Here is a 72089-nt window from a genome sequence, read left to right on the forward strand (position 1 = left end):
AATCCATATAAAATTTATCTAACGATAAATAACATTCTAATTGTCAAAACAAACAGTCAACATTGTTAAAATTTCTTTTATCAGAATTATGAGAGAGGATCAAAAGAAATTTATTACTATTCCCATGTGATTTTATACACGAGCATAATTATGACATGAAATAACTATAATAAAACACATCTTGTCAACCAAATATATAAAGAAATGTCTAAGAAAACATATCTTTGATTTTGAAAAAGAAGATTTCGGCGGCTAACAATCCCCCCAATCTTGCCACCAATTACTCCTAGAATCTACAATTTTATAATTGTCGTTAAATTAAAAAATGAAATAAAAAAATGCAGACGAATAATGATATACTATAAACTATATTTAGAGTACTAGAGGCTGCAACTCAACAGATACAGCCAATATCAAAGTTGTAATCAAGCCAACGATCTCAATGATAATCATCTCACACTTGTCAAAACCATAGTCATTATATAAAACACACAAAAAATCTCTAATATATGAAAGATACAAATAATGTACTAATTAATAAACATTGAAAGAAAACTCCATGTTTTCTTTTGTATATATTGCTATATATATGATGATTAAAATTTAAAAGCCATATTGAGATGAGAAATGATGAGTAGAGAAAGAGAAAGCCAAACTATATAGCCTATAGTTGCTACTAATAATTATATACGCATAATTCTAAAGGACTCAGAGAACAAAGAAAAGCAAAACAAAATAAAAAAAATGTTGAATTAATTTGATTTGATTTGATGGTGGTGGTTTATGATGATGAAGATACCAAGATTCTCCATTTCATGCATTAGCTTTGTACTTCTACCAGCATCATTTGCTTTAAATAAAGTGTATAAAATTATATGTACGAACCTACCTTTTTTTTTTTCTTTCCCTTCTTCCATTAATAATTTGATGGTGTTCGTTTAAGAGGAGTTAACTTATGTTAATCAGAAGAAGAACAATTAATCCATGATTCCACCGTACCTTCACCTCTTGTAGTTGTAGCCACTACTACACCACATTCTTGTCCTTTCTCTATACCAAAATCTGATGCACCAGAATTCCTCTCTTGAATGCCACTCAGAGACCCAAGAATTCTTCCACCACCAACATCATTGTCTCCATTAATACTAGTAGTACTACTCGTTCTCTGACCCCACTGATCTTCTGAAGTAGTATTACGCATGTTGTTGTTGGTGACTCTCTCCGATGATGCCGGAACCATGTTTTGTTGATGAAGAACACCAATGTTGTTGTTGTTGGTGTTGTTATTGTTGTTAACATGGGCATGGGCATGACTCAATCCTAGTTCCTCAAAAACACCCATTTTTGGCGAGATTTCCAAGGAGGGTTGTTGGGGCCCATGTGGGTATTTTGTAGGTGCTTGAGGTGATGAAATTGATTGAAAACCGAGAATTTGGTTGTGTTGCATGAGAGGATGATTATGGTAGTTAATGGACGCTGAATTAGTTGAATTATTAGATGCTAAATTTTCCAAAGATGGAAAAGAAGAAGGGATTTGAGAAAAAGAGTAATGAGGTTGAGGTTGAGGTTGAATTTTCTGAGCAAAAGGACGAAGAAGATAAGGTGGTGCTTGATGAAGAGGAGGGTCCATCTGAGAAGACAAAGATCTTGAAGAAACAGAAGAACCAAAAAGATCTAATCTTGTTCTTGGAAAAGGTGAAGAAAACGGTGGTGCTGGTATACCAGTAAATTCTTGAACCATGGCTCTGAAATTTGTAGTATCTGTAGTGAGAACTGTAGTGGGTGCACGCCTTGAAGCTCTTGATCTTTTCTTTGGATTTCTTCCCATGTTGTTGTTGTTGTTGTTAAGATTTTGTTGATCATTGGTGAGTGATATTCCTCCACGTGAAGTACTTTCTTGTGGTAGAGAATGATGTTGTTGGTGTTGGTGTTGGTGTGTGGTGGGTACAGAAGCAACGTTTTCTCTTGTTTGACCAGCTGCTAATTGACTCAACAAAAAAGCTTGTTGATGATGATTCTGTTGAGAAGATGAAGAAGGTACCATTAAGCTACTAAGATCGGTATTGTTTGGTTCAGATCTACCTGTAGCTTTAGCCCACATCATATCAAGGTTTAGAAATGAGTTTTGGTTTTGGTTTGATGTTGGTGAAGCTTTTTGTAATGAATCCATATAATAATTCACCAATGGATCAAACATTTGATGTTGTTGTTGGGGTAAAGAAGAAGAAGAAGAAGATGGGTGTGATGGTGTGTTTAGAACATGGTTTATTCTTGTTGTTGATGGTGGTTGGTTGTTTAAGAGTGCAGAAAAATTATTTGAATCAGCTCTTGAATCGTAGTCTTCAATTTCATCACCACAGCTTGAAGATTGCATACTACCACTATTTCCTGAATCCATGATATGAGAGAGAGAGAGAGAGAGAGAGATATTTTGCTTTTTTCTTATGCTTTTTTGGTTTTGGTTTTGGTGCTTACACTACTACTACTATACATACCCCTCCATATTTAAGTGGTTCGTACAAGGCTCAGAGAATGAGGTATGGGACAAAAGAAAAAAACATGAGAAAGGGTTGTTTCTGGAGTTTGGTGATAATTATGGATTCAGAAAAAGATAGTTTTCTTTCTTTCTTCAGAATATTGTACTCATCACACACACTCACACCCACGTTTTTTCATTCAAACTTTCAAACCTCTTGGATCTGAAAAAAAAGAACCGTACACTGTGCTTTCTTTGTTTGACTAACTATTATTACTAAATTTGTCTTTGAGCCAAAACATGTATACGTATAAATGAACATACAAAAGGAAATAATCAAAAGAATATTTAATTCTTGCAGTTACAAGGGAAGATGTGTAAACACAAACTTACTCTGTTTGTTTGGATTCTTTGTATTAGGGTTTGTGTCACATGTGCAAAAAAAAAAAAGGAAGAGTAGTGTGTGAAGGTGTGTGGAAGAAGAAAAGGATAGTTGTTTAGCTTTTTTGTTTATGTTTGGGGTTTCATCTGGGAAAATATCAGAGTGGGGTAGCCATAAGAGGTGATGAATGGTGATGACAGGCTTATGTGGTCGAAGTATGTGAGAGTAGATATACGACGATGATGATGGAGGTTAATTACATTATTTAATGAATGGTTAATTTAATAAGATATTTAATTAATTTCTTGTTTGTATTATAGATTTTTTTTTTTTTTTACTAGGAATAATGAGGTGGGCATGCAGTCAGATTGGAGTGATGGTTGTTGAGTTGCGTAAGGAGAACTACCATATCTACCTTTTCTATACGCTTCAATAAACCAATACAAATTAATACTTGCATATATCATATCTAGATGTTACCAACAAAATATATTATAGTATCTAGATTTACACATTAAAGTTCTGTCAAAAAAAAGATTTACACATTAAAGGGTTATTAAAAAAAATATTAGCACCTAAAATAATTAAACCAAAAAAAAATGTCAATAAAAGGAGATTATTATATGATGGCAAACCCGTCAAACCTTATATACCAGTCAATGATATTATTCATAAACCCAATATAAAAAGAAATGTATACATTGATATTTCCAATAGATTCAGTCCAAATATATATTTTTCGAGTACATCTGACTAAGTCAGAGGCAAAAAAAAAAATCAAATAAGTAAAAAGCTGAGGAAAAATGTAAACCTAATATGCTCCACTTTTAGATGGTTGTTTTCCTATAATTTAACTTTCTTGCGGCCATGATTCATCTATGCTAAATTGCTACATCTACAAAAAAAAAAAGGGAGCTTCTATGGTGCAGTCAGGAAACTGACTTTTTTGGAAAAGTTAATTTTGATTTTAATGTTTGATTCATTTTTAAATTGTTGATTACTGATTAATGATCAATATAATTCATCTAGTAATGCTTGAAACATCTTGGACTTACATGTACCCTTTTTTCGTTGGCATCTTTAACATGCAAACAAAGTTGATGATATTATGTGATAGTCTTAAGTGTTACACTTTATGGAGTGTTACACTTAAAACAAGGTAGGATATAATTAGATCAAATGCAGGCTTGTTAATCTGATGAATTGATGATACTATGAGGACTGAACTTTTGATGCCACTATACAAACAATGGGGTGTTACTCATTACAATTTTGATGTTATAGTGTTAACTTCACCAGAAAAGTCATTTTCATGACTTCACCATAGAATTTTCCCAAAAATAAATGCTAAATTGCTACAATCAGTTGAACAACATCATAAGTTCGCTCCAACAATCCAAACTAACACTAAAAAGGAAGAAAACGTTACTAGATGATTATTAATCAGTAATAAGGGCCCTTCTCCATTAATATATAGATAGATTTTTTTTTGGTAAGAATAGACAGGTCAAATTTAATAATCCTCCAAATAATAAACTTCATTTTTATTTTCTGTCAAAGAAAAATTAAATATTTTTGCGGATTAAAATGATATGCATGGCTAACGTAAAAAAAAAATTACACTATTAATAAATAATAAGCTTTTTTTGGGAGAAAATTATAAATTTTTTTTAAGAAGGAGAAATAATAAGGTTTTGATAATTCAAAATATTTGACTTTAATATTTTTACCTTAAATTCATATAATAATTTATGATTGATGGACAAAATAACATAGTTATGATCCTCTACATTTATGATTTTCTCCATTTCTTCCATTCGTACTTTCTGATCAAGATAAAAAATGAATATTGCCTCTAAAGATGATTAAATCGTTTGAAGGTCAATTTTATAGTGCATAAGTCAGACAAATCCCTGCATTTTATATAAGTTAGTTTTAACCATTTGATCAATAAATCTCTTTATTAGGTCAAGTGAAATATGATGTGATTTGTTGATTCAATGATGAAAAAGACATTTGTGTGCGGTGCAAAACTATTTTGCCTGTACATTATTGACAAAACCTCTTTTAAATTGTACCCCTTCTGTCCTTGGCCGTTTAGAGATATGGGTTGAGAATATGGTGGAGTTTAACTTATTTACAAAATCAATTTCAAAACATTTTTTATTTTTATCAAACTCAATATTATGTGGTGGAAGGGACTAACTTATTATAACACGAGTAACATTTTGTACCAATTTATAACTTTTAAAATATAAGTGATCAACTTAAAACCTAAAATGAATAAAAGAGACGAAACATGCAATCAAACAAATAAAAGCTTAAAAATTGAATATTACCTCTACATGTGTTTAGATCTTTTGAAAGGTCGATTCTTTTTTTTTTTTTTTTGGTGAACTTTGAAAGGTCGATTCTATGATGCACAAGTAAGATAAATCTGGTATGCATAAGCTAGTTTTCACCATTAAATCACTAAATCTCTTTATTAGATCAAATGAGATATGATGTGATTTACCGATCAGATGATAAAAAAATATGTGCGTATTTTTTGATATATTGATCCCCCAACAACAAAAACATTTGCGCCTTGGTGCAAAATTATTTTGCATGTAAATGATTGGCAAAACCTCCTTTGAATTGTACCAATTCTTCTACATATTTGGCTGTGTTCTGATAAAATAGTTTTTCCCTCTTGTCATTGCAAGTATGCTTTTTCATATTACTTTTTGTTTGTAACCAAAAAAAAATTACTTTTTGTTTTGGCTGAACTATTGTTTTTTTTTTTTTTTTACGAAATTATTTTATATTTGTTGTACTCTGCTATATTATATGCATATATACTTCTGATTTTTAAAAAGATTATATAGATAATCAACTTGATTTGCAGAATAAAAATAGCGGTCCTTGTCATTTCTACGTGTAATATCTAAATGCCTTTTCCTTTTTGATATATACCTATGGTCTGTATTTGCCCCCTATATAATAATATAACCAATCCATACCCTAAATATATATAATGTACACGATTCTCACGTCTTCTAGGTCTACACGTTATGTATATATGGATATTAATTCACTTCATTCTAACATTATTTAACCCCCTTTTCGCGTTAAATGAATCGTCTACATGGGAACTTAGAATCTCAATATCTCATATTTGCTCTATGGTATAAATAGTATGACTATTAATTGATTAGGAAGGAAAATTTGTCATCAATTATAAGTTTATATTTGGCTCAATACGGAGGCACACGATAGATATTTTTATATATTTTTTTGAGGAGACATTATAAATAGATGTTGTGTACGGTTAGAGGAGAGGATTTTTTTAATATGGACAAAAAATGTGTATAGTTTTGTAATGAGTCTCAATATTAAGTACTTTTTTTAAAGCAAGATGTGCATTAAAAACCATCAAAACTAACCACAAGGCGTACAGAGAACAATGTCAAATTTACATTGTCAACAAAAAAAAAAACCATGAACTGCCTTAGAGAGGTTAAAATATAACACCAAAAACTAAAGATAATCAATGTAGTACTTAAAGTTATGAGGCTGCCCTACATAATAGACTAGTCTTTTAGAGTTGCTTGGGTATTGGTTGGTGGTCTCCATGGTGTTGCTGATAATTTTGTGCAACATGGTGTGGTATGGTTGTCTTTGATTGTTGAGAAACAACATATTATTTGATATTGAGGTGGTCGAATGTATGGGGATATTTGCTCATTATATGGAGTGCGTTTATATAAGTAGAGTGCAGGGGCGGATCCAAACATTGTAGTTTGGTGCGGCAAAAATATAAAAGAATTTATGAATTAAATTATACTAAAATAGGGAAAGAAGTTCTTCCGTCATAATTATTCAAACCCAAAATTTTGAACATGCGCAATTAGAGAAATCCAAAATGCAAGTACAACGCAATAACAAAAATTCATTTCAAATCATGAAGGGAACAAAGACATAACAACAAAACATGTCAAGTGTTATTAGTGTCTTGACATAAAACGGTGATGGAGTCAATATTTTTTTTTTACGTGCGTCACTAAAATAAACTAAAACAATAAAATAGAAACACAAAATTTAAGTTGTAATAAACATTATGTTAATTATCAAAAAAATTGAACTAAATGCCTTAAATTAATTCTCTACGCACTCCAAATAACTTAAAATCATCAATAATACAAAAAAAATTATAAATAATTCATCACATATAAAAATGTATATTTATAATCAAGTATAATAAAAAGAATAAAATATATTTTAGTTTAATAAAAAATATAATATTATTTACGGATATTTACGGATATTTTAAATAAAAAGAGAATATCATTGTATTTATTTGATAAAAGAAGTTTTTTTATATAAAAAAATTTTGTGTTTTATATATACAAAAAGTAGGACATGAAGAGCAAGTTCGGCATAAAGCTCAACGGAGGGAGTCGAACCCTCAAGAAGGATTCCTCCAAAAAAAAAAGAGAGAATATCATTGTATTTATTTGATAAAAGAAGTTTTTTATATAAATTTTTTTTGTGTTTTATATATACAAAAAGTAGGACATGAAGAGCAAGTTCGGCATAAAGCTCAACGGAGGGAGTCGAACAAATTTTTGTGTTTTATATATACAAAAAGTAGGACATGAAGAGCAAGTTCGGCATAAAGCTCAACGGAGGGAGTCGAACCCATATACAAAAAGTAGGACATGAAAGCAAGTTCGGCATAAAGCTCAACGGAGGGAGTCGAACCAGTGACAATGATGACAGTCGTTGCCAGAACTTACCACTTGGACACACTAGACATCTTCTACAACTTCGCACAACATAATATTTATTATATATCTTTAAACTATAATAGGTGTATATACCTATTAAAAAATGGGTAATAATCTGGTGTGGCACATGCCACACCATGCCTTATGGTGGATCCGCCCCTGGTAGAGTGGGAACAATAATATATATTCTTTTGATCAAAAGTTACACAAAAGATTCACAATTAACTACATCTCATCCCAAAAAAAAACTATTCATGCTTATGTTAACTTTACAAAGAGATGAAATTTACATCCAAGTTGATCCTCAAGCTTAGATCTCCTTCCACCTTAGCACCTATGCTTCTTGCTCCTTGTGTTCTCCTTGTATTTCTCTCTGAAAATGTGAAAATTTCCCTTTCAAAGTGAACTTTTTACATTGGTATGGAAAGTGAGAATTCACTAAGCGACGTGTAGCTCGCATAGCGATTTGAACTTTTTGTATTGGGAAGACATTTTTAGTTATAGATTGTGTCATTGAAACCCTGATACTTCGCTAAGCGACTTAATCTGATTGTTCAGCGAATTGTGCTCTTCAAATACTTCTAAATCTTTGACATGACTCGCTAAGTCATTGGTTTGCTCGCTTAGCGCCTTTACTTTCCTTGTAAAGACACAAAAAGTTTGAAAAAGTTTAAAGTAATTGATGGCATTGGAACCCACTTAGGTTCAATTTGAATTAATTAATGAAATAGAATGGAGCGGGGGTGAAATGAAACATAATGGAATGAAGTGGAACAAAGTGAAGTGAAATGGAACAGAGATTCCATCATATTGTTGGAGTATTTTATGATATGACGGAATAATGTTTTCATTCTATAGTTTGAAAAGTGAATGAAACGAAACAAATTATAACTTTTTATTCTATTTTGACCCTTATTTAAAAACATTATTATTTTTTTTCTTTTTTTTTATAGGATTATATCATCATAGTTAACTCAGACGACCGTCGTGAGAAAATGACAATCCATATTCATCATATGGTATTTAAAAATATTATTATGTGTTCACCAAAAAAAAACATTATTATGTAAAGGGTCATGTTAACTTGTGCCCTGAGGGCACAAGCTAAGAAGTTAAAAATAGAAATAAAAAATAATTTTTATATTGAAAATATAACTTTTGAAACTTTTAAGACATTGAATGCACAATTTCCAAGCAAAAACTTCTACATTTGGTTTCTTAACTTATGCCTCAAGGGCACAAGTTAACATTTCCCTTATGTAAAATAGAGGGTGGACAACTCAACTGATTTGAGTTAAATGATTAAGTAGTTTTTTTTTTTTTGAAGAAAAATGATTAAGTAGTTGACAAGTTAAAAATTGAAACTTCAAATAAAAATATAATTAGGGAAGACTACTCAGGGCACTCGTTAGCTAAATATAATTATACTATTATTCAACCAAATAAGCATGGCAATGGGGCGGGGTGGGGACGGGTTTTACCTTCCCCGTCCCCATACCCGATTCTCATATACTTACCCGTTACCCTACCCATACCCAACGGGGATGAGAAATTGAATCCCATCCCCGTCCCCGACGGGTTCGGGTATCCCCGCCCCATCCCCATCCCCGCATTGAATAATTTTTTTTTTATTTAAAAAGAGAAGTTTTTTTGCATCCCCAAGAGCAATGTTGTAATACATTATCCAACAATGCGCTCACTTTAACATTTGTTAGACGGAATGATTTAGTTAATCTTTAGATATCAATGGTAGATTTTATTAACATGACAATTATCAAATAAAATAATGACATATCAACATAAAGTAATTTTTTACATTTGGGACGAGTTTGGGTATGGGTTCGGGGTGGGTACCTATATACCCGTTACCCATCCCATACCCGTGTTTTGAAATCGGAGAAAACCCATACCCATACCCAAACCCAGTCAAAACGGGGAAAATCCGTCAAATTGGATTTGGTTCGGGTGGGTAACCGCGGGTATGGGTTTTGTTGCCATAAAAAACTTTGTTTCATTCTCGAAAAAAGAAAACAGTTATATAGATAGATTTTTTCTTAAAAAAATCAACATAGATGTGTCGCTGCTTGTGTGTATACCAGACATATATCAGAACCGCTGCTTGTCGTTAAATCCGTCTTTGCAGCTAATTATGTACTCCCTCCCTTCCTTTTTAAGTGTCTCTTTTGGAGAATTTTTTTGTTCCTGTTTAAGTGTTACTTTACATAGTTCAATGCAACATTAAATGTTATTTTACTAATATTATCCTTATTTATTATTGTGGAGAGAGAAATATATGTAATGAGATATTAAATAAATAAGGTCATTATAGTAAAAATAGAAATTATTGTATCAAAAGTAACAACATTTATTGATTGTCTTGGTTTGTGTAAAATGTCAAAATATGACAATTAAAAAGGAACGGATGTAGTATTAATTAAGTTACTTAAACATGTAAAATTACTTTAATTAATTTGTATTAATTGAATGTGGTCACCGTCCCTCCACCTATAAAAAGTTTTGGCAAATCTAAGGAAGATTGAGAAATGATGATGGGACCTCCAATCTAATGCCATTATTGTCAAATGGATGGTATGGTTAGAGTATAGGACATACACACACAGCACTACTAATGATATAGTAGCCGTTGGATGTCATATGTACGGTTCAGGTATAATCTTTTATCATCACCGTGAGAGAAGAGGATGACCTGTATATCGAATGACCTCATACTCCTTGTCTTCATGAGCGCAAAAAATAAACTTATTAAGAAATGAACTCTCTTTTTTCTTCAAAAAAAGAAATGAATTCTCTTTTTTTTTTTTTTTAATGATAAATGTTAGTATGTTGTTTGGTTTTATCTATTAATAAAATTTGAATTTGATTTTTTTAAGTGGTTTAGTAGCTGAAACTCACACATTTTAAATGTGGAGAAGCGGATGTTCGGGGTTCGAACTTCGGCTTCTACATATATTATGCAACAACCCTACCAATTAAACTAAGCTCATATAAATCTTTATTCAACGGAAAATTAATAAAAAATTCGATAAAGGATAAATCGAATAAGAGCTCCTTAGTTTGAATCTAAAATAATTATTATAAATTTAGGGATGATAAAATTAAAGGTCATGACATAAGAGTGCTAGATAACTCTTTCAAAAAAAAAAAAAAGGAGTGTTAGATAGTTATTTTAATGAGGAAAAAACACGTTAAAAACATATTGATTGATAAAAGAATTCTGCTCTTCCCCCAACACAAACTCGCACCCTGCAGCCATGCCTTAAATGTCCCTGCCAGGGCCGTCTCAACAAATTCGTAGGCCCGGTTTTAATCTAGTGAGGGATATACACAAATTTTAATTTTGGGCCCCAAAAAAATAAATAAGACACTAAAAAGAAAAATTATAAAAATATGCACTCTGGTAGGACTTGAACAAATTATAAAAATATGCACTCTGGTAGGACTTGAACAGAAGTCCCTTCACTCACAAACACACATCTGCGCCACTGAAGCATATTGAATTGTTTGAAATATTTTCGCTTTCTTTCTATATAACAATTATTTAAGTGTCCTTCAAAACATAAAAAAAGTATTTTGGGCCCCCAAAAATTCGAGGCCCAGTGCCATAGCCCAGCCTCGACGGGCTATGGGCCGGCCCTGGTCCCTGCACTAGTTAACTAGCGCAAGTGTAAACTAATGCGCAATTTAAGTCACGTGGCGCAAGTTAAGTGGCGCAAGGTGGCAATTTTTTTTTCTTTTTAATTTATTTACTATTTTCAAATTACGTTATTTACTTTATAATTTATTTTTTCATTTTATTCTAATTTACTTATTTTCTAATTTATTTGTTCACTTTATTCTAATTTATTTACTTAATTAAAATTAATTTATTTACGTATTTACTTTATTCTAATTTATATATTAAAATTAATTTATTTACGTATTTACTTTATTCTAATTTATTTATGAACTTAAAATAAATATTGATTCGATTTTATTCATTAAATAAATACAAATATAAATAAAAGGAAATGAACTAAATTAATATTTATTCATTAAATACAAAATTAAAAAATAAAAGCAAATATAAATAACAAAGAATGAACAAAATTGAGGCAATAACAATATCTCATTTTATTAATAATTCATACAATACAATAATTGATACAAAAATTTATTCGAATTCACTAAATCTACTTATTTTCTCCCTCTTGGGGTAAAAAGTGACCAACCTTCTTGGGTTAAAATAGTGAGCAGCCTTTTTGAGGAAAATACATCATCAACCCTTGAGCTAAATTTAAATCTGATTTTTTTTACCCCAAGAAATTCTTTTTACCCAAGGTAAAAAGTTTCTGGGGCTAAAAAAAGCAGATTTAAACTTATCCCAAGCGTCGATCACTTCCCCAAGTCGGCTACTCATTATTTTACCCCGAAGAAGTTTGATCACTTTTGCCCCCAAAAAGACTATTGACAAAAAAAAAAAAAAAAGAAATAGAGGGAGAGAGTGAAGAGGGAGGGAAAGTGATATGGTGTGAGGAAATAGGGAAGCATGGAGGGGTATTTATATGTGGGAATGGTAGTATAGCTTGTAAATACCATTAATATGGTAAAAAAAACGTGTAGATTGAATGTTGAAAACTGACCAAAAACCAAAAAACGTTTGTTCTTCAGTTCTAACCACCGGCCAACGTGCGTGAGTTAACTCGCGCACATGCCAGTGGTGCGTGACTTAAGTCACGCATCGTGACTTAACTCACGCAGGGGTATAAAAGGAAATCATGTTGGGCGCGAGCAAAAAGTGCAGGGGGAAGAGCATAATTCTTGATAAAAGGTGTTTCAGACCGGTATAAAGCCCAAGGTCGGAAGCCCAACAAAAGCGGCCCAAGAAACCTAAGATCGGAATCCCTCGCGGACAAGTGATATGAAATCATGCAAAGTAACAGAGCCACATTCAACTCTCTGTGGGATTCTGCCCTCACTAAGGGTCTGTTTGGTTAGAGAGTTTTGGAGGGGAGGGGAGGGGAGGGAATATTTTAAATTTTATGTGTTTGATTCAATTTGTAGAAGGGGAGGAGATGGGAGAAGGGGTTAGCAAAATCCCTTCAAGACCCTGAGATCTCTTTTAAATGTTATTGCATTGCCAAAATTATCCTTAAATTAATTTAAAATCTCAATATTATTCATGTAACAACTTTTATTATTATTAGGTTTTATTATCCTTGTAACAACATTATTCAAACAAATATATATGCCAAATACCACTTTTGGTCCTTTTAGTTTGACAGAATTCTCAAGTTAGTCATTTAAGTTTCGAAAGTTTCAATTAGGTCCTTTTAGTTTGACATAATTCTCAAGTTAGTCATTTAAGTTTCAAAAGTTTCAAATATGTCATTTTAGTTGATAAACTATTTCACCATTACCCCTGCTGTCAGTCTCCGTTTAACTGATGCTGATGTAGTCATTACGTTGTTGACTTGGATCAAAATGATGCCTTTTAAAAGATGTAGGGTGTCAAAACGCTAAGTTTAATGGTCACAAATGATCATTTATATTGCTAGAAAGACAACTATTTACAATAACAAATACCATTCTAGCACTATTAAACAACATTTACAGTGCTAGAATGATCATTTGTGAGGATTAAACGTAACATTTTGACATCTTGTAGCTTTTAAAAGGCAACATTTTGATCCAAGTCAACAACTTAACGACTACATCAGCATCAATTAATTATTAACTGACAACAGGGGTAACGGTGAAATAGTTTATCAACTAAAAGGACCTATTTGAAACTTTTGAAACTTAAAGTACTAACTTGGGAATTCTGTCAAACTAAAAAGACCTAATTTAAACTTTCGAAACTTAAATGATTAACTTGGGAATTCTGTCAAACTAAAAGGACCAAACGTGGTATTTGGCCAAATATATATTATCCATATGCAACAACTTTTATTATTATTAAATGTATTATCCTTGTAACAATATTTTTTTTGAAAGATTGTAACAACTTTTATTATTTATGTAAGGGAAATAATAAAAGGAACATGCGCCTTGAACCATGTGTCAGGCGCATGTGAGTTGGTTTATGGGCGCACCTCAGCATGTGCCCAGGCGCACGGAAACTTGTGGCAGGCGCATGTGAGTGTTGTTTGGGCCCCAGAACGCTTATTTCTTCGTCTTGTTGAGTGTTTGCTTTCATATAAGATGTCTTGGAACTTGGGAACAAAATTTCTCCCTCTATAACATCTTTTGAGGCCTCTTGAATCTTCATTCTTCATCTTCCCAAGGTCTTTACAAATCTTCAGATGTTCTGCTTTGCCGATTTGCACGATTTATTCGTGAATTACATCAAAACAACCTAAAATTGTTATGTTTCGCGAAGAATAGAATTATAGACTCAAATATAAAAAACATTACAAATGTCACGAAATCATAAGCAATTGCTTTAAAACTCCTCTATTCTGGATGAAAAACCTACTAAAATTGACTGAAAAACATGCTAAAAATAACGTAAGATAACTTGTGATCACTTCATTTTCATCATCAACGTTCAGATCATGAACGCTTCATAATTAATAATTTAGAAGTAGATGTAGAAAATAAAATTTTAGGAATTTTCTCAATTTCTGCTTAAATGGAGTGTAACAGTGTGAAAGTGAAGGGAGGAGGGTGTCTTTGGAAAACTAGAGGGAATCTTTGTATTGTTTAAGAAAATATCATAATAGGTTATTTTAATTTGCAATTTAAAAATGCATTTTAAAAAATTATCTAAAATTGTAATGCGAGATTAGTTTTTTAAAGGATTTTTATAGTCAAGAAGTAAATCATTGAGTGAACAAACATTCTTTTGACTCCCTAAAAAAAAAAAATCTTTTGACCAACCACATTTACAAAAGAAGTATTCTTCAATTTTTATGTAGAGGAATGATATCTGAACAATTAAATTGTACTCTCTCCGTTTTAAAATGAGTGTTACTTTAGCTAAAAAAAATTGTTTCAAAATGAATGTCGCTTTACATTTCCAATACAACTTTAATTTTTTTCTTCCAACTTTACCCTCTCAAACTTTTCTCTCACACAATTTTCAATGCAACTTTAAGTTTGTCTTTTTCTAATAAAGTAAGGACAGTTTAGTAAAAGCGTTATATCCAATGATTATTTCATTCCATTTCTTAATCTGTGTGCCAAAGCCTAAAACAACACTCATTTTAAAACGGAGGGAGTACAACCAACAACTTATTTACTATTTTTAATAATATTTTGCTTGATTTTGATTTTTGTGCTCCTCACAAAATTAAAAGTTGTTGCATTGGTTATCCATTTTTAGATGTACAAATAACATACTCCCTCCGTCCCGGAATAACTGACCCATTTTTTAAAAAAAAGTGTTCCAAAATAACTGACCCATTTCAATTTTCAATACAACTTTCATCATTCCCAATACAATATAACACTAAATAATACTACTTTTATCATTCCCAATACAATATATTCCACTTTCCCCTTTATTTATACACTTTTCTTAATCTGTGTGAAAAACCAAAGTAGGTCAATTATACCGGGACGGAGGTAGTAGCTCTTTATGTATTCTCTCTCATGCTTTGTAGATAATCCATGAATGTTGGATTTATGCATTGTCATAAGTAAAAGTTGATCCTGTCATCATACAAAGAAATATCCCACTTCAAGGTAGCGATAACACCATCTAAGAGAAAACAAAAATAAGATGAAAACAAACCTCTCTTGAATGAACGGTGTAACATAATTTTCATTCCTCCCTTGATCGGAACCTTGCTTCGATACTAGTTGTTGAGAAACCCACACAAGAAAGTTTTTTAAGGCTTTATTTGCGAGTTTGGAGGGGAATGGATGGGAAGGCTTGAGAAAAAAGTAATGAGCAAGTGGAAAAAATAGAGAAAAATGGGAGGGGAGGGCTTTGGGGGGTTAACTTTTCTTCATAATACAAAACCCTCCTTATTTGGGGGAACTAAAAAATTGTATTGGAGGAGGGTTTTGGGGGTGTTTTGGAGGGTTAATATCAATTCTTCAAATTTAATCTATGTTGTTATGATATTTTTAAAATTAAAAATATAGTAATCTTATGCATTAATTTATCTTTCTCTAAAAAACTACTCTTTTAAAAATTTTGAAAGATTTCTCTATTTTCCCTCATATTTTGCACCCCTCAAAGCCTTTCCTTCCATTCCCCTCCAAACTCCCAAACAAAGCCTAAAAGTGGAAGCATAACCACAAAATGAGCAAAACAAAATATAACTCACATATCGATTTTGGTTCAACACTTCGTACCTACATTTACAATTTCAACAAAATATTTTAGTACTAAAACTAAAACTATTTACAATAAAAAATTATAACTCTCTCATGACACACAACAATCCAAGCTCATAGTGACAGTACACCCAAGAGACTAGAGATGTGTTGGAGAATGAAACTCAAACCAACTCTTCATATTTATAATACCTCTCTACCTCTTTTTTCTTCTCACTATCCAATGCGAGACTTGGATAAATATCCACTTTAGCTTATATCAAATGTGAAGTCAAAGTCTCATATTGGATAGAAAAGTGACAGTTGAGTAATACTGCTTTTGTTCCTTATATTAGAAGCTATTATTGGGTGAATTTGGACACCATAACTTCACGTAATATTATCAGATATATGAGTCTTTTCACTTATATATATTTCAACATTTAGTCTTCCATCTAACGTGAAATTTTTAATTTATACTTAATACACATCAACACGAGCTTCCACGGTGCTGGGTGGGGAAGATAGATACCATAATGATGATAAACTAAGAGACAACAATTATTTTCTTAACGTATTGTTGATCTGTATAGATTTGACATTGAGAATATGATGTGAATAGACCAACATTATTTTCAAGTCGGAATCTAATGTGACTCAAAATTGGAGGAGGTAATATCAATTACAATTTTGACAAGTCCAACGCTACCTAATAAGAATATTAACATTGATAAAAAGACAATAATTAACAATTATCCTCTTTTTTTTTTTTTTTTATACTTTCGTGAGCATTACTGACCTATTCTTCATATTCGATTCCAACGTGAACCGTGTTCTTTGTTAGGAATAATATAATAGTAATCCAAGTTTGTGATGGTTCGATAAAAACTGGAATCGAAATTCAAATAAGGAACTCCAATTAAGGCTATTATGAAAGTCTTACAATGGAAACAAAAAATTGTACTAGTAATGTTAGGGAAACAAAATGAAGTGGTGGAGATTGAAAGAGGAAATAAGTGGTGTAGAAGTAAGGGCAGAGTCAAATGGTACAAGTCTTGTGTTGTGGGTGTGGTGTGGTCCAATCCAACGGTTTAGGGTATGGTGGCGTTGGTCCTTTTGGGGACATGGTTGGTTGGTGCCCACTGCCCAGGAAATGTTAGCTGAGAGAGAATTTGACGATTGACTTGTCTTTGATATGGCCAGCAACCTGCACCACATTCACCCCCTCTTACCAAACTCTCATGAGGCAAAGGTTTGAAGTATATAGTAACATAATCCAAATTAGCCATTAATATTGCTAGTTATTATCCTAAAAAAATTGTTAATTATCTTTGAACATGTATATGATTAATTGGCTTAAACTCGGTTTGTATTTGTCCTCGTGAGCTTAGCTCAGTTGACATGAACAATGCATAATATATACAAGATTCGAGGTTCAAACTCCGACCACCATAAAAAAAAAACTTGGTTTGTATTTAAATAACTTCGACATTTTTGCTTCTCAAATTTTTTGCAGCAGTTGTTTGGTGATCTTGACGCAATCGAAATTCTTTTTCCTTCTCAAATGCACTTATCCCTCGTTATTGCTTTATCATGGAAGCTGGTAATACGACTTCCACACTAATCTCTTGCTTCTCTAGTTCTGTACTTGCGAGACATAAGATAGATGACTTAAATAGAACTCCTCCAATCATTCTTGCATCATCTTTTAATGTTGATGGCAAGTGCTTTGGTAACCCAATAAGACATTGATTTGGTGGCCTGCTTCGTCACTTTTCTAGGACATGGGTATTTGGTTTCTCGGGTTTTTTTTTCTTCAAGATCCTCTATTATCCTCCATTTTGAGCTCCATGCTATTTGTTGGGGCTATTGTTGGCTAAGCAGCTAAATTACCGTGATATAACTTGTTTCACAAATTCTCTTCGTTGTGTCGATATTCTCCAGGTTTCAACACCAAGGTTTCACAAATATGTTAGTTTGATTCAAGACATCAAAGTCATTGTTATTCGAGATTGACAAGTTCACATTGCTCACACCTCCAAGAAGAAAATAGTTGTACAAACTTTCTAGATAAGAGACCTTCTCTCCCCCATACTCCATGGGAACTTGGTTCCCTAGAGATTAGTTGTTTCCCACTTTTTTGTTTTGTTTTCCTTTTGCTTTAGCTTAAAAAAAGACTTTTTTTTGACAAAAGCTTAAAAAAAAGACTTAGGATGTTGTCTAATTGACTTCTTCGATGAAGTGCATTTTTGGTTATGCAATGATAAAAAATTATTTTGAATAAATTGATTATGTAAAATTGATTATGTAGAATTAGTTTTATTTAAAAATACGTTGAATGTAAAATGATATATGTTCGCACATATTTATGTAAAAGTGAGTCAAATGAGTGTAAAAATTACACTTAAATTCAAAAGTTACAAATCATACATTCAAGTTAACATCAATTTTACAAGCAAAATCAATTTTATTCGAGAGCAATCACACATATCAAATTCAATTTTACAATCAATTCTAAATGTTCCAAACGTGGAACCAAACACAAGGCGAAGTAATTTGCTGACTTACATTGTTATAAAATTTAACAGCTCTCGGTGTCCTAATTTGTTTGTTGCTCTTCACTTTCGAACAATCTGATTCTGGGTCCTAAATACTAGTGTTGACTAAATTATGATAATTAAGAAAATTGGCACTCCATCATATTGATTTTATTTATTCACATAATGTAACAAATTCAATATTCATACAAAACTACATCCACGACTGACTATCATCTTTTATTTTATTTTTCATACTTATACATTTCAATTTTAATAAAAAAAATCTACAAAAGGGAGAAAAAAGTAAAACCGCATTCTATTTTAAAATTAGAGTATAAATAATTAAGTTTTATTTAATTTACATAAGCTATAATTTTTGGTATGTTACAGCTGGAAACTTATGAAGCTCAAGTCATCTTTCCATGTCTTTGTTGTTTTTCTAAATAAATGAAATGTCATTTCTAAAATTGTTGAGATCCTCATTTAGCCAACACCGAGTTTGTTGGTTTTCCTGTCACTCTCCAACAAAAAAACAAAAAAAAAATAAGAAAATTAAAATAGAAAAAAAAAAGTAGTCAGAATTCAGAGGAGAAGAAGAAAATGAAAAGAAGAATATTGCAGCATTTGATTTTCAACAATACAGCTAATTCTTTCTCATATTTTTTGTGTGAAGAATTTTAATTAATTCCTCTCATGATCATCAAATTCAAAAGAGAGAAAAAATATAGTTACAATATAATGTCTTGGCAGCCTCTCCAGGAGGAGGCATTGTAGATTATCTCCTGGAACAAAAAATCATAAAATTCAAATATATATGTCTCTACATTTTGTATTCTAAGGTGTACAAATGTTTTATAATTTGTAACATATTTTTACAAATACTTTTGTAACATTATACATAGAAAAAAAAAATGGGAGACATTTCGCCAGAGAGAAAATCAGGCTGTGGATTAATGACAACAGTATTTGGAAGGCGGTCGAAAAAAACATCCTCTGTGGGTTCTGCTCCCATACCAAACAACGTTAATGATCCAAAACGACGACGTGGTGGTTCAAAAGAGGTTGTTTCTGTTGATGCACCTTCACAAAATGTTTCAAACACTTCAACAACTCGTGCTGTCTCCAAGTCTTCTTGTTCATCAAATAATAATCCACAGAAAACGACAACGCCACGTGGACCATCAAAGGTTTCAAATTCATCAACTACTCAGGGGTATGTTAATCAAGGTAGGAGAGTTCCAAAAGAAGCTGTTGGTATTTCAGGTGAGTTAGAAAGCATGATCAATGATCATCAAAAATCCAAAGGAAGTAGTACTCTTATTCGCGCTTCGTCTGGCAATGTTATGTTGTATGGAAATTTAGGGAATATTAGGCAAGGAGATAAAGATAATAGTTATTCAAATGCAATGGATAATTATAACCAGTATTTTGAAAATGCAAATTCAAATGCAAAAGGAGGACGCACAAATAATGTGATGAGTGTTAGTAAAGAAACAAAATCATCCACCAACAAGTTGAAGGAAGAAAAATCATGTGGTGGTTCACTTTGTAGGGCTATATCAACTAGAATGGATCCAGAGCAGTTGAAAATAATGGGGAATGAGGATTATAAAAATGGAAGATTCGAGGAGGCGTTATCCTTGTATGATGCAGCTATTGCAATTGATCCTAAAACAGCTTCTTATAGAAGTAATCGAAGTGCTGCTTTAACTGCTCTTGGTAGGCTTCTTGAAGCTGTGTTCGAATGTAGGGAAGCTATTCAAATTGATCCTCATTATCATAGAGCTCATCATCGATTAGGAAATTTGCACTTTAGGTAGGTATGCATACAATTATGCAATATTAATTCAACATTATTATTTGATCTTGTTACCAGATACACGTAACATTTTGCTTATATTTAAGAGCAGAGCGGAGAGAGTGACTAATAATGTGCGTTTATTATTGCTGATTACAGATTAGGAGAAACGGATAAGGCCCTTTATCATTATAAACAAGCAGGATCAGAGGCTGATCCTGATGAGGTTGCTAAAGTGAAGATTCTTCAAGCTCATTTAAGTAAGTGCACTGAGGCTCGCAGGTTAGGAGATTGGAACACACTAATTACCGAGACCTCCAAAACTCTATCATCCGGTGCAGATTCTGCTCCACAGGTACTCATCAGTTATTAACTGGCCTATATATCATCATATCTTCAACGACTACTTTAGTTTATGATTTTGAATTGTGGTTGCACTCGCAATTACATTTACGCTACGATTCTTGATATTGTAGTAAATTGTGGCTGCAATTGTGATTGCGATATATCGTGGCCACAAAAACAATTGCAGGCCGCAAATTAAAACTATTACCCTAATGTATCTCTCTATCACGTGCATATACATGTTATGTTTCATTTGATTATGTGCTGATATATGTGACACTGGTTGCATTCAAGATATTTGCACTGCAAGCCGAAGCGCTGATAAAACTCCGTAGGCATCAAGATGCAGACAACGTGATGTCAAAGTGTACTCATTTTGATGTTGACGATTGTACCAAATTCTTTGGACCAATTGGTAATTCAAATTTGTTAGTGACACGAGCTCAAGTTGATATAGCTGCTGGCAGGTAATTAGTACTACTAATTTAGTTTCTACTGATAATTTGAATTTGAAAAAATGTTGTAACTTGATAAACCACAATCATTTAATATTGTGTTATCAGATTTGATGATGCTTTAGAGGCAGCACAGAAAGCTGCTAGACTAGACCCTAACAACAAGATGGCAAACAAGGTGTTGAGAAAGGCTCGAGCTGTGACAGCTGCAAGAGGAAGAGGAAACGAGCTTTTCAAGGCATCGAAATTCTCCGAGGCTTGCGTTGCATATGGAGAAGGGCTTGAGCATGATCCATATAACTCTATTTTACTTTGCAACCGGGCAGCTTGTAGATCAAAACTCGGCCAATTGGAGAAAGCAGTTGAAGATTGTACTGCGGCGCTTAACTTGCGCCCATCTTACACCAAAGCAAGGTTGAGAAGAGCTGATTGTAATGCCAAGGTAATTAATATACAAGTTTCATAGCACTTAATGAATATTTTAAATTGTTGGAATATGTCTATTCATATGCTTTGTGTAATGTTTATGCATTGTGAAATGGATTATAGATGGAAAGATGGGAAGCTTCAATAGGAGACTATGAAATCTTGTTAAGAGAGACACCAGAAGATGAGGAATTAAATAGAGCATTGTTGGAGGCTCGGGCGCAACTTAAGAAACAACGAGGTGGATGAATAGCACGACAATATATTGTTATAGGGATCGAAGATTGATGAAGAATTGAAGATGCCAAAGGAATAAACATTTGCAAGTATGACACGCTTCCTGTTGGGTGGAGAAAAGAGTGTTTTTTTGTGCACAGGCTATTAAAGAATAACACACATGACAATTTGATAAATTCTTTCGAAAGAAACAAAAATTTATGATGTTCTTAGCCGAAAAATGAAATTCACTGCAGAACATTTCAGAAGGAAAAAACACAGCACTATTTGTTGAGGCTAAAGGAATTAGAGTCACAAGTTAGTTAATGTATAGTAGAACTTGCACCTGGTATGCTGTGTCTCATGTACTCTTCTTGGTTTTCTTGTTTCTTTTGTAAGAAACTGTATAACATTACTTGTTTATGAATAATTTAAACTGTGTATATTAGATTTGTTCATAATCATATTATCATTTGACAGGCTAGCTAGTTCTCCTGTTTTCTGCTTCTACCACCTTCTGTCTTTTTCTTTGGCATACATGTCATCTCTGCCACTAACTAAACCTCATTGACATCAATATCAATTATCAATACAGGAAAAACAAAAAATAAACAAACCTAAATAAATATCAAGACAACTATGAAGGCAAAATCAAACAAAAGAAATTAAGACAACGAAAAGGAGAACAATAAATTAACAAACTCGAATTATCTGCAGTCACCGACTGGGGAGACTGTGACCCTGATCGAGGTCAAAATTATGAGAGAAGTAGTGACATTGTAGTGCGACCAAGTCACCGAAGGCCACAAATCAGAATCACTTGCCACAAAATTTATTAAACCAAAATTCTGCAACCCTTTGTCATGATAATTGTTTGAAATGAATGTAAAGATTACAAGCATGTTTTCCTAATGCATTGCATCACATAAAGATATTTAACTACCATACACATTATAAGTAAAAATAATGTGCCAAAAGTAACACATAAAACTTGCAGACACTAAAAAAAAAAACACGAATCCTTCTTTCTTGTCCAGGCATCTCAAAAACACTCATAGCCACTTATTTTCGTCTGACTTTAATGCATCATTGCAACATAAAAAACAATGCCAAAACTACAAAACCCCTTGGTAAAGCCAACTTTTTATTCAATGATAGTAATACATAAGGGTTCTAGCTGAAGAACCCGACTGACAACTCTACTTTGCGACCTAAACAAAGTCACACGTAGGACACTAACTGTATAGTGTCCTACACGTGCACAGTAGAGGCCAAAATCGAGAAATCAGACCTAGACTCAGAACTGACGGCATCAACGGTCTTTAGTTTATGATGGGCCTGGCCCAAATTATATTGGCAGTTGTTCCTAATGGCAGTAAGCTCATATGGCGAAGTATCTGTAGCCAGCCACTGTTCCACCTCGAACTGTTGTTGAGCACATGGAATGTGGGCCCCAGTGGTGGTAACCTCCACATAATTACAATACCAACCGTGATGAGAACCCGACCCATCTGAAGTCAAGTTCATATTGCAAACAGGTCCATCCAAACAAGGACCTCTACCACTGAATATATCAAGGTTGCCCCGCTCGAAGTAGTTATAATCCGAACCCATTAACCCGCCCCATGCTTCAAGATCCCTGATCAATATACCGTAACCGTCTGCGTTGTACAACGTGAGGGTCATGATTGAATCTGTCCCTGCCTTGATGATCGACCCGGTTCTAACGTACACCGTGTACACACAATCATCCTACATGTATGTAAGATATATTCAAACATTTATATGGGTTAGACAGTGTCATTCTAAATTCTAATCCTATCGAAATTGCAAACACATCATTAAATGAAAAACACATTTGAATATCAAGATATGATGACTAACAAAGATAAATGATTAATGATACTAAAGAGAAAATCTTACAGATGTAACGGTTCCGGCGAAGCAAAACGAGAGGAGGAGGAAGAGAGCGAAGAGAGTCGTTGGATTTGCCATGAGATGTGAAGTGGGTGAAACTAACTTTGTTTAGAGATGAAGTTCATAAATAGAGGACTGACATGTGGGTGTGGTATGGGGGATGAATAATTGATGAAGTTTAGTACCACATGGCATATGTGAAAATATATCAAATTAAAGGGTCATGTTAACTTGTGCCCTTAGGGCACATGTTATGTAACTCAAAAATGAAAACATTTTTTTAAATTTTGTGTATTCAATTGTTAAAAAGTAAAAATGTTAAAGTCAAATACATTAATTACAATAAAATATTTCTATTTTGAATCATTAGCTTGTGCCCAAGGCACAAGTTAACATTTCTCCAAATTAAAATAAAATAGCCTGTGGTCCATGATTAGAGTGGCTCCATACCAGGGTCCCCTTTTACGATATTTTGTGTGTGAAATGATTGTATAAGATATGATGGTGCATGATAAGATATGGAGGCACTACACTACTCCAAGACCCAAGCTAGTCAACAATTTAATTATGATTTGATTATTGATCTAGGGGCAATACGTCAAGACGCGAAGTGAAAGGAATAGTTACAATAATTTCGACGGTCAAGTGAGAATGAGAACAAAGAATTATAGATATTGAAATGATAGAAGTTATGTACCTTGCATTTGTGATGAAGTGTGGTTTTTATAGGCATAAACGTGAACTCGATGGAATGTTGATGAGAGACTATTACATAAGGCGCTCCATCAATGTTGAGCTCATTGTCAATTACACGTCGTTGAGACGTTATGGAATGGGGGAGTCCAAACTAGCCGTTGAGACATTCATGGGACGGGAAGAATCCAATGTTTGTTGGAGCGGATCCTTAGCGTGTTTGAGTCCAAAACATTATTAATTAAATACATTGATCTTGCTTCTTAAAGTAAATATGATATGTATGATAAGGTTTTATTATGTATGCTCAACATAAAAAATGTTATCATATCTTGTATTTAATTTGCACATTTTAACTGATTGTGACGTGGTTAAAGAGTAGTTGCATAATTTTAGGGTTCTGCTAACCGTTGTCCTGATGTATTTTTTAAGGATTTTAAAGTAAGTAATTATTCCTTAGAAAAGTGGCATCCCCCTCCTCCGAAACATTTCAAGCATAGTATTGATGGATTGTATATTGGTAGTAGTACTTGACTTACAACTTGTGGGGGTCTCGTAAGGGATTTTAAGGGCATATATTTTAGTGACTTATCTTGCAACATGGGGCGTTCTACTTCAATTATGGTTGAGCTTTGGGGCATGTCCATAGTTTAATAATGGCTAGTAGATTGGGTTTATTTCCCATTATTGTTGAGACGGACTCCCACATCGTAGCTAAGACCATATCTCATAAGGCTCACAACCTCCACTTGCTCCCTCTTCTTCAAGAAGTTTTGTCGATCAATTTATTTGTGCATGTTCAACAAAATAAAATTCATTCATTTAGCATAACCTAAATTAAAAGTGGCATACCTACATATAAATAGACAATCAATTTCTCCTCTTACATGATGTAAACTAAAAGGATGAAATAAACACTATTGAGTTCAAAAATGGAACTCTCCAAAAAACGAAAAATGAATGTACATTCAGTGTATTATTCCCCACACATTTTTATTCGATCCAAATAACTAAATATACTATACACAATATTATAATCCTAACAAGGTAGAATACCAACAAAATCACTCACAAGACACAAGGAGACACATGCAATCAGATCTATGGATTTCATCTGCTTAAAATAATAAACTTTGACATTAAACTTGAACCGAGAAAACTTTGACATTAAACAACTTTATCTCAACTTTTAACAATTACAATAATTGTTATACACGAAACAGTATTCAAAATCTTAATTTAGATAAAGTATTATGGAGTTTAAACCTTGTCAAAAAATTTAAAAGAATATAGATCGAACAAATTAGGATTGTGAGATAAAACATATTTATTGAAAAGTCAATTGTTGTGTCGTTCGTCTTACTACTCTAATCACGGTGGATAGTTTGATTTAATCGAATTTCCATGACTGCATGCTTCATTAATTTTATTGCTCTTTGATGATCGTAGATGAATCTCTCGGTCTCGATGATTAGTTTTCGTTGCAATTTATTTTCTTTATAAAAAAGTTAACATATATTATTTTATTATGTATTTTAAATAAATCAGATAATAATATATCATAAATATACTTTTGGACCCTATTTTCCTTGACTCTTGATTTTATTCCCTCATACTTTAAATTAAAAAATATATCCCCAATTGTTTACAACTTCAAGGCATCTCAAAAACACTCTGCCATTCATTTTCATTTTAGAGTTAGCTTATTTCACTTTAAAGAGGAAATGAAAGAAATTAAAATCATCAATATGTTATTTTAAAAACGAAAAACCGAATCTTTTAATTTCTTAAACTTTAGTGCGCATATAGTTTTCTTAATGCATCATTTTTTTGATAGAAGACAATCCCAAAAGTCCAAAAGCATGTGGTGCCCATTTGTTTATTCAATATAAATATAAGGGTTCTAGACGGGGAACCCGATAGGTGACCAATTCCCATTTTGCGACCTAAACAAGGTCACGTAGGACACTTTGCATAATAAATTCAAACCATGCCATACCAAAAAGTACCCCTAAAATAAATTTCCCAACAACACTAACAATACAATCAAATATTAATAGAGCCACGTCTGGACAATACCATTATTAAGTAGCAAAATAGATTTATTGACTCAAAATAGAGAAGTCGGATCCGGAACCAGACCCAGACCCGGACCTGATGCTATCAACAATCTTTAATTTATGATGGGCCTGGTTCAAATCATTAGGGCAATAGTTCCTAACAGCAGAAAGCACATAAGGTGAGGTGTCGGTAGCAAGCCACTGTTCCACTTCAAACTGTTGTTGAGCGCAAGGAATGTGTACCCCAGTAGAAGTAACCTCAACATAATTACAATACCACCCATGATGAGGACCCGACCCATCTGAAGTCAAATTCACCGCACAAACGGGTCCTTCCAAACAAGGACCTTTGCCACTGAATATATCAAGGTTGCCCCGTTCATAGTAGTTATAATCCGGACCCATTAACCCGCCCCATAGCTCAAGATTCTTGATGTATATACCGTATCCGTATGAGTCATATAGCTTGAGTCCAATGATTGAGTCTGTTCCTCCTTTGATGATTGACCCGGTTCTAACGTACACCGTGTACACACAATCCTCCTCCTACATATGTTAGTATTGAAATATTCAATCAATAACAAACATAAAAAAGTTACGTAAATATAGCTCAGTTCATATGAGTTTCACCGATAGACTTAGTATTTAGAAAAATAAAATAAAATAAAATAAAATATAGGATTATTTATTTATACAAAAGAATGAAGAGAACTTCTTACGGATGTAACAATTCCGGCGAAGCAAAACGAGAGGAGGAAGAAGAGAGCCAAGAGACCTGTTGAGGTTGCCATGATCAGAGATAGAGATGAAGTTTCAGTGATGATGGATACATATACAGTGTAGTAGGTGTGTTCATAAATAGAGGAGTGACATATGGTAGATGGAGAATGGAGGATGAATCGATGAAGTTTATTAGGACAAGTTTTGATTAATTATTTATGGAAATGTTACTGTCATGTCCTCATCGGGTTGGATACCAGCTGCTTCGAAAAGAAAATTATTGATAACTAGACTTTTGACCCGTGCGTCACACGGGTTTTCTCGACTATAATAGAGGTCAATAAATAATCTTTAACCCGCAAGATCATTGATATGGTAGAAAATATTTTCTTCAAAAAAAAAAGGCACGATGATAGGAATGAAATTGGTGTGCAATGCATTTTTTTAGATGAAATTTGTTAGCTTAAATAATTGCAAACCTAATAAAGCAAATGAGCGGGAAAAAATTAGGTTAAGTTGCTGCAGACGTTAACAAAATTAATAAATAAGGATAAGGAAATTTTGAAATGGTTTAAGAAAATTCATTTTTTTAGATCTATTTTTAATGATTTTACTTATTAATTGATATGTTTTATGGAAACTCGGTATTTTTTTTAAGGAATAAAAACATAGTATTTGTCCTTTCAAAAAAAAACATAGTATTTGTATTTTTAAAATATCAATATTAACGTAGTGTTTTTTTTAAAGTTTTTTTTTAATATGAAAAACACCTTTAAATATTTGCACCATATTCGTTGATGATTTTCTGTGTTTATATCTGCGAAAGTGAATTTTTAGGTACCGATATGAGAAAAGTCGATATGATAAAATTTTAAAAACTCACAAATATTTTTAAAATGTCAAAAAAAAATATTTTACATGCAAATTAGTGCGATAAAAAGATTAACCGATGACATATTAGAAAAAAAAATGATGAGATTAAGTCCTCCAAATTAGTTTTGTAAAATAAAACTCCTCCAAATTAGTGAAATTTAAATAGGAAAATGCTAGCGGATGTCCGGGTGATACTCTTTAAAAACCTTAAATTGTAAGATTTTATGAAAATTTCTATGTTCTATGTATTGTGAAAATTGACGTATTTTTTTTTTAAAGAATAATTTCTTAATTTAGAATGTTTAAAGAATGTCTCGATGACCCGTTAACAATACTAATTAAGATACTAACCGATGATATATTAAAAAAATTGTGGACATTTTCTTATTAAAAAACCACCATACTCATCTTTTATGTGTGTTTTTCCAATTCAATTCAACTATTTCCATTCAATTCAATTCAACTATTTCCATTCAATTCTCGATGAAAAAGAAGGCCCTTGAGAGTCAATGAGTGGGAGAAAAACAACACTCACAGTTAAAATACAAATGAATAAGGTTGTGAGACGTGTCAGGAGACAAGTTAATAAGGTTGCTCATGCTATAGATAGAGCTGCCTTATACTACCCTAACTTTCATATTTTTAATGATGATTATTTGTACTCCTTAGTATTGAATGAAATGACTTAATTTTTCGAGTGCATCTTTGCTCCATTTAGGGAGCCTCCATTTATACCAATTCACTTTAGGGATGTTGGACATGTGGCAAATACAAAACCAATGGCTGAGATTAAAAGGCTTAGAAAAGGCATTTATTTACTGGAAAATAAACACACGCGTCTGCTCTTCCTCCTTTGCTCTTCCTCCATCGCCGACCCTTTACGTCAATCATCATCTTCTTCATGTTTACCACATTAATCAATTAAAACACTCTTTCTTATTTCTTCTGTTCTTGTTTGTAGTGTACATTTGTTCTGTTTCTCTTTGTTCTATTTTTCTTATTATCACTGCTGATGTCTCTAACTCTTCTTTTTGATGGGTCATAAAAAATAAGTATGATTCCAAGTTTGGAATCAACAACTCAACCACCGTCTTAAGCCACCGTCTTAAAGCTCTCTCTTCTCTTCAAGCCACCGTCACCAATTTCATCTCCTCTGGTTTAGTCGGTTTCTTCTTTTTTCATGAACATCTCTCTTTCCAGTTAGTAACTATTTTTCTTTTCAATTTCAATCTTTACATATTAATTAGCCTATTTGTAAGTAACTAATTGAACAAACAAAATTGAAATGGTACCAACGTCATGATTATGACCCTTTTGATAACAAAACAAAGATGAACGGATGATCAAAGGATGATTTTTTTTTTTTTAAAGAATAATCCATAGTCAAATTCTTAAAAGTTTGTAAATTTATTATCTTAAATTTGAGATTGTATGGTGCCCCATGTTAGCAAATTCAGATTTGACCAATGTTTCAATTGGGAACCTGAAAGAGATTTGGTAATGAAAAACACAAACCAAAAACAAGAAAACAACATAGATGTTTTGTACCGGAAGTGAGACGACGGTGCCTTGGTGGCGGCGCCGGCGAAAGGGAGATGGAGGGGCGGCGTTTTTGTGTTGTAACATAGGAGGAAGAGGATAGGCGTGTGTTTTTGTTTTTCAGTAAACAAATGCTTTTTCTAAGCCTTTTAATCTCAGCCATTGGTTTTATATTTGCCACATGTCAAACATCCATGAAGTGAAATGGTATAAATGGAGGTTCCCTAAATGGAGCAAAGATGCACTCTTTAATTTTTCCTTTGCTAAAAAAAAAATACGGATGAATAAACCGTTTCTTATATTTATGTCATAATAGGTTGTTTTATTTTTTATTATTTAATAGAAAATAAAACATAAAGTAATCCATTAAATTATCGACTTTTAATTTACTTTTTTTAGTAAGGACATTAATTTTCTTTTGATAGTAGATAACAAACAACAAATACTTCTTTCTTTAAAAGAAAAAACCTAAAAAAACAAATACTATATCGATCCCCTAAAAAAACAAATACTATATAGATTTATGATATTTCTAGAACCATTTGGATACATCGGAAGAATATGCGGGTCGTGGCAAAAAAGGTTCCATTTGAAATTGATATGTTAGATAAAATAAAAGGATTTAATGCAAAGCAGGTTTAGTCGATGTGGGGACATACAATTGTTCAATGATAAATTCAATATTAAGCATTACTTTATAGTTTTTGTCTAATTACATAAATGAATTAGGGATAAATTACCTATAATTTATCAAGGGGTAACATAGACTTGACTGTGTTATATTATGCACAAATTTATTTTTTAATATTGGATCAATATATCACATTATACCTCCAATCCAATGATAAGATTATTAATCCAAGAAAATAAACAAATTTGTACATGGTACATAATATATCTCTTTTTTTTGCCAAAAAAAATATCTCATTTTTTTTATAGGGAAAAATATATCTCACTTGTGCACAATAGAATTAACTTATTTTATATATTTGAATCCATCAAATACTTGCTTTATATTTCCAATCACCAAGGGTGTGGTTATGATGTTTGGTTATGAAAAAATAAATCAATAAATAAATAAATAGTATGTTGTTATTTAAAAATAAATGAATAAAACTTTAATCTTCTTGAATCAAGTTTATGACTTCCACTGTTTTTTGAAATATAATGATTAATCATCTTCCTCAATGATCAGCCAAATTGTCTTTTATCAATTCAACAATTTTGTATTGTGAGGATCAATCTTTATCATGTTAGGGATAAATTGCAACACATACATACTCTTTTTCACTTGCTTCGCATCTCTTATTCTCACTAATAGATGTATTCACAAAACCTCTTTATTCATCTCCTTTTCATTCCTTTGTTTCAAAATTGTGATTAGTTAGATACACTCTGTAGTTTGCGAGGGGTATTAGCAAGTAAATAATTTTTGTTAACTTCGTAATTCAAAACATTTTGTGTTAAAAATAAACGCTTAAAAATTGAATCATTTAGTTGGTTCGCGATGGTAGGGAATTTGATAAGGTCAATAGATCCTATTGTCATTTGTCTAAGGTTGTAGGAGATAACGATGATACTTTTTCTTGGATTGATTTATTTAATAAGTAAGAAGATAATTTTTTTTCTTTAAAGTGCGGTGTTTTGAACACCTACACCGGTTGTTTTTTCTTCACAATGAAAGTTTTTATCTAATAGACTTTATAATTTGGCTATTAAAAATGTGTTATGTGCATGTATTTTAGTAAGGGTTTGGAGTACATGTCGTTTGTTGGTCTTGGAGGAGAAGACTTTTCATGTGTGAATTTGAGTTAGGTTTAGAATGTAATTTTTTTTTATATAATTGTTTCATGCAAGCGATTGTATTTGATCGATAGACATGACGAAATGTTCGTAGTGAATAATACATTGTCAAAGGAGCTTATAAGGTGTCAAGAACATCCTTAAAAAAAAGGTGTCAAGAACACATCATATCTTTGAATATTATTCATTTTGGACGTTATTTGGAATAAAAATGCACCTTTGAAAGTGTATATAATTTTTTTAATAACAAGTTTCCTACAATCCGAACTATTGAATCACTTTTCTACGGTTCAGATCAGCTATTGCGTGTAACTGCGTGAAACATTTACAGCAGGCGATCTAGGTCCATGATTTGAGTCATCAATGAAACCATCCACATGGTGAAAACATCAACCACGTGCATGGTTAATGTTTTGTTGTTAGCTTGTGGTCTACTTCAAGACACACACCAATAGAATCATGAAGCCAATATCCTCAGTGATGAATCTTGCGGAACCTAGTATATAATATCGTTAAAAGCCCTAATCCATTAATCACCAAAGAAAGCACATCTGTAACATCTAGGAAAATGTCTGGTACTAGAACCCAATGTAATTTTCAAAAAATCTGAACTGATAAAGCTTAAATAATTTTGGAACCTTTAATACTAGAATTATATATATTTTCTAATGTACCCCAAGAATTTACAATTTACATTCTAGTCTACGACTCTAACTGTGATCCGGTAACGAAGAACTCTACATTGAACTGTTGACGAGTAGTCCGGACATACTCTTCAACTTTTCAATGTGAAGCTTAACCTGAAAACAACATCCAAACATAGTGAGCACAAAGACTCAGTAACATAGAATATAAAATAAAATGCACTTTTGATGTTCTCAGCCATGTCTGGGGTACTAGACGTGGAAAAAGCTCTCTCATCAATAATACTAATTAATAAACTCTTGCACCTATCTAACATTTTACCAAATAGACAATGGTTTATATACATAGGAATTCGTACATTATTTTCTTTAGCTACACTCTACAACTTCTTCTTAGAATCCTTTAACCAAATCAAATAGAATATGGAATGAGTAATATATTTCTTTGTGCAACTCAACATATAAGAATAAATGAGTATTACATATAGGAATTAGTCTTGTCAATTTTAATTGCAGATACTCTTAAGTGTGAGGGTACTTAGGAATAATCTACCTACTTGTGAAGTTAACTTATTCGCAAGCGGCGTCCTACTTACTACTTCATTAGCTCTTACCTCACAATTTATTACTTTGATTTATTTATGTCTATATGTAATGAATACACTTAGAGCTAACTTTATACTTGCTGCAAAAAAACTTATTATTACAGTAAACTACAATTATCTCACAACTAAGTACAAATAGTTACTTATTTCATCATAAGGCAATTTTAGTATACGACATTGTAACTTACTTCTATCCGGTGTTTACACGCATAATACATAAACAGGACTAGTAATTTAAACTCTATGAAATTCTATTTCTATTTCTTGAATCCCAAAATATATGATATCTACCTTTACTAACATTAACAAAAACACATAATTAGAGTTTTCATGTACAATTACATTAACAAAAACACATAATTAGAGTTTTCATGTACAATTATCTAAATCAATTTTCCCAAATTTAAATTCTAGAATCCCTAATTCCTCTTTTCCTCTCAATAATTAGTAAGGAAAATCTAAGTACATCCTAGATAGAGGTTTTGAGTTTGGGATAAGACTATGTTACCTTTGGGGTTCTAAGAGAAGATGGTAGAGATCCTAGCCTTAAAATTGTACCTTAATTTCCTAGCAAAACCTTCATCTTCTTCTTCTTCAACTCCATGGTTAGTTGCAGCCCTAACTCTCTTGTTCTTATCATCCCATTTCCCTAACTCTCCCTTAATTTCCTATAAGTGGGAATGGAGTAATGATATTTTGACATTCATTTGATGACAACTTTGTTGACAACCTTGTTTTTCTCATTTCTTATTGGTCAAAAACAATGGAGAGAGAAAAAGGAAGAGAGATGATAACAACATCATGTGAGTATGAGAGAGAAAGTTGTCCAAAAGTTGTCAAAAAGTGGTTGTCAAAATATCATTTCTCGTGGGAATGAGAAAGATATTGTGTGTGGCCATCGTATAAGTGAGGAAATGTTTACTAGCTTTAGCTTTGTTGGGTGGTGGATTTTCCTAAAGTGCCCCCAGTTAAATGTAGTCATTTCCCATGTATCATATCATATGTTTTTGGGCCAACTGACAGTTTGACTTGATTCATTCTAGCATTATACTTGATCTAATCTTCTAACACCAACACATAATTACAAACATATGATTTACTCAACAATATGAATAGTCATAAAATAAAGGTCAATAATAAATAACAATAATAATAAAATAAATATTTAGTCACCAAATTTGAGGATGTTAGAGCTATAATAATAAATTATTTGGTTATGAGAATTGGGGATGTTACAAAATCAGTACAAGAAGACAAATATTGATCTTGCCTTTGGTTACTAAACAAAAAACTAATATTGTAATTTAATTTTGTGCAAAACTTATCCGTAATTTTTATCAAGTAAACTATTATTTTAGTCCTTAAATGGGTGAGAAATTGTCACCGCCATAGTCCAAAAATATAGCACAATTGCAAACAACCAAACACATACTTAATTTTTTTTTGTCATTATTTTTATGGACTAAATTGATCAACACAACAATTCGAGGACTATAATGACAAAGTCTAAAGCATTCAAAGATAAGTAAACAAGTTGTTTATCCAATTTTTATTCAACCTCTCAGTCAACCAATTATTAGATTAGATTGGGGCAGTAAATGGAATAACATTTTTTTTTGAAAGGGTTTTTGTTCTAAAATCATACTTATTATATCTAATCTTTGTTAACATTGCTAATGACTTTGCAAACCCTAAACCTAGAATTTTTAGGGGCCAATCAAGCATGTCCGTTGGATCAAATCATTTGGCTAGGCATTCATCTCATCCTTTGATCTAATCTGACTTCATACTTTCATTTTCCCCATGCCACGTTAAATTATTGTATGTTTCCCATGCAGCACTTAACTATACAGGTTCTACATGCTATTTGTGCATTGCTTTGTAAATTACAATCATTTAATGTCACCATTTTCCCATAAGTGGCTGCAAGTTGTGTTGGTAATACCTATTCAAGAATGAAAGCATGTGACCATTATGAATTAAATTTGACCTCTCTCTTTCTCTTTGTCTTTCATCTAACCTTAATCTTTTTATCGCGATCGAGATTCTCCTACATCGACAGAGATAAAGAATTGGAACCTAATTGACGACGATTGACGGAAGCAAGTCGGTGAGGTCGTTTTAGTCAATTTCAAGGCACGTAAGAGTAACAGAGGGAGTGAATCGGAGCGAGATTGGGAGGTGAAGAAGGTGTTGACGGAGGAAATGGATGGTGATATGAGTAGAAAGGCAGCGGTGATGGCTAGGGTGACGGCGGTTTCTATCGGTGACAGAGATTTTAGAGCGCCGACGCGTTCAAAGGGAAAGAGACTGGTTCTTTCTGAGTCCGATGAAGGTTTCCGACAATCAAAAGCTTCTAAATTTGTTCAGGAACGTTCTCCTTTGTATAGAGGTTGAAATGAAATTTTGTAGATTATTCATATAATTAAAAATAGTAACAATAACTCTGTTTATTAACACAAATATCAGAGCTGGTATTTGGTTTGTGGATTGATATTGTGCAACAAATGTGTTTCGATATTGCATTGTTTCCTCCTCCCCTTGACACCTTCTACCCAAAAAGTATTTAAAAGCTGCATATCCTTCTTCTTCGACACCACCCATGGCGGTATCATTCATCCATATTTCTTGCTTAATTTCTTTGTTGTCTATAATATTTTGGTGCTTCAAGTTTGTTCACTTCTACATGAAACTTAGAATGATTAATAACATCATAATAAGTTATGTTATCTTAACTGATGTGCCACCTTATTGTTGTTTTGTAATTTTGATAATAATTTTGCTCAATGATTCCTTTGTTTATATGATTTAAAATTACCTTACTGGTTTGTGAATTTTTTGTTTTAACTTTTTCTGGTGTGTAATTAACTTTTTTATTTAGTTTGTCATGTGATAAAGTGTAGTCCTTATCAATCTAGGTGCTTACTGTTTAGTCCAGAAAAATGAGTTGAATAGGGTATACACTTTGCTGATACCGTATTGTTAAATTCAAGCAACATTTAGTTGATATTTCGTCACGCGTTAACTATATCCTTATTTTTGCTTCCTATGGTGATCTAACCTTAGTTGCTCAAATATATGTCTTTCTTTCTGGATGCAGATTTGAGATCTCAATAGATTGGGCTTTTGTAATAACTTTAAGATGATGTTCAGATTTGTCAATAATTAGATGTGTTTTATTTTCTACGTATGCCTTGATTGTTTTTTATTTTATAGTTTTGTGGTTGTTGTTCATGCAACGTTTCTTTACCTTTATCTATGATATTTTATATAGTTGGTTTCTAATTTTCATGACATTCACAAGATCAAGTGAGCAAGTAGTTTTTTCCATTAGAACTTTGCTTCCAAGATATGTGATGAAACTATCGTCTTTTAGACTTTTGTACCGGTAAATAACATCATGACAACAATAATGTGTCTTTGATTTCAATGATAAATGAGGTTTATAAAGTCTACTCCAAACTATGCATTCCCTATTTGACCATGATGAGAAAAATATTCTACTACTTAAATTCTATTTTCTGGCATAACTGGAACTTTGTTATAGAGCATTGAAGGGTTGCCTTTGATGTCCAGTGTTAAAGAGGACATATATATGGCATTTTATGATTTTTTTTTGTTCAATATGTTACTTCTTCTGAATTATTTTGCTGGGTAATTTGATTGTTTATACAAGATTTAAACTTCAATAGATTTCTTTTAGGCTTTGCTGCATAAGGTTAAGCATATTCTTATTAATTTATAATTCTTTGTATGTGTTTCTGTTATCCATTCATAGCTGCCACTATAACTAACACCAATGCTTATTCATGCCTTCTGTTAAACTTTGCTAATCTACTTTAATTCGCTTTTCATTTTGCGGTTAAAAATGACTTTTTTAGCAAGAAGGATTTTTTAAAAATAAAAAACAAACACAACAAAAATAAAAAAAGTAATTTTTTAGTTAAATAAATAGATTTTTTTTTAAAAAAAAAATCCAAAACAAACGGGCGTCATAAAACAACATATTAAATTCTCCATTGTTTATGACCCGGGCGGTAGCACGGGTAAAAGTTCTAGTTGATACAATATTATGAACTTTATAATAAATGCTTAAATTTAGGTTAAGTAAATGTGGGCCAAACAATGACGAAGGCTTGAATTTGGTCTTTTTTGGGAATGGAATAACATTCTTCAATTTTTTTTTGGGTTGATGTAGATTATGAAGAAGAAAAAATAATCCTTAGAATTTTAATTTAAAGATTTGTAAGAAGAGGAGGATTGCGATGAAGAGATAATGTTGCTGGAATTTTAAAAAAAATATTGATGAAGAGATGAAGTTGCTAGATTTTTAGAGCAGCAAATTTTGCTATTAAATTGATCTTTACATACGTGGAATGTGACATGGTAAACATATGAGTGTTTAATGTTGCACGTCAGCATGTTTAACGTTTGAATTTGTTGGAGTGCCTCATTTGATAGATGAAAAATAAATCGAGTGAAGATTTGACCATTTCAAAATATACAAGGACATAGTTGGTTGATGGTAACGAATTCAAGGATGAAGTAGCTTGCTTGCTCTCATAAAATTTAAAGATATCCCAAAATGTATGAAGCTAGTTGGTTTGATTTTGCTTTCCGTCAAATAAAATAGGTATATTGATGTCATTTTGAACTTAACTCACTTAGTATAGACATCACATTATATATGCAGAGGTCGTCGGGGTACGAATTCTCGATTCTCCACTTATTCACCTTAAAATGTGATTCTCTAGACACTATGTTGGTTGACAAAAAAATAAACATGTTGATTAGTCATCCAAAATACGTTAATCAATCAAATGTAAAATTGGGATAAACCAACCAACAATTAGAACATTCTAAATTCAACCATGTTGTGAATTCGGACAAAATCACACCAATGAATAACAAAGATGTGTGGAGCAAAGGAAGTGGTAATCAATAGATAAAGTGTCTCCAAGCAACAACAACAAAAAAACAGATCTAAATCTAAGTGTAGAGCAACACCACAAGCATAATCAAAGCAATAAAGATAAGCAATGAAAGAAAGGAACAAACACACCAAGATGGTAACCCAGTTCGGTCCAATATGACCTACTCTGGGGGAGAGGGCAGCCCTCCAATCCACTAAGATGAAAGTGATACAAATGGGTTACAAGAAATTAGCTTAAAAGCTCACAAAAGAACAAGACCATTTTCATGTCACCCACACTCACAATGAATCCTAAGAGAAAACACAAAAGGAAGCTTTTGATCCTTCCAATGGTGAAATCTCACTACCCAAGGTGTTTACAATGTTTCCCAACCCAAGAGATCCTCACTACAAAGACACTCAACCCTAAAGTTGCCTCCTTTGTAATCCAAGTTTCTCTCACTTCAAGCTCTACTTCAAAAACTGCAAAGAAACACTTATATAGCAGTCTTCAGCTGTCAAAATCGTGTCACGTTTGTCCAAATCGTGACACGTTTGATACGTACGACCCAAGGTACGACCAACCTTATCCTGAAAACTTGCCCAGCAAGCCGAAAATCGTGTCACGTTTTGCCAAAATCGTTCCACGATTACACACCAGCAAAACATGCTTTCGGCATAGCCAAAATCGTGAAACGTTAATGAAATCGTGTCACGTTTTCTCTGTTTCTCAAAACCACAAATTTGAAGCCAACAAACAACATTCTCCACCTTGACTTCTAATTTGGTGATGATGTCAGTTTAACCATCAACCACCATGCTGCTCTCTCTAAAAAGGGAATTACTCTTCAACAAACTTGATCAAGTCCAAGCAATGCTTGAACCTTGATCTAGGCAATGACTTGGTAAACACATCCGCCGGATTCTCTTCCGATGCCACCTTTTCCACCACAATCTCTTTTGATTCAATCATGTCTCTAACAAAGTGCAAATGAATGTCAATGTGCTTTGTCCTCTCATGATACACTTGATGATTTGCCAAGTGAATGGCGCTTTGGCTATCACAATGTATCTTCACACATTCTTGAGTAATTCCTAACTCACCAATCATCCCTTTCAACCATATGGCCTCTTTCACCCCTTCAACAAGGGCAATGTACTCCGCTTGAGTGGTAGATAATGCCACCACGGATTGTTGATTTGCCTTCCAACTAATAGCCGTGCCATAAAGAGTAAACACAAAACCCGATAGAGATTTTCTTGTGTCCACATTGCCCGCATAGTCCGCATCAACATACCCCTCTAAAGCGTCTTCATCTTGAGCTGCTCTTGTGTACTTCAAACCGCCCTTCAAAGACCCATTCAAATACCTCAACACCCACTTCAAAGCTTGCTAATGCACAATACCCGGATTTGCCAAAAACCGACTCACAATGCTAACCGCATAAGCTAAGTCCGGCCTACTACAAACCATTCCATACATGATGCTTCCAACCCCACTTGCATAGGGAGTACTTTTCATCGCTTGCTTCTCATCCTCGGATTGAGGACATTGTTTTATGGACAACTTTGTGTGGTGACCCAAGGGAGTGCTCACAGTTTTAGAGTTTGTCATTCTAAAACGCTCCACCACCTTCTTCAAATAACTAAGTTGAGATAAGAAAAGTTCACCTTTGTCACGATTCCTCAAGATATCAATTCCAAGAACTCTCTTTGCCGGACCAAGATCTTTCATCTCAAATTCACCATTTAACTTTTCTTTGAGCTTCACAATCTCATCCTTGCTAGAGCTTGCCATCAAGATATCATCCACATATAAAAGAAGGTAGAGAATGACTTTCTCACCCCTCTTCAACATGTACACACAAGAATTATACCCACTTCTCACAAAGCCGGTCTTCAAAAGAAATTCATCAAACCGACGATACCATTGCCTTGTGCTTTGCTTCAACCCATACAAAGATTTCTTCAAAAGACATACCTTAGACTTGTCCTCCACAAAACCTTCCGGTTGCTCCATGTAGATTGTCTCTTCAAGGTCACCATGTAAGAAAGCGGTCTTTACATCTATTTGTTCCAACTCAAGATTGAATTGATTCACAATAGCCATAAGAGTCCTTATGGAACAATGTTTCACCACCGGTGAGAAGATCTCATTGTAGTCGATCCCCTCCACTTGAGTGAAACCCTTGGTCACAAGTCTTACTTTGTACCTAGGACCTTCAACTCCCGGAATACCTTCCTTTTTCTTGAAGATCCACTTGCATCCAACTTCCCTTTGGTGTTTAGGTAGCTTCACAAGTTTCCAAGTTTGGTTCTTTTCCAATGAATCCTTCTCTTCATTCACTGCCTTCAACCAATACTTGCTTTCTTTGCTCTCAAATGCCTCCTTGAAGTTTCTAGGCTCCGAGTCTTGCACATCTTCAGCCGCATTTAGAGCAAAACACACCAAGTCCGCATAACCATATCTTATAGGTGCCGTAATGGTCCTCCTTTCTCTATCTCTAGCCAAAAGATAATCGAGATCTGTCATACCCCAATTTTTGACCAAAAATCCTACATTCATACACCGACACGTGTCCTTTAACCCCGACCTGTCCCAGCCTTTTCAATAAAAAAATTCGGCAGAGAGGCATAAGATGAAGTCAAGAATGGTCTACCAGAACATTCTCCAGAACGTTCTGGTCGTACTATAAGTGAAACAAAGTGACCTCATTATGTCCCATCAAGTATGCCACTAGATTACAACTGCACAACACCACACGTTTTGCTTCAAAAGTGCATGGAACTAAAAGAATGTTCTTGAGAACATTCTGGTGGAACTTCAAAGGGATAAGAATGACATCATCATGTCCCCTCATGTTGCCACAAGATCACAGCTGTTTTCTTTTTTGCTTTTTTTTTTTCCATCACGTGTGTTTGTCTCAAAAAGGAAAGGAACAACAAGAACATTCTTAAGAACATTCTCTATGTAGCAAATTTTACAACTTGGACATTCTTGCTCTCCAAGCAAGAAAAGACAGCACTTGTAGCTTTCAAATAAGTGCCAAACAGCTGTAAACAAGTGGCCTCCAAACTTCTACAGCTTGCATTCACGTGTCAACCTTTTATCTTTGCAAATTGGAAGTTCCAGAACGTTCTGGAGAACGTTCTGCATGAACAAAAGTCACATTTTTCTCATTCTTGCGCACCAAGCAACAAAAACATAAGCACATGGGCTGTTTTTTTTAGCAAAGGAAAACACAGCTGTACTACAACCTCACGTGGGCTGTCTCAAATGGCTAGAAAGAAGAGAATGTTCTTCAGAACATTCTTCACTTGGAATAACACATTTTTTGCAACACTTGTGCATCAAGCAACAAAGACATAAGCACATGGGTTGTTTTTAGCAAGGATAACACAGCTGTTTTTGTCTGTGAAGCTTCAAGACATAAGCTTCTATAAATACAAGCACATAGCAAGGCAAAAGGGAGGAGCTTACACACAAGAATTCCACTCTTTCTCTCACGTGAATACTCAAAGAAATATTCATCAAGCTCTTCAACAATCTCAACAAGCTTTTTTCTTTCTCATCACCATCAACAAACAAACAAAAATCAAACAAAAAAAAAACAACACACCATCATTACCAAAACAAACTAAAAAAAATCAAACAAAACAACCCGTTTTTTTTTTCCTTTTTTCCTTCCTTCTACTCTCCCCACAAAGGTATATCATCCTCCTTTTTCTTTTCCTTTTCTCTTCTTCCTTTCGTGTTCTCTCTCTCTCTCTCTCTCTCTCTCTCTCTCTCTCTCTCTCTCTCTCTCTCTCTCTCTCTCTCTCTCTCTCTCTCTCTCTCTATCTTTTCATTTAATTTACACTAAAATACACACCTCGATCCAGAGTGCTCTGGTCCTAATATTGATTGTTAATATTATATTTTTGTTTAATTTAAGGGTTAATATGTGTTTACCCCCCTGTAATTTGGGCGAGTTCCGGTTTTCCCCCTGTAAAAAATTTTGTTAAAATTCAGACCCTGTAATTTGAAGATTCCGTCGAAAACCCCCCTGGTCGAATCTGGCACACGCCAGGTGCTGATGTGGCATGCCACGTCACCTTTTTATGATGATGTGGCACGCTGACTGTATAATTATTTTATTTTTTATATTGTACACGTGGCAAAAAATTTTAATTAAAAAAATATGTTTTTTAAAATTTTTTTAAAAAATATTTTTAAAAATATTTTTTCTAAAAAAAAGGAAATTTTTTTTAACAAAATAAAAATGAAAAAATACCGAAAAAATTAATAAAAATGAAAAAAAAAATCTGGAAAATTTTAAAAATAAAATCTGGAAAAATTAAAAAAATGAAAACATTCTGGAAAAAATTAATAAATTTCGAAAAATTCATATTTCCAGATTTTTTTCAATACCGGAAAAATGAAAAAAATTCATTTTTTTCAGAAAGTACTTTTCAAAAATGTCCTCAATTTTCAATACAAATAATTTCCAGATTGTTTTTATCCTCAATTTTTAAATATTAGAAAATATTCTCAAGTTTGTAACACATCGTAAAAAAAAATTGAAAAAAAATCTGAATTTTCAAAAATTTTTAAATAAATTTGTACACAGATTTTTAAAAATAAAAATATTTTCAAGATTTTTTTTTGTTGAGAAAATTTGAAAAACTTCTTTTTCGAAAAATAAAAACAATCTGGAATTTTTTTTAATATTTACGATGTATTACATGTTTTATTTGTATTGAAAATTGAGGACATTTTTGAAAAGAAACAACCAGTCCCAAAGAGCTGATTAATCTTTTTTCAAAAATTTCAAAATTGATCATTTTCAAAATTTTCAAGATTAATCATATTTATAAAAATCATGTCCGAATAACAGGATACAATGTATATTGATTGACACCGGTATATAAATCATGTTATACGGTTGAAAGACAAGTACTTTCCGAAAAAAAAAAGAATTTTTTTCATTTTTCCGGTATTGAAAAAAATCTGGAAATATGAATTTTTCGAAATTTATTAATTTTTTCCCGAATGTTTTCATTTTTTTTAATTTTTCCAGATTTTATTTTTTATTTTTAAAATTTTCCAGATTTTTGTTTTCATTTTTATTAATTTTTTCGGTATTTTTTTTTTATTTGTTAAGAATTTTTTTCGTTTTTTTAAAAAAAAAAAATTAAAAACATTTTTTTAAATTTTTTTTTAAATAAAATATTTTTTTAATTAAAAATAATATTTTTTTAATAAAAAAATAAAAAATGCCACGTGTACAATATAAAAAATAAAAAAAATTATACAGTCAGCGTGCCACGTCAGCATAAAAAGGTGACGCGGCACGCCACATCAGCACCTGGCGTGTGCCAGATTCGACCAGGGGGTTTTCGACGGAATCTTCAAATTACAGGGTCTGAATTTTAACAAAATTTTTTACAGGCGGGAAAACCGGAACTCGCCCAAATTACAGGGGGGTAAACACATATTAACCCTTAATTTAATTATTCTCCAGAACAATCTGGTCCTTGTTAATTAAATTAATCCAGAGTGCTCTGGTCCTAATTAACTGTTAATATTTATATTTTTTTTAATTTAATTATTCTCCAGAACAATCTGGTCCTTGTTAATCAAATTAATCCAGAGTGCTCTGGTCCTAATTAACTGTTAATATTATATTTTTTGTTCATATTATATTATTCTCCAGAACAATCTGGTCCTTGTTAATTAAATTAATCCAGAGTGCTCTGGTCCTAAATAAACTGTTAATATTATATTTCTGCTAATATAATCATTCTCCAGAGTATTCTGGTCCGTGTTAAAATAACCTTATATTTCATCTTAACATCATTTTTTCTCATTCTACTTATACAATCATTCTCCAGAATGTTCTGGTTCTATATATAAAAATTACTATTTATTTTGTTGAACTAACATAAACCAAAAATCTTTTTCACGCCCACGCGCGTTTAAAATTTTTTCTCAAACGGATGCCATCGCCCAAGCGCGAATCCGCCCCCCTTTTTAACCAAACTTTTCGCCCAAATCATTTTCATAAATAAAATCAATCAGCACAAAAACATTTTCTACCCAGAACTACGTAGCTTTGATTTCTCTATCGCACCCGGAGATATGTAGGAGCAAGATGAAACTCTTGTCAAGCACAATAACAAAAAAACCCTTTTTTTTTTTCTCTATAACGAAAACATGCAGATATATCAAAATCACAAAAAATATTTTCATAAACAAACCTTGATCCTAAATCAAGCGATCGTCTTTTTATTTTTACTTTCTTAATCAAATCATCAGTCAATTCTAATTCTATTTTGAGTCACCTTTCTTTTAAATTAAAAAAAACACAAACAAATTCCAATTTGCCATTTGGCTTTTATTTTAAAACCTTTTTTCAAAAAACATTAAAAAGCACTCAACAAATCAAACGTCAATTTCTACCCCGAACTACGAGGCTTTGATCCTTCACGGGTACGTAGGCAAAGGACATGCGTCCTTCCAAATCAATAAAAATGTAGATAAATTAGGTCTTCTTTTCTTTTATCATTTCAAGTTCCATTTTTTTAAAGCAAGCAAGTTTATAGCACAAAAGTTAAATAAAATCAAGAGGTTCTCGTAGAGTACTACGAATATTTAGGGTGCTTAACACCTTCCCTAAATATAACCAACCCCCGAACCCTTAATCCCTAAAAATGTGGTATTTGAACCTTTTTCCACTTTCTTTTGAAAAGAATTAAATGTTCAGTCGTGAAATCAAAAGTGGGTCAGACGCCGATCAAACGGCCTTCGACCAGTCCGAAAAATGACGCGACAGGATCCACTACCGGTTGAGTTCCACTTGTATCCGATGTTGAAGTTTCATCTTCCACATCATCTTTCTCTTCATTTGGAAGCTCCACCTCAAACTGAGTTTCCTCCACAATTGTTTCCGGTACTAAAGTCTCTAGGTCTTTACACTTCATCCCCGTACGGGTCTCATCAAAGGTAACATCCCTACTAATCAAGACTTTTGATCCTCCACTAGAGTCCAATTTCCACAACTTGTAACCCTTCACACCTTCCGGATAACCAATGAAGACACATTTCAAAGCTCTAGGCTCAAGCTTGTCTTGCTTGATATGTGCATATGCCAAAGCTCCGAAAACCTTCAAACATGAGTAATCTGCCGGTTTCCCACTCCATACTTCCATAGGTGTCTTGAAGTCGATTTCCGTTGATGGACATCTATTGATCAAATAAGCAGCAGTTGTCACTGCTTCACCCCAGACACTCTTAGGTAACCCAACTCCTAGAAGCATACACCTCACCCGCTCCAAAAGGGTCCTATTCTTCCGTTCAGCAAGACCATTTTGTTGCGGTGTTCTTGGTACGGTTCTATGCCTCTTGATTCCTTTCAACCTGCAAAACTCATTAAATTGTTCTGAAACAAACTCCAGGCCATTGTTAGTTCTCAAACCTTTTAGTTTAGTTCCCATTTGATTTTCTATGAGAGTGTGCCATTCCTTAAACTTCTCAAAGGTGTCACTTTTGTTTTTCAAAACAAAGACCCACACTCTCCTAGAATAATCATCAATGATGGAAAGAAAATAGGAATCCCCTCCATGAGAAAGAGTCTTGGAAGGACCCCAAAAGTCCGAATGCACATACTCAAAAGGTCTACTAGAATGATGCATACCACTACCAAACTTCACTCTATGTTGCTTGCCTAGTATGCAATGCTCACAAAATTCTAGCTTGTCCAATTTATCTTTTCCTAGCAAACCTTGTTTAGCTAGTTCAACTAAACCTCTTTCACTAACATGCCCCAATCTCAAATGCCACAATTCGGAATTATTATGAGGTACAACACTAGCTACCGATGCATTACCAATTACTATGGAACCATCTAAAATGTATAAACCATTCATTTTAGACCCTTTAACCGTAATCAATGCACCATGCGAAATTTTACAAACCCCATGCTCAATTCTAGTGCAATAACCTAGACTATCAAACATGCTAAGGGAAATTAAATTTCGTTTAAGTTTGGGAACAAACCTCACATACTTTAAAAGGAATTCACGGCCATCAAACATCTTTGGACGAACGGTGCCCATGCCTTGGACTTTGCACGCTCTGTTATTTCCGAGTCGAACAACTCCTCCTTCTTTTAAAGCTAAAGTCTCCAAATATTCCTTCCTAGGACACATGTGATAAGAGCATCCCGAGTCTAAAACCCAACTCTTCTCCGGTTCCCAACTTGTGACCACTAGTGCACCCGCACTCTCATAACCATCTTCATCGGACGCCACCACAACTTGAACGGAAGAACTACCATTGCCCCCTTTATCCGGGCAATCCTTCTTGAAGTGACCTTGCTTATGACAAAGAAAGCATTTATACTTTTATTTGTCAAAGCCCTTGGACTTAGACTTGGACCTCGACTTCCCCTTGCCTTTTCCTCTTTGCTCACTTCTCCCTCTTGCAACATTCAAGCCTTCACCACTCTCATCAACCTTCAAGTCCTTAAACTTGGTCAATTCCTTGGTTCTCAAAGTCGATTGGACCTCCTCCAAAGTAGTGGTGCCCTCCTTACCATAAAGGATGGTAGCCTTAAAATGCTCAAAAGACTTTGGTAATGAACAAAGTAACAACAAAGCCTTATCCTCATCTTCCATATTAACTTCAATATTGGCCAAATCATCAAGAATTTTGTTAAATTCCGCCAATTGCTCCGAGATTGTTTTAGACTCCACCATCCTGAATGAATAGAGTTGTTGTTTCAAGAGTTGCCTATGAGCCAACGATTTCTTCATGTACAATGACTCCAACTTAGCCCACATCGACGCCGCGGTAGCCTCCCTCGCGACATCCCTTAAAACCTTATCACCGAGACATAAAACAATGGCACTCTTTGCCTTGTCTATCATCTCACGCTTCTCCGCTTGTGTCAAATGTGCCGGCGTCGACGCTTCACCCTTCAATGCTTCTACACACTTTTGTTGTGTCAAAACCACTTGCATCTTAACCTTCCACAACCCGAAATCATTACTTCCGGTGAACTTCTCGATGTCCCACTTTGAACCCATGATACCAACTTTACCAATTTACGCCTATGCCCCACGGTGGGCGCCAATTGTTGTGAATTCGAACAAAATCACACCAATGAATAACAAAGATGTGTGGAGCAAAGGAAGTGGTAATCAATAGATAAAGTGTCTCCAAGCAACAACAAAAAAACAGATCTAAATCTAAGTGTAGAGCAACACCACAAGCATAATCAAAGCAATAAAGATAAGCAATGAAAGAAAGGTACAAACATACCAAGATGGTAACCCAGTTCGGTCCAATATGACCTACTCTGGGGGAGAGAACAGCTCTCTAATCCACTAAGATGAAAGTGATACAAATGGGTTACAAGAAATTAACTTAAAAGCTCACAAAAGAACAAGACCATTTTCATGTCACCCACACTCACAATGAATCCTAAGAGAAAACACAAAAGGAAGCTTTTGATCCTTCCAATGGTGAAATCTCACTACCCAAGGTGTTTACAATGTTTCCCAACCCAAGAGATCCTCACTACAAAGACACTCAACCCTAAAGTTACATCCTTTGTAATCCAAGTTTCTCTCACTTCAAGCTCTACTTCAAAAACTGCAAAGAAACACTTATATAGCAGTCTTCAGCTGTCAAAATCGTGTCACGTTTGTCCAAATCGTGACACGTTTGATACGTACGACCCAAGGTACGACCAACCTTATCCTGAAAACTTGCCCAGCAAGCCGAAAATCGTGTCACGTTTTCCCAAAATCGTGCCACGATTACACACCAGCAAAACATGCTTTCGGCATAGCCAAAATCGTGACACGTTAATGAAATCGTGTCACGTTTTCTCTGTTTCTCAAAACCACAAATTTGAAGCCAACAAACAACAAACCAGTTGAACAAGTAAGTACAAGCTAAATTCTAAAACACCGATATATAATTTTTTTTTGAATAATACATTGATGGATACTTAAAAAAATGTTTTCACGCATTCTAATTATGCTTGAATTCCAATTTATTATTAGTTTTATTTCAAATCTAATTATATTATTATTCTAAACTTAACCCTGGTAAATCCTTTTATAAACGTTTACATGTTCTTTAGATTATAAGATACTATATACAATCCCACATATTTAATTTGAACCTTGAGTCTTGATAAGCTCTTAGAATCCAAATCACCCACCCTTATGTAACATATCTAGATTTTTTGGATTTCAGAATATTTTTTAAAAAATGATATTGCATATCAAGTTACCAAGTAGTTATATATAGTTTCAGGTATATTTGTTACATTTTTTTATTATAAAAAACATCTAAAAATTATCAATTTTCACCTGTTTGTCACAATATTTTATAAAAATTGACAATATGAAAAACTAAAATCTAAAATTTTCTTCCAATGATAACTAATTTTTAGTAGTTTTTCTTGAGTTTTTTTTTAAATGAATTTTCAAAAATAAAACACGATTTTAATATGGTAGTGTTAATAAGTCAAGTGACTTCCTTCAAAAAAAAAGAAGTCATGTGACTATCGATGTGACTTTGTGGAATGCTCAAGTGTTGTAGTCAAAACCAAGTCATTTTTACTACAAACGAAATTATTGAAAACATGTTGTATCACAAAACAAACATATATACTCGAAGAATGATTTCATCGAAAATCAGATAAATGCATTTTGAAGAAAGACAATGCTGAAGGCAATTGCATAATCAAAGTGTTTCCAATCATAAAAAAAGTAATTACCATGTAAAGAGTGCAAGTGAAGTTCAAATGAGTGGTTACACTTGAGATTTAATCAACTTTCAAAAGATTGGGGGGAACTTGTCAATGAAGTTTTTAGGTGGTTTAGGACATTTTTCATCCATCCAAGTAGTTAATTAGTTTCTTTTTAGTCTACAAATAATAATTTAATAACTCAATGCAAAGTTGTTCCTTTCCATTTCAAAAAACTATGCCTACTAGATAAATAGATCCACCACCATCACATGATAACACATTTTATTAGCAATGTTGAAGAGAACGATGTATGCAACTCGATATATCCCTTTTTTTTTTTATCTTTGCAAGCTTTGGATATGTACATTTTCCCTTTTTCTTGTGCATTTCACTTTACCATTTTAGTGAGTCTTAGATTGACCTGTCGAATTCATTTGTTGGGAAGAAAGGATTTGCACACCAATAAATAGACAAACACAAAACATCATCTTTTTTTGTCAAAAGAAAAAAAACATCTTTTTTTTGGGTCAAACACAACATCTTTTTTTTATAAAATCTATCAAACCAACACTTAAATATCCATTTATACAATAATAATTGTAGAAATTCATGTGTTTAATTATAATTATAACTTTTTTTTTTTGAAGAAAATTATAATTATAACTTGATTTATAATTATAATTAAACACATGAATTGTCCATGCCCTTTAGCTCTTAATTGCAAAAACTGCAAATCAAATAAACAATTTTATGTCAATGACATCCATCAAAAAATTTAAAGGAAAAAATTTAGATTCTTTAGGAGTTTTTCGTGTGGTTCTTAACTAAATTCACTATGATTTTCTTAAATCCATAATTTTCTCAAAGTTTGTTATGTATAAAAAAAATGTGTATTTTTAGTTAAAAACTATGCGAAAAACACCTAAAGAATTGTACCTAATTTTTTTTTCTTTTTTTAAATGGGCTTATGTGGTCGGATTATTAATTATTTTTGACTTTAAAGTTTCAAGTCGGCCCAAGGCTATTTCCAATGAGGTGACAAATTAAAAACCCCAGTCGACATAACACTTGACCCAAAAAAAAGGCCGACATAATATGAATGTTGATTTTTAATTACACAAAAGGACAAATCGAAGCAATTAAAATCAAAATCAAGATCAAAATAAAATTCATATGATTGAATAACAATGATTTTGTAAAAAGAAAAAGAATAACAAAGATATTTTTGGTAGATCGAATAACAAAATTTAAAGTCCATTTAAAGAGAATAACAAAGATTTAAATGCAATTTTGATATTTTTATCTTATTTTAAACGGGATGATCTATCAACTTATTAAGAAAAAAAGTTAATATGCGAAAAAGAGTTATTTTTAATATAGTTAAAAATGTTTTTAAGCATCTTCTAGTCATATCCCGTTTAGGATCAAAACTCCCTCACTCACTTTTTATAAGTATCTTTTATTTCTTTTACATGTTAATTACAATATATAATGAAGAAAAAAAATTCTTAAGAAATATATTTATAGTACCCTCTCATTCTTCTATCTATAACCCATTTAAAGATATTAAAGATAGAATAATGGGAATGTACAAATGTATATATTAATTATATATTATCAAATTTTTCTTTCTTTCAATATATGTAATGTAAAAGATATTAAAGATGCTTATAAAAAAGTGAGTGATGAGGGAGTTTTGATCATCCATTTCAAGGGTGATTAAACCACCTCAAACTGCCAATTCGATCAATCTCCCAAATCCAAACAAACATGCAAAATCTATATTGATCTCTTCACAAAAATTAAGGATCCAAGTCTATCCATCTATTCCAAATTTATGGCTACATGTGCATGCATCACCTTAACCATTACATCATTCACAAATTACAAGTTCACTACCACTCTCAATTCTTAACAAAGAAAAAAGCTCTATATATCATTCACATGAAGTATAATCATCATATCTCAAAGTTGGCTTTGCTCTGAATCCAGCTCATTTAATACTCATACACTTTACTTAAAATGAAATCAGACAAAAAATAATCTCACTTGGGACTCGTAGACAGCAGAGTGTACTAGAAAACCAGCAGTGATCAAAGCATGCAAAAACACACTCCATGCATATATATATATATAGGAAAATATCCAAAAGGACACACAGAAACACCCGGCACTAACTCCGGTTTTTCCTCAAATATCGGTTGTTCCCTTATGAGCTTCATTTAATTTCCTTACACCTTTCTAAACCGCCATATTCTCCAAATTTCATATATAAACACAACTCCACCACCTTTTTTTTCACATGATATATACCATATTATAACTAACTCTCACACACATCCTTCATTCTTATCTTAACTACATTTATATCTATCTTTTCTTACAATTGAAGCTGGCCATGGTGGTGATCAGTGAAGAAATTGATCCTTATGGCGCGGAAGCCGAAGGAACTGAAGAGGTAGATGAAACTGAAACAGAAAGTGTGGACTATGAGGAGCTGAAGAAACGTATGTGGAAGGATAAGATCCTTTTACAAAAGTTCAAAGAAAAACAAGAGAACAACACTGAACCTGAGCAACAAGCAAAACAAGAAGCATCAAGAAGGAAAAAGATGTCAAGAGCACAAGATTCAGTACTCAAATACATGGCAAAGATCATGGATGTATGCAAAGCCAAAGGTTTTGTTTATGGAATCATCCCTGAAAAGGGTAAACCAGTATCAGGTTCTTCTGATAGTTTACGCGAGTGGTGGAAAGATCAAATCCGTTTTGATCAAAGTGCACCACTCGCGGTTGCAAAATACTTACCTATCCTTCAAGAAGATGAACATTTTAATACTATAATGGCTGATCCAAATTCTTACATACATCTTCTCCAAGATTTACAAGATTCAACTCTTGGTTCGCTTCTTTCTGCTTTAATGCAACACTGTGTGCCACCACAGAGGAGGTTTCCACTCGAGAGGGGAATTTCTCCTCCATGGTGGCCCACAGGATTAGAAAATTGGTGGGGTGAACAAGGTCTGTTGGCCCAAGAACAAGGCCCACCACCTTATAAGAAACCACATGACCTTAAAAAGGCATGGAAAGTTTCTGTTTTGGCTAGTGTTATAAAACATATGTCACCTGATTTGGAGAAATTAAGGAAGTTGGTTACTCAGTCAAAAACTTTGCAAGATAAGATGACTGCAAGAGATAGTGCTACTTGGTCAAAAGTTATGAATCAAGAAGAAGCTTTGCTTGGAGTTACCGATAAATGCCATAAATTGTCTATTGTAGAGGAAGGTGAAAGCTCTGGCGGTAGTAGCAGCAGTAGTAGTAATAACAGAAGTGAGAAAAGGAAGTTTGTTTTTGATGTTGGTGGTGATGATGCAGATTGTCCGCAGAGTAAGTTACCTATGGCTATGAGTTTAACAACCCATCGTGTTCCTAATTTGCTTGATTGTGATGCAAGAATTGAAAATGTTGATGATTGGTTGAAAATGGGAGAGATTGAAGGTGGGAAATTTGGATGGGATGTTGAACATTGGCTGAATGATGTGGATGATCATGAATTCGAAGCGGCAATCGAAATGGTAAAAGGTAATCATAACATGGATTTTACTCAAAATCAAGGGCATAATCTACATGATCAAGAGGAAGAAAAATCTATTTGGGACTTTAGATATCAATATCCAGCGCAAGACTAAATAGAATGTTCAATGCAGTTAATTAACTATACTATAGTATTAGTATCCCCTGTCACGACTTTGATTTGTTGTAATGCTTTAGATTTATAACTTTAGCTATCTAGTTACCATATTTTCAGACATGTCTTAATTCTTACCATATTTGTTTTGTTGCTAATAATAAATATAGGAGATGCAATACCACACTGGGGAGTGTTTTCTTCTTTAACTATTGAGTATTTTGCTGGAATGTATTGTAGAGTTTTATCAAGAGAGATTCTAAATATCACAAGCAATGAATTGTTATGTTCTAGATCTGTTCGAAATTAGAATGGAGTAGTCGACTAAAGTGTATGAAAGTTGTTCGTTTATTCTTCTCGAGTTATTTTTAATGACAAACATAATTTCTCTTTTATTAATTTGGTTCTTTGAAAAAATATATAATCAAACAATACATAACTAAGTTGTAGCTAGTGATGACGAAAAAGTCTAATAAGCACAAATCATACGACAAAAGACTACAAAGACGTTTGATATGTATACATGAGGCGCAGATTCGAACTCATCCACAACACAAATACAAATGAGCCAACAAAAAAAAGTAGCAGCTAGTAACTACCACATTACGCTGTAAAACTTCAACAACAATACATCATTTATACCACAGTTAAGTGGTTTAATTACTTAGAAGAAGCAAAAACTGAATTGTAAATGGTAACTAGAACTTAGTACCTTCTATGATGTTCACAACAAATACTTAAACACTAGCAAATAAAACATGTCATAGTAATTAGTGAATAAAACATAACAAACAGAACAGATCATTGTTATTGATCAAACATCTGAATCAGACAAGTAATATTTGAGGAGTTGGTGGCAATATTGAGGCAAAGGATCATCCTTGAAGTAACCCATAGCATTTGCATAGTGAAGATGGTTGAGGACACCATTTTTGTAGTGAGTGAGCACAATGCTGGATCTGTTACGCCCAGGGTCCGGTGTATTACACGATGATATTGGGCTGCTAACAAGCACAGTTTTGCAAATATTGTCATGGTGATCATTCTCAACCATTATGTTGTATGTTCCAGTGGAATCTGTCACTCCTTCCGTGTAGAAAACTTCGTCCATAGTCTTCCTGTCTTGGCACCGAATTCCCACCTTTGCACCTAATCAAGAATCGTCACAATAACATACACACATCAATTGTAAGAAAACATTAAATTAGAAATGATTTAATTTGTATGTATAGACGTTCTAAAACATTCTACGCTAAGATGTAAAAAGTGATGTGTAAAATGTACACATGATCAGGTGTAAAACATACATCTGATCATTAAAATGTTTGACTTCAATCATAGACAATGTAAAAAATTTACGTTAAGGTGTGTATTTACCTTGGATGTAAAATGTGGCGTTGGTTTCGAATCCAGCACGGCAAGTATCACAATAAACACAACCTTTGATATGGAACATAGCTGTGGCAAGTAAAGGGAGGATAGAGCTGAGGGAAAGGGCCATTAACAGCAACACAATCCTTGCCATGATGATTAGCAATGAATTTGGATACCAAAATGAGTGAAAAAGAAAGAGGAGGAGAGAAGTACTTGAGTTGTGACTTGAGAATGAGGTTTGGCTAAATATATTTTTTAGTGCGCGCGTCTTGTGCGCCATAAAAAGTGAATCATGTCAACTCTACTAGTGAAGTGAGATTAGTGCCATTAAATTTCACATGCTCCTTCTTTCTTCGTGGCTTCCGTTTTTATCTATAAATTAGATTTATTTAGGAGTTCGAGGTTTGAATTTGAAGGCTCATGAAGCATTTACTTTTTTTTGTAACACATTAGTTTTTTGTAACACAACAAGTAGAGTGGAGATGCAGTCAACGGGATTTTTAATTAGCGAGACCCCAAAGAAGTTTGCATCTCATAGCCGGCCAAACTATTAAGCACGGATATTACACGGATACTGAACACGACACTGACACGTGGACACAGATAATAAATTAAAAAAAATGTTATAATTCAACGTAATCATATGTGTTAGTATCGTAGGACACATGTCCGACATCAGGATACGGTTAATTCGAGAAATGTCCATATTTTATAAACTGCCAAACAACCTCACCTAGCACTCAAGAGACATTAATCATTTATTTTCATTAATTAATATTATTATTGTTATTAATGATAAACTTTTTGATTTTTTTTAAGCAGAAGGGATTGCTCTGTCACTAACAATGTTGTTAGATACGAACGGATTTGTGTGTGAAATAGTATGTAACAAAGGGTTTCAAGGGGGTCAGAATCTTCAACTTTGTAGAAGGGGTCATGCATGACCTACAATGAAAATTGAGACAAAGATAAGTTAGAGTAGACATATGGTTTATGTTTGTCCTGAATCAACTTGTGTTCATCATGATCATCTAGAGCTTTAGGCGTTCATTATGTTTGTCTTGAACCAACTTGTTCAATCTTCCGCTAAACATGGATACTCTAACATATGACAATCGAATATTATGAGCTTTTCAACACAATTGAATCTTATTTGTTGTTGAAAAGCTCTAGATGAATATAACATAATTGAATCAACTTGTGTTTATCATGATCATCTAAGTCATTTGCAAGAAACTTAATTGTTTGTGTTGGAGAAGACATTACTTACGTGTTTAATACAAAACCAATTATAGATAAATTTGATTCTTTAAAACATAATTGAACTCAACTTTTTTAAATAGTTATCGTAAATTTTTGTTCTTTTGTGTTGTTTTAATTTACATTTATATAAGTTGAATTATTGTGTATGTTTTTTTGCTTATAAAATAATTTAATATATTCTTTTTTAAGAAGTAGTTTTTATCCTATATACTTTGCCCCCTATAAATTTATTATTAACTGGTGACTGTGGATGATATGTTTACTCATCCACCTTAGAATGCACTGTGATGGAATACTTTCTTTCCAACAATTACCCAAAGGTAAAATTAAGATGAGTCTTGCACTTTTAAAATGTGTTTCCCATAAATTAGTAAAATCTATATTAATTTCATTCAACAAAAAAATAAGTGTTCTTAGTTCTTTTTTTTTTATATTTTTTTTTTTACTGAAATACTAAATCTCATATAGTTAATCATATATAGACTTGACCAAAAAAAATTATACATAAAAAATTCAAATCAAATACAATTCTCAACGTAAATAAATCACAATAATTTATCTCTATCTCTATTATTTATCGAAATAAGACACGATATGTGACGTCATATATATTTAAAGACGGACCAGAGATTTATTGTTGTGGGGGCGAAAATAAGTAGTCTATAGGTTTTCATAAAGTCAAAAATAAAATAAAATAACTTTTACAAAATACACAATTTTATGAGGAAAAAAATCCCAAAATAGTCACTATACTGTATTTTGTATCATTATGTGTACTTAATATAAAAGAAGTGATAAAAATTAAAAAAAATGATTAATATCTTCTTATATATAAAAGTTAACCCAGGTGAATATTTTAGCCCTAATTTTAACCTAAACCTATTGCATAGATTTACTGTTTTAACCCTAATGCTTATTTTCTGGTTTAACCTTATCTGCTTCCTACTCTTTCTCATCTTATTATTATTATTATTATTATTATTATTATTATTATTATTATTATTATTATTATTATTATTATTATTATTATTATTATTATTATTATTATTATTATTATTATTATTATTATTATCATCTCTTATCTTCTTATATATAAAAGTTAACCCGGGTATATATTTTAGCCCTAATTTTAACCTAAACCTATTGCATAGATTTACTGTTTTAACCCTAATGCTTATTTTCTGGTTTAACCTTATCTGCTTCCTACTCTTTCTCATCTTATTATTATTATTATTATTATTATTATTATTATTATTATTATTATTATTATTATTATTATTATTATTATTATTATTATTATTATTATTATTATTATTATCTCTTATCTTCTTATATATAAAAGTTAACCCGGGTGAATATTTTAGCCCTAATTTTAACCTAAACCTATTGCATATATTTACTGTTTTAACCCTAATGCTTATTTTCTAGTTTAACCTTATCTACTTCCTACTCTTTCTCATCTTATTATTATTATTATTATTATTATTATTATTATTATTATTATTATTATTATTATTATTATTATTATTATTATTATTATTATTATTATTATTATTATTATCTCTTATCTTCTTATATATAAAAGTTAACCGGATGAATATTTTAGCCCTAATTTTAACCTAAACTTATTGCATAGATTTACTGTTTTAACCCTAATGCTTATTTTTTGGTTTAACCTTATCTGCTTCCTACTCTTTCTCTTATTATTATTATTATTATTATCTTCTTATCTCTTATTTATTAAAGTTAACCCGGACGCTAACTGTTGCCCTAATTTTAACCTAAATTTTATGCTTACTTTTACTGTATTACCCCTGTTTAATTAAACCTATTTAATTTAGTTAATTTTCTTCTTATATATAAAAGTTAACCCGGGTGAATATTTTAGCCCTAATTTTAACCTAAACCTATTGCATAGATTTACTGTTTTAACCCTAATGCTTATTTTCTAGTTTAACCTTATCTACTTCCTACTCTTTCTCATCTTATTATTATTATTATTATTATTATTATTATTATTATTATTATTATTATTATTATTATTATTATTATTATTATTATCTCTTATCTTCTTATATATAAAAGTTAACCGAATGAATATTTTAGCCCTAATTTTAACCTAAACCTATTGCATAGATTTACTGTTTTAACCCTAATGCTTATTTTTTGGTTTAACCTTATCTGCTTCCTACTCTTTCTCTTATTATTATTATTATTATTATCTTCTTATCTCTTATTTATTAAAGTTAACCCGGACGCTAACTGTTGCCCTAATTTTAACCTAAATTTTATGCTTACTTTTACTGTATTACCCCTGTTTAATTAAACCTATTTAATTTAGTTAATTTAATCAAATTCTTATTTTCAAATGGAGAGATCTCTTATCTCTTATCTCTTATTTATTAAAGTAAACCTGGACGTTAACTGTTGCCCTAATTTTAACCTAAATTTTACGCTTACTTTTACTGTATTACCCCTGTTTAATTAAACCTATTTAATTTAATTAATTTAATCAATTTAATCAAAATCTTATTTTCAAACGGAGAGATCTCTTATCTCTTATTTATTAAAGTTAACCCGGACGCTAAATGTTTCATCCTATAATCGTTGCTCCTATTTTCAACTCATCGTTGCTACTTTGTTTTTACTAAACGGAGTCCATCCTATAACAGTTTCCTCCTATTTTGTTTCCCTGCTCCTACTTTGTTTGCATGATAAACAATAACAAATATATATACTACTAAATCTTGAGGTGTGGCGGTACTTGAAATTTTTAGAAATTGCAACTTTAGAATATAATTGTTCTTGAATGTATGATTTAGGGTGTCTCTATCACCCCTAATTTCTCAAATGTTGTTAGCTTCTACTTGGAAATAGGAATAAAACTTAATAGACTGATAAATTCAATATGCTATATTTATTACTCCCTCCGGTCCTATTTATAAGAGAAAATTGAGTCAACAAAAGTTAATGTATTTGGACTGAATTTTTAACTAGATACATCAGCTTTTGTTGACCTAAGTTTCTCTTATAAATAGGACCGGAGGGAGTATTATAAAATAATATGAGTGGATGGTAAGAAAAAAGAGAACATGAGTGGACCTTTAATTAAAAAAATAAAATGTAGTATAAGTGAACCAAGTGGATATGAAAGCATGGGTGGCGAACGGTTAATATGCACATGAGTCCTACAGAGGTCCTATATATTTCATGGGTGGCGGCTGCCCCTTTTCATTAGTACCTAGCTTCGTCCTTGTACTTAACATATGATGTTACGTTACGGTATCAAGGACGATGTCATGGAAAATTATGTTATGGTACAGTACCAACGTCTATAATTCTTAATATTATGAAATACTATATGACAATCATGACATTCATCTAAACTATTTTGTTACCTATTACCGTCAAATATTACCTTCCATATGACCCGTGCGTTAGCACGGGTTGATGGTCTAGTTAGTATTAATTTATTAAGTTTAATCTATTATGCCTTTCTACATTTACTTAAAAAAAAATTATAAACAAGCAACTATTATTTTATGAAGGAAAAAAGTAAATTTATTAATGGTTTTTGAAGTAATTTTTTGCTTTTGTGGGGGCAAGAGCCCCAAACCCTCCGTCCATGTATATGTTTATTGTAACGCTCTATTTCTATTAAAGAGATAAAACAAACGAATATAATAAATATTCAAGAAATAGACGCTACGTCTAACACAAAATCCGAAATCCGAACATACATGTATATATATATATATAATATCTCAACAGTCGCAGCGGATATAAATCAAATAACTCCAACATATACATACCATGATCAAATATAACCTCAACTAAAAATCCTCCAAGTCCGACAAGTGGACAACATCAACAAGATAAAACAGAAATCAACAAGACATAAAAGACTCTACGACCTAATCAGAGCCTAAAACTATGACTCCAGATGATAACGGAGAAAGCTCCCGCTATCAAGCACTCACCACAAAGCAACTACTTCTGCAAAGCGTCTACCCATCCATACAGACAGGTAGGCGGCAAAAACCACTGGGGGTAAGCTTTACATTAATCATAATCAACAAATAATAATAATTGTCATAAACAGTTCAATTCAATTCTCAAATAGTTTGCATGAACAATTAACTTCCATAATTACATTCATACAACAAATTCAAGCATCATAGCTAGCACTCATCAAACACGTTCATCATCCACAGACATCGTTCACATGCCACATCAAGACATCATTTCAATATGCAATGCGCCTAAACTCGACACATATATGCATGTGGTACCAAATCTCCTCAAGGTCGTCACCCATGATGCAACAAAAACATCATATGTAAGAGTCCATCTCCTCTTACAATTCACCTATGTAATAGTCCATCTCCTTTTACATTTCAACATATGACTCGATATGATCATGATGCATGGACATACAACAACGACCCGATAATGCACAACTTCAACACAACAACTATCAACGACAATGTAAAAGTACACCTCCAATTACATTGACTAGCTCAACAACTTTTGCATTATCAAGTATACATGTCCACACATTCAACAATCACAATTCACATAAGATTCATCATCACACACATCAACATCAACTTACCAAATATCATAACAATTTCATATACTCTTCATAAACCAAGTAAAATGGATCAACATATCATTTCATGATAAACATCATATTCGATCGTCCAAAATCATCCACATATCATCAATTAATCATATAAAATCATTCATGGAAGATTTATAAGGTAATAGGTTTAAAGAACCATTTTCAACCAAGTTCGTCTATCAGTATCTCATTTTCAAAATATTGAAGTATTGAACCAAAACCAAACAAACAAGATCCAATGCCTCAACTAAGTATTCCCCTAGGCTACATATAAGTACAATAGGGTATACCTTGGCGTTTCACCGGCTAAATACGACGAAAGCATGAAAATCACAAAGTTCGCCTCACTTTATCACTTTTGCAAAAGAATCTCATTTCCAAAGCAAAACGTGTTAAGACTTGATGAAACCAATCAAAACCATTTTTAGAAATCATATAAACATTATACAACCTCAATCCTACTTCATTTTCCGGATAAAAACGAGTTTTCGGAAAATCGGCGTTCTTGGACCATTTTTCAAAAGTTTAAGTTCAATTCACAAACCAAGTCCAATTCAATTCAAATGAAGTTCCAGTAGGATTAAATGTATAAACAGAGGTTAATCAAGCCAAAAGAAACATTTTAGAAAGCTCGGATTGGTCCCCAAGTGTTTTATCTTGGTTTTCGGGTGTCAAACATTGATTACGTTTGAACCTTTTAAACCGGTGACATCTTATTTTTTCTTGGGAAGGGAAAAAATAAGCAAAACCCTTGAGAATCGAGGTCCGGGAGTTGTTTTCGCTACGGGAAGGTGTTAGGCACCCATAACGACTATAGTATCCTATAGGAACCGTCTTTAATTTCTACGCGCGCGCTTTATTTTTAAATGCTATTTGAAAAGTGATATTTACACCTAAGTGTTTACTAAGTGAAGAATTGGAGGGAGAAGAAAGTGTTTGAATTTTTATTTGAATTGAAGGAATTTTGTTCCTTGCCTACGTACCCGTTTAAGGGATCAAATCCACCGTAGTTCTCTTCCAAAAATGTTTTTATTTTTGTTGGTTGATTTTAAGTTTGAAAATAGAACTTTGAAGAATAAGAGAGAGGCCTCAAGGGCATGGGATTATGAAATTGTGAGGTTGAATTAGTCATTTGCAAAATATGGTCTAAGTATGATTAAAGTTCATTAAGATTTTGATTAAGAAAAAGAAAAGGAAAAATTACAATGGGATTTTGATCCCAAGGTTTATTTAGAAAATGGTTTGAGTGATGTTGTTCATATTTTTGGAAAATTGATGTTTTCTAAGTGTAAATCCTAGGCATTCATCTAAACATACAATCCTAAACATACATCTAAACATGCATATTCTAGCTACATACCTAAAGTGATGTGTGTGCATGTGTCGGTGCTTGTGTCGGTGTACATTATTAGAGTCCATTGTCCTTATTACATCATACCCTAGATACATTCTATGGTCTTGCAAGAAATTAAAAATTTCATGAAGTAAAATATTACAAAAGCTCCTAAGTATTACATTCTACTTTTGGTGAAACTTAAAGTGCAAGAAATAAGATGGATATGGAGTGAAATGGGAATGCTTATGAAAAGTATGAGGCATGAAATGAAATGGTTAGTAACACATGGTAATATCAAAAGAAATAAAGCAAGAGAAACACTACCACACAAAGCATAGGAAACAATCCAAAATAAAGGTAAAATGAGTGCAAAACATGACCAAATTTTACTCATAAAATGCAAGAGCCATATGACCTATAATTCTCACATTCCAACACACTTTTAAAGGTTTAGAATCAGATTTTGGAATGGGAATTAAGGCAACATGGTTAACTTGACATTTTGGAAGCAAACTTAGACATATTTGCATTATTTATTTACACAAGTAACTTGTAAACTAAGTAACCTATCAAGATTCACAATTATGCAGCAATATCAAACACAAACAGTGGCTAAAACTCCATAAAAGCAAGTGGCATAGGTCACCAATGTTCATCAAGAAATTGGAATTGGAATCAAGCAAATTTCCATCCATTTTTTAGCACAAAACATCACAAAATAGCAAGAAAATTAACACCTTATTTTTCATCAATTTTTAATATGCAAAAAAAATCATCACAAAACACTACAAAATTATCAAGAAATGTATATGAATTTTGTAGAATTTTTACAAGATTTTTAGACTCAAACTACATATAAACTTCACAATTTTTAACAAAAAAAGTAAACATTTCACAAGAAAATACTACATACTTTTAAATCATAATCAACATCACAAAAATGTCAAAAAAAACAATCAAGAACACATAGAAAAAATTTTAGGATTTTTTATGAACAATTTTGGACAGGCAGGGGTGTAAATAGCAAGAAAATAGCAAAGATATGCAGGAATGGGGGGGCGCATAGCAAATCAAACAGACAGGCATGGAATTGGGCCTAGGAGGCGGGGCAGGGCTGAACCATGGGTTGAACCGGTTCGTTGGCCTATATAAGGCCTTGAACCGGTTCAGGTTCATTTCCCCTCTCCACTTCTCTCTCTAAAACGAAGACTAGAGAGAGAGAGTCTGCAAATGACTCTCTCTTCTCCGACGAAACATCCTTTCTCCGACGTGGTGGCCCATGGTGGCGCCGCCGCGTCGGAGCCTCAACCTTCTCCGATCTAAAAAACAAACACATCTTCTTGAAGCTCTTTCTCTCCTCTTTATGATTTCGAAAACATTTTCTTGAAAAAGAGCTTAGATCAGAGTAAATCTAGGATTGAATCGTTCGGTTTTTTTCTCCAAAATTTTTCAAATCTTGTGAAACGAAACCCTAATATTTCTATCCTCTTCACTGATTATGAAATTGAACTCGTATTCGAAAGGTAAACGGTGAATCTTCATGACTTTTCAACTTAGGGTTTCGTTTCGAACTTTCTTTGAATCTCTTCGAAGTTTTCACTTCGATTCACCGTTTATTTTCAATTCGAAGCCTTCGATGATGATTTAAAGTGCAAGGCGAGAAGGTCCTTTGAATATACCTGGATTTAATGGAGATTCGAACGAAAATCCTTGAGAAAATTTATGATCCTTCTTCTTCTCACTCTTTTCGTCCCTGTGATCGTATGGTTCGTCACTCCAGTGATGGATTCGTGCTTGAATTGCAGGGACCAGTTCGATGATGAAGGTTCTTGCGAAGAACCTCTGAGAACTTCGAACAAAAAAGAAAAAATCCAATTCGAAATGATTTTTGTTGCGTGATTATTGGATTGAGGCTTGTGTGACGAAATTGATGAGGACTTGTGGTGATTTAGTGTGGATTTTGTTCTGGAATTTGGAGATTTGAGACGGTTAGGGTTTGAAGATTCGTTGAATCTTCAAGCTGTTCTTGAGTTTTCTGGATTTTGATCTTTAATCTTGGAGAGAGAAATGTGAAAGGTGTTTCTGGTGATTTTTGATGAGTTGGCGTGAAGTGTGTGGTTCTGCAATGATTAAGGCCTTTTATAGGCTGACACCTGTGCCTGAGACCCAGTAATGAGCTGACACGTGTTATGGAATGATGACCTGGACAAAATTTGGACAAAAGGACCAATCTGCAAATTCTTAAAACTAAAGGGCCAATTTGCAAATTAAAAAATATTCTGCAAATTTTTTAAAAGACTTAGAAAAAACAAGAAATTTCGAAATGAAAGACTAAAAAAATATTTGAGACTAGGAAAGGGACTAAAATGCAATTTTTGGAAATTTAGGACTTAAAACGAAAAAAATAATAAAATTGAATTAAAAAACGTAATCTGAAATAAACGTAAAGTGAAACGACTAAAATTGACAAAACGGACTAAAACGAACCAATGGCCTAAATGAGGTACTTTAAAGTAACCTCTCTCTGCCGAAATTTCGTGTGAAATGACCAAAATGCCCCTGGGGCTGAAACGACTAAAAATGACTCAGATACAAATTTTAAAATGGATTTTTAACAAGAAATTAAAGCAAGAGCTTATTCAGACAAATTAAAAGACTCAGAGACAATTTTGAGAGTTTAAATAGAGTTTTGACACATGAAAAGACCAAAATGCCCCCTAGGGGCAAAACTGACTCAAAATGACTTCAAATGCAAATTTTGAACTGGATTTTGACATAGAATGTAACAGAGACTTATTCAAACTACTTGAAAAGACTCAAACAAATTTTTAAAAGACTGAAAGAAGCTTTGACATAGGAAATGACTAAAATGCCCTTTTTCATGAATTTTGCAAATAATATTGAAATAAAATGCAGAGAAAGATGCAATTGATCAGAGACATATCAAATGACTTTGGAATGTAATAAAAAGAGAATTGAATAAGTATTTTTAGGTCCAAAATTAGGGTATAACAGCTGCTCCTATTTAAGTTTCTTTGTCCGGAGAGTCAAGAGACGAAGTCTTAGAGTTGACGGGACGAAGATACTTAAATATTAACATTTGCACTGCTTTTGGACATAAAAATACGTTTTCAGATTTTCAAAAATATGAATGCCATGCAAGACAAATAAACTGGAGTCCATGGAACATGTCATGTCACTGGGGATTCAGATGGACATTGACAGGGTGGACAAACCAGGGGATAGAAACAGGGTACAAGCTGTTCTTTGGGTCGAACTAGCCACTTGACCAAGGAATACAAAGCAAGTGATAGGTACAAGCTGTTCTTGGGATCGAACTTGGAACTTGACCGGAAACATAGACATATAGGCAGATACAAGCTGTTCTTTGGATCGAACTTGACACTTGATTGAAGATACAAACAGATAGGCAGACACAAACTGTTCTTTGGATCGAACTGGCTGTTTGGCTGGAGATATAGACAGAAGGGTAGAGACACACTGTTCTTTGGATCGAACTTGCTGCTGGATCATCACCTCATCATGTCGGTAGGTGCAAACTGTTCTTTTAGATCGAACTTGCCGTTTGACCGATAACAAAGCATAACCTGGGTACAAACTGTTCTTTGGATCGAACTTGTCGTTTGTCCGGAAGTATAGGTATATAAGCGGGTACAAGTTGTTCTTTGGATCGAACTTGGCACTTGACCAATAACAAGATACAAATTGAAAGTCTGGTTTAACAAGATACCAATTGAGGGTAAATTGTTATTGACTGGATTTGAGGGTAGACATGACCATTTTTGTTGGCCCAAAAGCAAATTGAGAGTGAATTGACATTGATTTGAATTGAATTGAAAGTTGAGATTGAGAATTGAGATTGAGCAGAGACATAGACATAGACATTGGATTGGAGAGTTGAAATTGACATTGGGATTGGATTGGAATTGAATTGAAAATTGAAATTGACATTGACATTGAAATTGGATTGAAATTGGAGATTGGGTTGAAATTGAAATTGAGATCGCTTCGAATTTGACACTTGAAATTGAGATTGCTTCGAATTTGACACTTGAAATTGAGATTGCTTCGAATTTGACACTTGAAATTGAGATTGCTTCGAATTGAGATTGAATTGAATTGAAATTGGAAATTGCTTCGAATTGACATTGGATTGAAATTGAAATTGAGATAGGAGATTGCATCGAATTTGACAGTTGGAATTGAAATTGACAGTTGGAATTAGAATTGAAATTGAAATTGAGTTTTACAGTTGCAATTTGGATTGGAATTGAGATTGGAATTGATTTGAAATTGGAATTGGAAGTGGAAACTGATTTAGATTGGAAATGCAGCATGTATGTATGGCATAACAAGATTATTGAATGTATGAGCACATAAAATGCATGATTATGCATGTATGAATGCTTGAAATGCATGATTGGTTTGTAACTTGATAGAGAAGTTTCACAAAGGCAAACAAAACATTGGAAGATTGGGCACGTAGTGGCTCGTGCTGCAACATATTCACAGGGGAAAACCTCTTTGGAGAGACCGTCGTTGAGAGACGTATCGAAACCATGGCTGAGGGCAATAAAATTTGCAAAGGAGGGATCCTTTGGAGGATCCTTGGATACAGGTCGCCGTTGCTAGGCGTGTCAGTGCTGGGTAAACATTGGATGTTCGCACCTGTGGTCAATGCTTTTCATATCATTTTCATTCTTTCATTCTTTCATTTTCAACCCCATTTTTGCCTGAACCGCCTTTCGGGTTTTCGATTCACCGGGGAATAAAATTCTTTTCATTGCCCCATTTTTGCCTGAATTGCCTTCATAGGTTGTCAATCAGCGGGGTGCACATTTTTGCCTAAGCCGCCCTTTCGGGTTTTCGACTTAGCGAGCTTTTGTTTTCATTTTCATTTTTCTCTTTCATTTTCATTCTGTTTTTTCATTCTTGCCATTGACCAACAGACCATCCTGGGGAGTAACCTGCTTGTAACATGTATTGAGATAGACATTGACATTCATTTATCCATGCATGTTTTCATTGAAATGTACCTTATTGCTCAGGTTTGCTTTCAAAATAGATAGAAAAAGATTTTTTTCAATTTTCAAAGATGTTCGTTTCAGACATTGACATTATCAAATAGAAAGAAAATGTTTTGTATATATAGCATTGAAAGTGGAAAGAAAAATAGAGTTTCAAACAATAGCACAGGCTCAAATTGATGTAGAAGAGTGAGAGTCAGCCAAAGGCATGACTTCACGGATTTACAAAGCTTGGAAAATGGTAATTTTATTGGTTGGTGATACATTGAACACGATGACCGCTATATTTCATAGAAATTTTGAATTCACAAGTACAGAAGCTTCTGATGAAGATGATCATTGACAGTTGTAGATGCCCCAAGGGGTGATGGTGATTTGCCGGATATAGTTACTTGTCTTTTATTGTGAACCTCATTTTTGCATGAACCGCCCTTTCGGGTTTTCGGCTCATTGAGGCGCTCATTCTTGCCTGAGTTGCGTACAATCTCAGCGAGCTCTTTCATATATTTTTTTTTGTCCCTAACTTTTGCCTGGATCGCCCTTTCGGGTTTTCGATTCACCGGGAAGCGCATTTTTGCCTAGGCCGCCCTTTCGGGTTTTCGACCTACCACGCTGTTCTTTTCTTTTTAGACAAAGTATTTCTTGACTATATCGGCATTAACAGGATTTGGGAGTTCAACACCATCCATGTGTGTAAGAATCAAAGCACCACCAGAGAAAGCCTTCTTGACAACATAAGGACCTTCATAGTTAGGTGTCCACTTGCCCCTTGGGTCGGGTTGCTGACTTATCCTTCTTTTCAATACAAGTTCGCCTTCCTTGAATTCTCGAGGTCGGACTTTCTTGTCAAAAGCATTCTTCATTCGCACTTGATACAACTGTCCATGAGTCATAGCATCCATACGTTTCTCTTCAATCAGATTCAATTGATCGTACCGACTTTGACACCATTCAGCCTCAGTTAACTTTGCTTCCATGATTACTCGAAGAGATGGAATCTCCACTTCTAGAGGGAGAACTGCTTCCACACCATACACCAAAGAGAAAGGGGTTGCCCCGGTTGAACTGCGCACCGTAGTACGGTAACCATGCAAGGCGAAAGGTAGCATCTCATGCCAGTCTTTGTAAGTAGTGACCATCTTCTGAACGATCTTTTTGATGTTCTTGTTAGCGGCCTCAACTGCACCATTCATCTGAGGTCTATAAGGAGAGGAGTTGTGATGTTCAATTTTAAATTCTTCACATAAAGCTTGCATCATGCTGTTGTTCAGATTGGAACCATTGTCAGTGATAATTTTGTTGGGAACACCATATCGACAGATGATGTTATTCTTGATAAACTTGACAACCACTTGCTTGGTCACATTTGCATAGGAAGCAGCTTCAACCCACTTGGTGAAATAGTCAATTGCCACTAGAATGAAACGATGTCCATTGGAAGCTTTTGGCTCAATTCTTCCGATCATGTCGATGCCCCACATAGAGAAAGGCCATGGGGAAGATATAACATTGAGAGTGTGTGGAGGCACATGAATCTTATCAGCATAAATTTGACACTTGTGGCATCTCTTCGCATGTTTGTGGCAGTCACGTTCCATAGTTATCCAGTAATAGCCGGCTCTTAACAATTTTCTTGACATGGTGTGACCCGAAGCATGGGTCCCAAAAGTACCATCATGTACATCATGCATCAACTTCTCAGCTTCTTGTTTGTCAACACATCTCAACAAAACCATGTCATAGTTCCTCTTGTATAGGATTTCTCCGTCCAGAAGGAATCTACTAGCCCATCGTCTCAAAGTCTTTTTATCCCTGTTGGAAGCACCAGGTGGATATTCATGATTCCGCAAGAATTGTTTGATATTGTAATACCAAGGCTTTTTGTCATTCACATCTTCATCAGTCTGATCTGGCATATTTTCAATAGTAAACACATGAGCGGGTCTATCAAGACGTTGCACTTTGATTACAGGCACATCATTCCAGTGATTGACACGATACATGGAGGACAAAGTAGCAAGAGCGTCAGCCATCTGATTTTCATCCCGAGGGATGTGGTGCAGCTCAACCTTGGTAAAGTATGTCAACAGACGTCTGGCATAGTCGCGGTAAGGGATCAGCTTCTCATGGTGAGTCTCCCATTCACCCTTTATCTGATTAATAACAAGCGCAGGATCTCCATAGATGTCAAGGTGCTTAATTCTCAGATCAAGGGCTTCTTCAATGCCCAAGATGCATGCTTCATATTCTGCTATGTTGTTTGTGCATTCAAAAGTTATCCGAGCGGTGAAAGGAATGTGGTGCCCCTGTGGAGTTACAATGATGGCTCCAATTCCTTTACCGTAAGCATTAACAGCACCATCAAACACCAATCCCCATTTGCTATTGGGATCCGGCCCTTCATTAATCAGTGGTTCTTCACAGTCTTTTGCTTTCAGATACATAATTTCTTCATCAGGGAAGTCAAACTTAATCGGATGATAATCATCAAGAGGTTGACAAGCAAGATGCTCAGCAAGGACACTTCCTTTGATTGCTTTCTGAGCTTTGTACACAATATCATATTCAGACAACAACATTTGCCAACGTGCGATCTTTCCAGTAACAGCAGGCTTTTCAAAGATGTACTTGATCGGATCCATTCGGGATATCAACCAAGTTGTATGATTCACCATATAATGACGCAGGCGTTTGGCAGCCCAAGCTAAAGCACAACAAGTCTTTTCAAGCATCGTATACCGAGCCTCACAGTCGGTGAATTTCTTGCTCAGATAGTAGATATCATGCTCTTTCTTACCAGTCTCGTCTTGTTGACCGAGAACACAACCCACTGAATCATCTAACACTGACAGATACATAATCAAGGGCCTTCCTTCCACTGGCGGGACGAGGATAGGTGGTTCTAGCAGGTATTCTTTAATGCTATCAAAAGCTTCCTGGCATTCATCATTCCATACAACAGGCTGATTCTTTCTAAGCAATTTGAAAATTGGTCCGCAGGTGGTAGTCATGTGAGATATGAATCTTGAAATATAGTTCAGACGTCCGAGGAAACCTCTGACTTGCTTCTCAGTTTGAGGGGCTGGCATTTCTCTGATGGCTCGGACTTTATCAGGATCAACTTCAATGCCTCTTTGGCTTACAATGAAGCCTAGCAACTTTCCAGATCTTACACCAAATGTGCACTTGTTAGGATTCAACCGCAGCTTGTACTTTCTCAATCTTTCAAACATCTTTTTCAAATACACAACATGCTGCTCTTCATCACTTGACTTCACAATCATATCATCAACATATACTTCAATCTCTTTGTGAATCATATCATGAAACAGAGTGGTCATACCCCTTTGATAGGTAGCACCGGCATTTATCAAGCCAAATGGCATCACTTTATAACAGAATGTTCCCCACGGAGTGATGAAGGACGTCTTTTCTCTATCTTCAGGTGACATTCGTATCTGGTTATAGCCAGAGAAACCATCCATAAAAGAGAACACTTTGGATTGAGCAGTACTGTCAACAAGCACATCAATATGAGGCAATGGGAAGTTATCTTTTGGACTGGCTTTGTTCAGATCTCTGTAATCAACACACATTCGAACTTTCCCATCCTTCTTTGGTACTGGTACGATGTTGGCAATCCACTCAGGGTATTCAGCTGTCATGAGGAAACCCGTATCAATTTGCTTTTGTACTTCAGCCTTGATCTTAAGAGCCATGTCTGGACGAGACCTTCTCAATTTCTGCTTGACGGGAGGACATTCAGGTCTTGTCGGTATCCGATGTTCCACAATCTTGGGATCTAGACCCGGCATATCTTCATAGGACCATGCAAAGACATCTGGATAATCATGGAGAAGTTGAGTAATCTTCCTTTTCACTTCTGGCTCAAGTGCGGCACCAATCTTGATCTCTTGCTTGTTCTCTTCAGTGCCCAGGTTGATAAGCTCAATCTCTTCCTGGTGAGGCTGAATGGCTCTTCTTTCTTGCTCAAGCAGTCGAGTGATCTCATACGGTATCTCTTCATCATCATCATCCTCATCTTCAGCTTCATATACTGGGAATTCAAAATTTGGAGGAACCATAGGGTCACTGTGTTCAACGGGTTTATTGTGGTTCAATCTGCATAATATGATTGGGATGATTTTAGAAAAAGGTTTTTTATGCAGATTTTTGAAATTAATAAGAAAATACAGATGTTTTGGTTTTTTCTGGCATTACCATTATTTCCAAGAAAAAGGCACTAAAAAGTAAAAAAACAAAGAGTCGTGAGAAAGACGACAACTTTTATTGATAACGGCAATGCCGAAACAAACACGCCCTTACAATGATATCACTTTCGCCTTGGGCAGAGCGAAAGGATTGTTATTTTGAAAACAAAAAACATAAGCAACAAGACACATTACATGGAAGCATGCATGACTAAAGGAACATCAATGGCCTCCCAATTTCTCACAGTGCCTCCTGGTATAACAAATGTAGGCACATAACTACTCTCAGCAGCATCTTCAGCAATAGCATTGATGAACCCAGCACTGTAGAAAGTTCCTGTTGAAACACCAGAGGTTGGAGAGAATCCAAGGCCCTCTTTACGCTTGTTTTCCAGAATTTGAATCACTTTGCACCAGCCAGCAGCTTGCCCTTCTTGAACAGCCTTCTGGGCATCTTTCAATGAAGCCATGCTAGTACCAGCCCTCCGGGGCTCTGCACCCTCAACAGTCAAGCCTTAAAATGACGTCCCTTCAGCGGATCCTGCTTCAACACAAGAGAAAGATGACACTTGGCTAACCAGATATGCTTCTTCACCATGCACAGTGACAATCTTACCATTCTTCACAAACTTGAGTTCCTGATGCAAAGTAGAAGTTACTGCTCCAGCGTCGTGAATCCACGGTCTTCCGAGGAGACAACTGTAAGAAGCATTGATGTCCATGACCTGGAAAGTAATCTGAAATGTCTCGGGACCGATGGTAATTGGCAAGTCTACTTCCCCAAGAACATCTTTGCGAGATCCGTCAAAAGCTTTAACCAGATAGCTACTTCCCCTCAAAGAGATCCCATGATGGCTCAATTGCCTTAGTGTGGATTCAGGCATTACATTCAGGGATGATCCAGTGTCCACCAGCACATTGGATATCATGTCAGACTTGCAGTGTACCGAGATATGTAGAGCCAAGTTGTGGTGTTTCCCTGCTTCGGGGAGTTCATCATCACCAAACCCCAAGTTGTTGCAGGCAGTAATATTACTCACTATCCCATCAAACTGATCCACAGAGACTTCATGATCAACATACGCTTGCTCCAGTATCTTCATCAACACCTTCCTGTGAGCCTCTGAGCTCATGAGCAGAGACAAGATGGATATCTTTGATGGAGTTTGCAGCAGTTGGTCAACAATCTTATAATCGCTCTTTTTAATAAGCCTCAAAATGTCGTCCAGATTAGACTCTTTAATGGGCTGGCCCGAGGGGCTGGCATTCTCTTCCTCAAGGTTAGCCATGTTTCTTCTCTTGTACAATCTTGTCTGATGAACTCTATCTGGTTGGTGAATCTTGCGAGCACGAGCCACTTTTCGGACTGCGGCAGAGGAACCAGGAGACAATGAGCACGGGAAGCCATTTGTGATCGATGAATGATGCACATGATGCATGATATGCAAATGCGAAAAGACTCCTTTTTTGTCAGAAGACTTGTCAAAGTGGTTGCGAACATCACGGAGAAACATGGTTTTATTTGAAGATCTTGAGCAAAACTAGAAGTTTAGTTGAGATTGTATCACTTGGTGTTCACATCTGTGATGTTCAAAAGATGACTTGTCTAAGTCCTCCGATAAATGCATGGAAAAAAAAGTTTATGCATGTATGCATGTATGCATGATTATGTTCAAGTTCGGAGAAAACATGGTGGTTTTGAAGTTCAAAGTCGAGGAGTCATGGGTGGACACGGCGTCCGGTGAAACTAGGGCTTTAGGAAATAGTACCCGGGTTCTAAAAAGGTTCCCAAGTTGCAACCTCTCCGACGTATATCACGGTGTCACGAGACAACACTCGCTCCATGATTATCCGTGGAAGGTCTAACTTGAGTGTAGTATCGCGTGACGACTAAAACTCGAGACAACACTCGGTTTAGCCTCCGCACTACGTCCTAAAAAATGGCCATGGATGGGTTTGGTTATCTACGGTTCATAGCGTCATAGAACAATTAGAAGTAAAGTTCCTAAACGCGACAACACGCGCCGACAACATCACCCCCAAAATGCCTCAGCTATGTGGGATTGATCGCATAATCCAAAACACGAGGCAACCCCCGGAATGAATTGTCGATTATATCCCCCCTAAATCCTAAGTTCACTCAGCCCGGGTGTAGGACTTTTGATATTCTCACCCCACACGTTTGCAAGAAATTAAACATTTATTCACATAGGAAAACAAGTAAAAGAAGCAAGTAAAAACGAAAGCGCAAGCGTGGAAATAAAGACTAGGCGTAACTCTCGTATCTCCCCCAGCGGAGTCGCCAGCTGTTTTATCTTGGTTTTCGGGTGTCAAACATTGATTATGTTTGAACCTTTTAA

The 72089-nt window shown here is 33.8% G+C and overlaps 5 protein-coding genes, 1 long non-coding RNA gene and 1 pseudogene across 6 annotated transcripts; 2 read left to right on the forward strand and 5 right to left on the reverse strand.

Annotated features, from left to right (window-relative positions):
- Positions 1-460: 460 nt before the first annotated feature.
- LOC146941059 (uncharacterized) lies at positions 461-3282 on the reverse strand. The gene has a single exon (XM_085754853.1). It carries the CDS (start codon positions 2396-2398, stop codon positions 959-961), a length of 1440 nt encoding a protein of 479 aa, XP_085610979.1. The 5' UTR covers positions 2399-3282; the 3' UTR covers positions 461-958.
- A 15622-nt stretch (positions 3283-18904) lies between these two features.
- TPR14 (tetratricopeptide repeat (TPR)-containing protein) lies at positions 18905-22120 on the forward strand. Its single transcript, XM_085754854.1, has 5 exons — positions 18905-20248; positions 20390-20585; positions 20870-21042; positions 21139-21472; positions 21580-22120. The coding sequence occupies exons 1-5, from the start codon at positions 19344-19346 to the stop codon at positions 21703-21705; spliced, it is 1734 nt and encodes a 577-aa protein (XP_085610980.1). The 5' UTR covers positions 18905-19343; the 3' UTR covers positions 21706-22120.
- Positions 22121-22503: 383 nt separating this feature from the next.
- Positions 22504-23689, reverse strand: LOC146941061 (PLAT domain-containing protein 3-like). Its single transcript, XM_085754856.1, has 2 exons — positions 23596-23689; positions 22504-23424 (listed from the first exon to the last, which is right to left on the reverse strand). Exons 1-2 carry the CDS (start codon positions 23665-23667, stop codon positions 22924-22926), a joined length of 573 nt encoding a protein of 190 aa, XP_085610982.1. The 5' UTR covers positions 23668-23689; the 3' UTR covers positions 22504-22923.
- Positions 23690-26131: 2442 nt separating this feature from the next.
- On the reverse strand, positions 26132-27143 carry LOC146941062 (PLAT domain-containing protein 3-like). The gene is made up of 2 exons (XM_085754857.1): positions 27062-27143; positions 26132-26888 (listed from the first exon to the last, which is right to left on the reverse strand). The coding sequence occupies exons 1-2, from the start codon at positions 27131-27133 to the stop codon at positions 26385-26387; spliced, it is 576 nt and encodes a 191-aa protein (XP_085610983.1). The 5' UTR covers positions 27134-27143; the 3' UTR covers positions 26132-26384.
- A 4638-nt stretch (positions 27144-31781) lies between these two features.
- Positions 31782-33402, reverse strand: LOC146941063 (uncharacterized). Its single transcript, XR_015033513.1, has 2 exons — positions 33035-33402; positions 31782-32077 (listed from the first exon to the last, which is right to left on the reverse strand). It is a non-coding gene; the product is annotated as an uncharacterized LOC146941063 (long non-coding RNA).
- Positions 33403-50482: 17080 nt separating this feature from the next.
- Positions 50483-52059, forward strand: LOC146941064 (putative ETHYLENE INSENSITIVE 3-like 4 protein pseudogene; annotated as a pseudogene).
- A 267-nt stretch (positions 52060-52326) lies between these two features.
- LOC146941065 (Pollen Ole e 1 allergen and extensin family protein) lies at positions 52327-53507 on the reverse strand. Its single transcript, XM_085754858.1, has 2 exons — positions 53251-53507; positions 52327-53022 (listed from the first exon to the last, which is right to left on the reverse strand). Exons 1-2 carry the CDS (start codon positions 53396-53398, stop codon positions 52688-52690), a joined length of 483 nt encoding a protein of 160 aa, XP_085610984.1. The 5' UTR covers positions 53399-53507; the 3' UTR covers positions 52327-52687.
- Between the last annotated feature and the right edge of the window lie 18582 nt (positions 53508-72089).

Source organism: Medicago sativa, chromosome 3 (genome assembly GCF_051527215.1).
Source record: "Medicago sativa cultivar Bolivia chromosome 3, Bolivia_mono, whole genome shotgun sequence".
NCBI classification, from domain to species: domain Eukaryota; kingdom Viridiplantae; phylum Streptophyta; class Magnoliopsida; order Fabales; family Fabaceae; genus Medicago; species Medicago sativa.

Coding starts and splice junctions, on each gene's coding strand:
- LOC146941062 (XM_085754857.1), bottom strand. CDS start 27,133: ATGGCAACCTCAACAGGTCTCTTGGCTCTCTTCTTCCTCCTCTCGTTT. Junction 26,889..27,061: donor TCGCCGGAATTGTTACATCC/GTAAGAAGTTCT, acceptor TAACATATGTAG/GAGGAGGATTGTGTGTACAC.
- LOC146941065 (XM_085754858.1), bottom strand. CDS start 53,398: ATGGCAAGGATTGTGTTGCTGTTAATGGCCCTTTCCCTCAGCTCTATC. Junction 53,023..53,250: donor CGCCACATTTTACATCCAAG/GTAAATACACAC, acceptor ATTCTTGATTAG/GTGCAAAGGTGGGAATTCGG.
- TPR14 (XM_085754854.1), top strand. CDS start 19,344: ATGGGAGACATTTCGCCAGAGAGAAAATCAGGCTGTGGATTAATGACA. Junction 20,249..20,389: donor TTAGGAAATTTGCACTTTAG/GTAGGTATGCAT, acceptor TGCTGATTACAG/ATTAGGAGAAACGGATAAGG. Junction 21,043..21,138: donor GTTGATATAGCTGCTGGCAG/GTAATTAGTACT, acceptor TTGTGTTATCAG/ATTTGATGATGCTTTAGAGG.
- LOC146941061 (XM_085754856.1), bottom strand. CDS start 23,667: ATGGCAAATCCAACGACTCTCTTCGCTCTCTTCCTCCTCCTCTCGTTT. Junction 23,425..23,595: donor TCGCCGGAACCGTTACATCT/GTAAGATTTTCT, acceptor ACATACATGTAG/GATGATTGTGTGTACACGGT.
- LOC146941059 (XM_085754853.1), bottom strand. CDS start 2,398: ATGGATTCAGGAAATAGTGGTAGTATGCAATCTTCAAGCTGTGGTGAT.